This window comes from Xiphias gladius, chromosome 23, assembly GCF_016859285.1.
Source record: "Xiphias gladius isolate SHS-SW01 ecotype Sanya breed wild chromosome 23, ASM1685928v1, whole genome shotgun sequence".
Classification (NCBI taxonomy): Eukaryota; Metazoa; Chordata; class Actinopteri; order Istiophoriformes; family Xiphiidae; genus Xiphias; species Xiphias gladius.
The window spans coordinates 6,977,531-7,049,619 of record NC_053422.1 but is presented as its reverse complement, the minus strand read 5'-3'; the positions used below and the strand labels follow the sequence as shown (position 1 = coordinate 7,049,619).

General features: G+C 40.6%; 1 protein-coding gene across 5 annotated transcripts; it reads right to left on the bottom strand.

The window, feature by feature from the left end:
• Positions 1-25,396: 25,396 nt before the first annotated feature.
• pdgfc (platelet derived growth factor c) lies at positions 25,397-70,302 on the bottom strand. 5 transcript variants are annotated; one of them, XM_040120827.1, is made up of 7 exons: positions 69,631-70,302; positions 69,340-69,543; positions 41,296-41,488; positions 36,530-36,710; positions 28,190-28,397; positions 27,730-27,950; positions 25,397-26,569 (listed from the first exon to the last, which is right to left on the bottom strand). In XM_040120827.1, the coding sequence occupies exons 2-7, from the start codon at positions 69,518-69,520 to the stop codon at positions 26,456-26,458; spliced, it is 1,098 nt and encodes a 365-aa protein (XP_039976761.1). In that variant the 5' UTR covers positions 69,521-69,543; positions 69,631-70,302; the 3' UTR covers positions 25,397-26,455. The 5 variants fall into 5 exon arrangements, with proteins under 5 accessions (XP_039976761.1, XP_039976762.1, XP_039976760.1 ...); XM_040120828.1 differs by having other exon boundaries at positions 69,671-70,302; XM_040120826.1 differs by having other exon boundaries at positions 69,340-70,301.
• Positions 70,303-72,089: the final 1,787 nt, after the last annotated feature.

Genomic DNA, 72,089 nt, shown 5'->3' with positions numbered 1-72,089 from the left:
TTCGAACTGCTCCTGCTTGACATTAGATCGAATTAGTTCCTAAAGAGGGGGGCTGACATTGCACTTGATATTGATTTGATCATACATGCATATTTGATGATTTTCACAGTTAAAAGTTATGCACAGCTCCCCGAATAATCATTTCATGGAGTTTGTGGTTGAAATATTTTTTACATTTTAATATTTTCATGTTCTAGAGGAAGAATTTCCAGAAACTTTCTTTCAACTCCAATTTCAGTTTGACTGACATTCATTCTAGATTGGCATTTTGCTCTGTTGTATCATCCAGCCTGAACTTGCCATCTACAGAGCAGCACTTGATGACAATCCACAATCCAAATGTCTTTTTACACAACAATGTTGTTCATTCTGTAGTAGTTTCCACGCTTAAACCAAACGACCATTTATTGGCTCTGTGTTCAGGTTCATCTGAGATTTGGCATCACATCGGACTTCCCACTGTCATTCACAGCCACATGAGTCACCAGTTAAAAAACTTACCACCCAGTGATATCATTACACATCTTTCATGCCATCTTATTTTTCTGTTAAGAACAAGGATGACTCGTTGCAGCCTGTACCTTGGCAACCTGTAATGTAAAAATAAACTCCCGCTTAAATTGAAACCTGAATCCCAAAACATTTATTTATTCTGACAAAGTGGAATTGGTCAATAGAAAATTAAGGGGTTGTATGTCAGCCCGGCTGTTTCTTTCTTCCTTTCTTCTAATTATAGGCTGAAAACATACCCTTAGCCAAGGAAAGCCAATGTATGCCAAGGGGCCAATGGAATCAAGTGTATTTTACATTTCCTTTTAAATGCCATCTTGTCTCACAGCAAACCCTGACTTACTCATTAACAACTTAACTTAACTTATTATCTTACTAACTTATTAACTTGCCAAATTATAATACATTGTCATACCGTGTTCAGCAAGTGTTTCCCTAACAGTCGACCAAGTCTTTAACTGGACACATAAAAATAAATTGCACTGTTCTGTTACAGCTAGCTATAGCAGCATTGATCTATTGCTTCATCGTTTCCTCTGATATGAATTAACAACTATTGCAAATAATCAGTGATAAAGCTTGATGCAAGATAACATGAAATAATCTCAAAGATATATCTACCCTCCAGGGAAGCATTATAGTTAAACTATACTCAGAGTTCAATTCAGTTTTTGAACTTCCTGATTCAGCTTTTGAGGGATCCACTAAATTTATTTGCCTCATGCCACTCCACTCTTTTATTTCTATTTTTCTATCTCTTTGTGACTCTTTTCTTCATTTAGTATTTTTAGACGGCAGATTTAAATATCTGATACCCAATGAAATATGAAAACAAGACAAATGTAAAGCATCTGCATAAAAAACAATTTCTTGACTGCACACTAAATGGTAATGCATGAACTTAACACAGAGGAACATCTAAAACATGAGAGACTCGTTGCATCATGAAATGGGCTGCTTAAGGCTGTTCCATAGTGTTGGAATGCACATCAGGTAATTCTGTAATGTTAGGAAATGAATTTTTAGCTACGCTAGCAGAATGGCTTTAGTGTAGTGCATGGCGATTGATTATTCGGTACACCACTTCGGTCCAGAGAAAAATATCTAAACAACAAGAGAATGGATTTCCATGAACTTTGGTACAGAGCTTCATGTTCCCCTAAGTATGAATTGTAATAACTGTGGTGATCCCCCTGCCTTTTCATCTAGCTTTGGTTTCATGTCTAAATACCTGTGAAATTGATGACTGGGCCATCAGCCTCTGCTATGCTTTTTGTTTAGTGCAAATTAGCAAAAGTTGGCATGCTAACATGCTAACCGGAGATGATGGTGACGGTAAACATTACGCCACACTAAACATGTCAGCATTGTCATTGTGAATGTGTGAGCGGGCTGATGTTAGCATTTAGCTCACAGCAACGCTCTGCATAAATACTGCCTCACAGAGCATGGCCTTTGACTCTTAGTTTCTTTGTGAAACCATGTAGCTAATATAGCATATAGTCTATTTATTCAATTAATGGCCAGCTCTTATAGAATTATCTTTACAAAGGGCGTGGGCATCCAACAAGTATACGATGTACAACAAACAAAGACCTTGAAAGAGAAAAAAAAAAGGTAAAGTGGTAAAGGTTTCTATGAACAGCCCTCTCCACCACCACTTCTGCCACATGCACACTCATACACACACACACACAAACTCCACCCTCCTAGTATGTGGATGACAATCATACATTAATATTATCAGATGTATCTCATTTTAAGTTAAATTTGATTACAGGCTGACAACAACAACACAGGGAAATCAGTCGTGACTCAATTGGTAGCCTATTATTTTGCCATTTTAATTCTGTCTGTCTGTCTCTCTCTCACACACACACTTACACAGCTCAGAGATAATCACACACCCACACACCGCCATTACTGTGCCTGGCGCATAGATTTCCACAGCTAATCCTTTGATCTGGGGCCTTGATTTTTGGGGAGCTGCTGTGTTCTCAGCTGCCTCAGGCTGCATTTGAGTTCTATTATTTATCACTGAGGGCCCCGAATGGAAGGAAAGACGAGGGAAATGAAGGCTCATCTTCTATTATACTTTGATACACCTCTTCACACAACAGAGAGTGTTCAGTGTCAGTGTGAGTTTTAATTGGTTGCTGTTTCAGCAAGCAGTCTTTGCTTTGGCAGTATAACCTGTTTCAATGTCCAATGTTTTAACACTTTAGATGAAACGAAAATAATAACCATTAAGTTTAAGTAATGAAGATTGCTTGGCAGCTTTCAAAATGTGGTATATCTACAACCATTTTTTGTTGAAGTGTAATTTGAAGTGTAATTACTCCCCCCAGCACTGTTTTCCGGCTCCCCCTGGGTGATCCTGAGGCGGTCCGAGGCCGGTTGAGATATATAATAATCTCTCTAGCCTGTTATGGGTCTACCCCAGGGTCTCCTACCAGTTGGACGTGCCCGGAAGACCTCCAATGGAAGCCGCCCAGGAAGCATCTTAATCAGATGCCTGAACCATCTCAACTGGCTCCTCTTGACGCAAAGGATCAGCGGCTCTACTCCAAGATCCCTGTGGATGTCAGAGCTCCTTACCCTGTCTCTAATGCTGAGCCAAGCCACCCCAACGAAGGAAACTCATTTCAGCCTCTTGTATCTACAATCTCATTCTTACAATCATTACCCAAAGCTCATGACCATAGGTGAGGGTTGGAATGTAGACAAAGTGTTAAATCGAAAGCTTTGCCTTCTGGCTCAGCTCCCTCTTCACCACAATGGTCCAGCACAACGCCTGCTTTAATGCTGATGCCACACCTATCTGCCTGTCAATGTCCTGTTCCATCCTACCCTCACTCGTGGACAAGACCCAGAGATATTTAAACTCCCTCACTTGGGCAGAAACTCTGTCCCAACCCGAAGGGAGCAATCCACCATTTTCGTGCAGAGAGCCATGGCCCTTAAACTTGGAGGTGCTGACCCTCATCCCAGCCGCTTCACACCCCCGGCTACAAACCACCCTGTGCATGCTGAAGGTCGCGGCCTGATGAAGCCAACAGAACCACATCATCTGCAAATAGCAGAGACACGATTCTGAAGCCCCCAATCCGAACATTCTCCTCCCCCCAGCTGCACCTTGAAATCCTGTCCCTGAAGATCAAAAACATTGATTGGTGACAAGGAACAACCCTGGTTGAGGCCAACATCGGTTCTCTCTCAACCCAGCCGGTCAAGGCAGATGCCTGCCCACCATGAGCTGGGTTCTGTTCAAGGTTACTACAAAAGAGAGATTTTTTCCTTGTTGCCAAGTGGTTGCTCATGGGGGAATGTTGGATCTCTGTAAATATAACTATAGAGAGTAAGGTCTAGACCTGCTCTATATGAAAAGTGCCCTGAGATAACCTCTGTTATGATTTGGTGTTATATAAATAAAATTGAATTGAAGTTAATTGAATAGAGACTGAATGGCTCCTAGCAACAGCCCCGGAACCCCATATTCCCGCAGTACCCCCACAAGATCCCCCAAGGGATTCAGTTGTAAATCTTCTCCACAAAACACAAGTAGACTGGATGGGCAAACTTCCATGACCCCGCTTTGCCTGGAGGGCTGAGTAGTGTGTTACCTTGATTATTCGAGCACACCCTTCCGGTCCCCCTTTTTAAAAATGGGAACCACCACCTTGGTCTGCCAGTCCACAGGCATTGTCCCCAACCTCCATGCGACATTGCAGAGGCATGTCAGCCAAGACAGCCCAACAATGTCCAGAGCCTTCAGCATATCAGGGCGAACCTCAAATACTCCTGGCGCCTTGCCGAGAGGAGCTTCTTAACTTAACCCTTATGCTTTTTCCTTTGTGTACAGCTGAGCCTAAGCCAGAGATGGTTACAGTTTTTCATGCTTGAGCTTAAAATTTCAGTTCTGAGCAAGAGATAGAGAAGGAGAAGCAAAGGGGACAACGTGGATAAAAACGATGCTCAAATGATTTAATTGGCCACTTGTGGTCTTCCCACTCTGGAAATGTCATTGTAACGGCTCTATAATGGGCTCTGTCTCAAACAGGTGCTTTCCCAGCATGGCTTCAGCCACCAACACAGATGGAAGAACTTCATCTTAGTCTTCCTCCCACAGTCATTTGCCATTTTTTCTATTTATCTCTGTAATTTAGCAGTGCTGTCCCTCACTATGTTGCCATTGTCCTCTTACTGCCTGATCACATTTTTCTGTCCTCACTTCTCATTTGTATTAAAATACTTCGTATATCGGAAGGTTTTCATTTTTTCTGTATAGGACCTTGATGTAAGGAAACTAACTTGTTGTTTCAATTTAATATATTCTTTGGTCATGTTACGGTGATTTTAAAATTTAGATACATTAATTAGCAGATATTTGATACATGATAATGCCAGTTTCATCCATCCAACAATGTTGTTTTCTGGTGTATAATGAGTATTTTAGAATCTTGTTTATGCATTAATGACAATTTTAATATGATATTTACAACTCTGGGAGGTGACCAGACTTACTAACTTACTTACGTATATGCCAGTTTAGTTGGTTCAAAGAGAATATATAAAAAGGGGTACATTAAAACAAGTGATCAGACAACAAGTGGTCAGACAAGAAGGCAGGTTTGATCCAATTATTTCTGCCATTTATTTTGAAGTAAAAATGAAAGTGAACGTACTAAAAAGAAGTGATGTAATTAATACCACAAGGACCTAAAAATGTAGAAACAGAATCATAAACACGTGGAGACACTGTTACTTAACTCTGCTCAAGCAGAGTCACAGAAAAAATGATGTAGCATCCTGAGTTCCTTTGAACCATCAATCCACATTCACTCTGAAACCTCTGGGAGAGCATGATTACAAAAAGAGAAGAAAAAAAACACAGAGAAGAAGAAGGTGTGGGTAGAATTCATCTTCTGACCAGACAGCAGGTCTTTAACGAGGCTTGAAATATCTCCAGGCAGTTTAATGGGCAGATTTTCCAGGTCTCAACTCTCACCCAGAGGCACAATAATGTATAATGTCAGAGCCAAGCGCAGGAGGAAAAAAGCCCCTGAAATTATAAACTAAATTTGAAGCATGATGTCATTATCTCTAAGCAATGGCCTCATATCAAAAGAGAAAGTACTTTGATAAATTAAAGGAAAATTGCAAGTCAGAGACGGGGACCAAATTAATTTGGGGTCGTCTGCCATAGTAAAAACTTTGAAATAGACTGTATTGTGTTACCAGTCGCTGTAATTGAGTCATTTGAAGCAGAAATGTACGCACAGCAGATGTACTGCTTTTTCAGACACGGGACTGGGGTCAAAAATGTGTACCTCTTGCTTTAACCAGACATTTAACATCCATTGCAAAAACTAGCCAATTAATGAAATTCACACCTGAGTGGAAACAGTGTCTCTTTATGTGATTATATTTAGACCTATTTAGACCCAATAATGAGTATTACTGTCATATATAGCACATATAATATTTACTGATTGATAACACAGTCCTTAGATGCTGATAAACGTTTCATACTTTTCACACAGCCACCAACTGTATATAAATGTTGCTGCAGAAAATCACAGAATCCTTTATCTTAGAGGCCTCTGGTTGAAACTACACAACCCCCGTGTTCGTTAGATGCTGTGGTAAGAATCAACATTCAAAGGTATAGAGCAGAACAGAGCAGACACACAAATGGAATTTGATCCCAACAGTATATCACAGTGTGGGTCAGTCACTACCACTACTATTTAACACAATAATTAGACAGCGAAGCATTAAGGTTCTTTAGTGAAATGCGCTAGCCCCACATGCTGTAAGTTAGCATGTAATGAGCATTTTCAATTTAAAACTGGTCCTATTTTTTCCACTTGGCTCACAGTGTTACTAAAAGTGTGCTCAGACCTTACACAAATTTTCAGTTTGCGTTAACTTGACCCACTGTAAAATTCAGCTCATCCCCGTTACTTTTCACTGGGCAAGACGAGCACATCGCTTCTCAAGGCACCCTGGGATTCCAGTCAATGCAAGACTGATCAGTGGCCCGAACAAAAGAAGGGATCTAAAGTTAGAAATACTTGTTTTTAGAGAAACCATAAACTGTTTGAAAAAGTTGTAAGGTGTTTATTTATACATTGTTTTTGCTAACAAGCAAGCTACTTGTCTCAGCATAAGCAACACCAAGGGCAAATTTGTGTCTTTTCACTGACTTTATATGTAATGGTGGCAGCTCTAAAATGCGTTTTGTGTTAACTATGAACACTTGCCTTTGAACCATTTTAATGAGACTGCATAAGAGCATTATATAAATGGATAAATGTGTGTATCCTCCCTGTGTCTATTCTTTTTATTGCCTTTTAAAAATCCAGACTGACACCAATTTTATCTAAATTGTGTTTTTAAATGCCTGACTTGTGTTTGCATAGCCTCCTGTGCAGGAAGGCTTAGCTGAGGAGACATCAGTTCAGGGAGCCGACAGTGCTGTTGCCTGGCAACCAGTTGTATAGCCTCAGACCAGAGCTGCAGCCTCAGAAATGCAAATCCACTTTTTTTAAATGCCCAAACTGTGAGTTTCCTCACTGCCCAACTGGCGTTCAAGTGTCCCCTTTTGCTACAGGCTGTTTCTTGACTTCCTTACATACAGCTTTTTTTACAGACATATGGGATCCATAAACACAATATTCTGCAAATATGCTCAAAATATAAAATAAGCTAATTGGTTTGATTTCTGACAACACCCATGTCATTTTGACTCTTTATGGGCAGTTGCAGGGGGGTAGCAGGGAGACGTCTGTGCCACTGCTCCGCCGCGAGGAGATTTTCCAGGGTTTGAAGGAGCGAGACAACAATGAGCAGTGGTACCTGGCTCATGACCGCACCAACCCGTACAATCTAATGAGTGGCATGAGAAATACATCTTGAGCTATAAGCTTCACACTGACTAAAGATAGGTTGTTATTATTTGAGCCCTGAAATTCCCTGACAAAAACACAAAATATGGCACTTGAGCATGGAAGTTCATCCTTGACATCTGGGCTCAGACTGTGTTGCAAAACCTAGCCAGCTCTTTTTGTTGAAGAGTTTTATCAGATGCAGTTGAAAGCTCTAAAAGCTGGTAAATGCAATATTGATTTATTTACATTTTTTGTTGTATGCAAATGAAGACAGCTTTTAAATAGCAATATGTTGATGGATTTGTGTCTCCTGTTTTTTGTCGTGAATATAGATTTTTATTCAAGTGGCCATATTTACATTACTGCACCTATTTGGAAACTTCAGTGTCCAATTAATTGAAAAGTAGCCAGGAAATGAATATGTTCTGCTTACCTGATGCTTGCAGAAGTGACACAGCAAACAACTGATTAGCACTTTCATGCAAAATGTCTGATAGCAACCACTGAACTATACATGACAGTATTCTGTGGTGCTGTTAAGGCTGAAGATTTCAATAACCAGAGAAAGACAAAATAAGGTCCTGGGCTTTAGGAAGGAATCCTCTGAGAGCTGCAGGGCAAAATGAAAAGTCCTCTTTCTGGCATTACCTTTTTACGGTGTAAGATGTTTTCTGGTGTGTATATATGCTTAAAATGTCTGCAAAGGCTCCCGTTGAGTACTTTTAAGCAGCAGTATTTCTTTCTTTATTTGTCTTCTGTGTCATCGTGCAATCAGTGTTCAAATTTCGTCTGCCTTATCGGCTGATAGTTGGATGTAATTCCATTTGACGTCCGCTTCCTTCACAGAATATGTCATCATGTGTTTGTGTGAGAGAGAGAAATGAAAGAATTTCCTATTCACTACTGGCAGCATATCAATAATTCACAAATAATCCTGCCAAGTGTGATGGCAGTAAATTCCCTTTTCAACCACTATGCCCTCAGGTAGCTTTTCAGTCTCATTTATGTGTTGCCTGAGGGAGATGTTTGCATACAGTAACTCTGCTTACAGAGACAGTCTCTCCTCTGGACTAAGCTAGGATGGCTATTACCATAGCAACACTATCTCCATTAAGCCGGAGCGAGGCTTTGAAGAGACAACCAGGCTGTTGCACCATCTCTCCCCGTCATTTGCAACTATGTCTATCTAATCAAAGACAAAGAAAACCGCTTTATTAATTAATAATGCACTTACAAAAGGGCATTACATCCGTTTTTCAGGATAGTGTATTCATTGCACAGATTTTTCAAACATTTGTTTGAATCTTAAAACTATCAAGTGTTGTTGTTGTGTTTAGGCTTTCTTTTGTATTGAAATTACAAGTGTGAGATAGTCTCCTCTGTCTTGTCAACTGGATGATGCAGGTATTAATAGTGTATTTAATGGGTTTAACAGACCAAAAATGTCCATTAAAATGATTCAGTCTCATATTCAGCGATTAAATCATCTTTTTCCTGAAATATGTGAAATGAAAATTCCAGAAGAATGAAATATTCGCAGATGTTTGTGTGTAGATTCGGTGGTTTCAATATCTGGTTCATATTTTGACACATGGCAGGATACTGGGGATCATCCCTTAAATATGTACAAAAACAAGCGTTCGCGGTTTTCACTGGAGGAAAAGACTTTTCCTGCCCTTTCATTGAAGTAAATATGTCACTGAGCTGCTCTATATTATCTAACATATTTTGCATGAAGTAAACTAAGAAGACAAAGCTGAAAACCTTTTTGCTCATTTTCTCACGATTAGGAAGACCATTCTTGGTTATTTTCTTTTCAAACCGGCACAGATGTGGACATTGAGTGGTCAGAGCTCCAGTGGTCAGGGGTGTGGCCGACAGCATGGAGTTTGTTTTAATATGTCCACTTGGAAAATCCTCAGGGGAAATATCATGGATTCTGCTGCAGCTGTTTCACTGTGTTTGCATGCTTGGAATTGGGGTTGGGCCCTTTGATCTAAATGAAAATGCACCGCAGAGGTTTGCAGCCCGGGCGAGTTCTAGCTCTGCTAAGAGAGCAAATCAGAAACTGTTCCCACCTCCGGATTTTCCCAGGTTCCCCAGCAGAGTCTACCTTCTGTGATCAGAGACATGGGAATACCACGGCCTGTCGCCTTGATTCATCTCTCTCTTGGCACAGCCTGCGACCATTTGGCATCTCCAGTGGAAACACTCTGAGTCGATGCCAGCAGTGGCAGACAACCAATGCCTGCATGCTTCCTCCCACAGAGTTCATTTTTATATCAACTCTTCTCTATCATCAGTCTGTAGTTTCACCACATACTGGATTCTCTTCTGAATGTAAAATAGCTAAACAATCGGCCCAACAACAGAATATTTACTACAAGAAAAAGTGCAACATCACCAATATCTTTGCTATAAAAAATAAAATGTACAGTGGTCGTCATCTTAGAATCACACTGCATAAATAATTGCAAGATTCATACATACACATATTACTCAGAGACGCAGTTTTATGATTAATCTAGGAGTGGCTAGTTCCTACCTGTAGCGTCAAAAAAATGCAAAACAGCGAGACTGTGTATGCATGCATCTAAGTGTACTCTAGTTACTGGCTCCAAACAGATCTTCACTGTGCAGTATTGATATGAGTAATGCTGGGAGAGACTCAACCTCTGACCATTGACTGTGGTCTGTCTGATTTTGTCCTCTGCTGATGTTCCTAAGCTCTACTGTACTGCTCACACACAGCACTGCTCCCCTCTGTCTCCATGGGGATGGTAAGACACCTTCTTTTATTGGGTTATCTCAGGAAACCATTACCTGCAACACCTTTCAGGTTCATGTTTTTACAGCAGAGTAGGAAACTTCTTTTTCCCCCAGAAGGCAAACTATTGTCTCATAATCGGACTTTTGGAGCATTTTGATCTTATTTCACTTTTTCTCTCAATTGTCAAAACTGAACCCAAGACTATTCAAAGAGGCCAGTGCTATTTTTCCTATTCTCTGTCTGCACTAGATACTGATTTGTTTATTTTTTGTTGGTGCGACGGTTTATGGTGGTCAGTATTTTATCTTGTGCTAGTTGTTTTGTGTTATTTTCCCTTATGCTTCAGGTTGTTGAGGTTGTTAAGCCTTGTCTGTTCAGGCTTATTAAAATCAAGGTTTATTTTGCAAAAAGAGACCTAGGACCAAGTTATGTAAACACAAGATCACAAGTAAGATGATTCAGTCAATACAAAATATAAATGATCACACAATCAGATTATTAAAATATCATCAAGTAAAAGGAATGAATGAGTTTAATTAGTGTATAAATTCAAGTTTATGTTGAGGTGTATTCCAGGTGTAATAAGATAATGGACAAGGATGATATGGATATGGATATGCTTGCTTCTTCTCAATGTTGGTGATGACCATCGGACTTTTTAATCCATGACTCATAATGGTGGGGGAACTAGCTATCCTCAACCTGATCCAGTTGTTAAGATAATGGCAGCAGCAGTAAGAAGAAAATACCTCCTATAGAAGAATCCAACTTCAATTTTAACTTTACGATCAAGTTATTCTACTTGGCAAAAAGAGCTATTTTTGTTGTAGAATAAGATAGGGAAATGATCCAAAAGATCATGTGTCATATAAAAAAGGGCATTAAAAGTCTGAGTTGAAGAATAAATATTTATGTATAGAGTAAATGGCAGGGGACCCAGTATGGATCTTTGTGGGACACCATTTTCAACATTTCAAAGGCTTAAAACTATGTATAAGATCAGTTTTTTCTTCTAGGAAAAAGTAGTGTGTCAAGCACTCAGAACTATCAAAACCCACTGAAAGCAACTTGTCTGACAAAATGTTGTGACAGTATCAAAATCCTTTGACAAACACATCTCAAAATGTGATGTTGTTGAACAAAATGTATGGAAATATCTTATCAACCTTTCTATACACAGTATTTCTCTCTAGCACCTTCCCAAGGGTTAAAAATGACTGATTATTCAAATCCCAATTTTATGATTTATGAAATTTGTGTATTTTTTCCTTCACTCTTTTTCCCTTGACCCTGGTTTAGACGTTTGATGATAGTACGATGCTAGTTAATTCCTTATGAAAGCCTGATGTCTACATGTAAAAACACTTGGCTATGATAACAGATGGAGTTTCCTCAGGGTGAAATACTCAAATGCATTTCACATTTCTGTTATTGAGCCTGTATTTGGCTATTTTTCAAGGCAGACATTAATATTAGCAGATGTTAGAGATTTGTGAGCATTTCTTTATCCTAACAGTCATTTTGAAATTATGTGGTGTGGGTGGATTTGTCCCGGGCCTTTTATTATTAGGCATTTATATTCAAGTTTAAGCCAATACCGTAAATGTAAATTAATTACACAATTAGTGCCATATTATTACATTAGACCAATATTTGTAACTGGCTCTGTCCACGAAGAATTGAAAATGATTTATGGCGAAGTTAACAATTTGTTTAAAGAATTACAAAGCAGTTGAAAATAGGAGCTGTATATCTGTATTTGCAGATCTATAGTAAAACTGTTGCTGCACTTACAATCCTGACCAATAAGTGGCACGTGTTGGCATGTGTGGAACTGCAGATCTGAAATTTGCTGCTGCTGTGGCTCTGCACGCAGCCATCAGGCACACAGAGCATTAATCTTTTATAAAATATATATGTTTATCTATGAAATATCTCATTATTTCTTCAGTTATTTATTTTTATTGCTCATGTTGACTGTTGTTGCTTTCTTTCTTCTCTTTACAGTGTCTGTGATTTCCTATTCCTTACATTGACCTTTCTTCAGAAAGGTCGGAGGATGTTTTGGATTATATTAATAAGAAATTTCAAAACTAGGATGCTAAACCAAACAATTGTGACAATCTGGATATATAAGTACTTTCGCACTGTCTTGTCTTGTTACATGAAAATAAAATATTTAATTTGTCAACATCAAGGTTTTGCGTCTTTAAGACCTCATTACATGTAGTTCAAATGTGCCATTGTTTTGAAATTTATATAATTTATTTACAAAACATGAGTTATCCTGTGGTGGCCATGACAAAAAAACTGAATTCTCTATTCTTGCATTTTTTCTCTTTTTCTCTTTTCTCCTTTGCTCTGTTACTTAAAATAAACATTGATTTCCCGTGGTACAATCCCTCGAGTGCTTCTACGATAGTGATGGTGACAGTTTTATTGTTAACACCGGTCAGGATCAGTAAACGAGTCCACATTTCTGAGAGGCAAACCTCGCTTTGCCAAAATAAATTAAAATGCTGTTGGCGCAGGTATTGTCTCATCAGCCTTCATCCTTAATAATCATCAGATACATGAGCTGAAAGGGTGAAAAAGGTTTGATGTGCTTTGCCTCTAGGCAACTTCACATCAGAGATGTCAACAGGGGGCACTTGTGTAGGACTCTCTGTAAGAGTTATGAGATGAAAGTGCTGCATGGTAAATGCACCATTCACATCTTTTACACATAAAGCAGCAGCCTCTGACTTACACTACCCCGAAGCTATTTCCTCATTAAATGCAAACTCCTACCGCAGATGCACTAAGTTGTAAATGAGGTAGCTGAGCTGGGGTCTTCTTAAATGAAAACTCTCATCACGTTTACCACAGTAATATCTAGTAGATCTGTTACTAGGGTGCACAGGTATGAGTAGTAGCACCGCGTACATCACGAAGTGTTGTAAAAACCCCAAACACATGTGGGGGTGAGGCTTTTATCAGTTAGATGGAATGTAAGTAATTGTCCCGCGGTTAAAATAATGACAAACCGCCTCACTCAATCGTGAAGTTGAAAGCAAAGTCAGGACCTCACAAGCTACATAAGACACTGTGGGCTATGCCTGCTCAAGCTAAACTCCATGAGCCAAGCACATAAGAGCCAATAAAAACAGCCTCATTTAAGCTGCATTTACTTAGCACAGTGAGCTTTCAGATGAAAACAGCCTGTACACCCCATCGGTTTCATGTAGTGTTGTGCATGTGTAGGGTGCAAGCTGGGCAACAATCATAGTTAAATGTGAGGTGAAATCGGCCTGCATGTTCTTTGAACAGTCAATATAAATTACAGGCCTAAGCTGTGAGGCCTAAACAAAGCTTAAATGATTAGAATTAGCCAAGTTCAGAGTAGCAATTTCACCTCTGTTAAGGATCTATTCAATGGCTTATGTCACTGGAAAAAGGAAACAAAAAAAACAAAAACAAAAACAACTTTTTATTTGCCATGCCATTATTCAGAACTTGATGACAATGTTGATCCCTTGCTGAATGTTTGAATGGATTACTGGATGGCTCGGCACAAGGAAAATGTCCTGTTACTACAGAATCAAAAGCCCATAGTCGTTGTTTTCTAAACTTGAACAGGTTTCCGGTTCGTTTTTGTGGCCTTCATTAACCTGAAGCTCCTCAAACTTGTCGAATAATTTCAAAATGACACTGCCATCACCGAGAAAATCTTTTTTTTTTTTTTTTTTTTTAAAGTTTGCTTGTTGGAGATGTGTGACTTTTGTCAGACAGCGGTGGTACATGAGTGATGCACAAGCCCTGTCATGCTACTTTAACCTACTCAAGCCAATACCTTGGGGAGTCAGGAGGCTTTGATGCCTTTTCAGACAAAGAGAAGGTGGATAATTTTTTTTAATATCTTCTGTAGGCTATTTAATAATTCTGTTACAGTTTTATTTTAGAATGTTTGATCTTATCTCAGACAGACTTCAAAGACATTTTTTTTGGAAAAACTTCAGCAGCTGATTCTGTACAAAAAGCCATGCAGTGCGCTAAATGCCAGATAGTCACCTGTAGTCTCACAGACAAAGAGGAACTGGAAAACCAAGGCAAAGTCTTAGATTGAGGGGTGCGTTTTGCCATTTTTACATCAAAGGTTATTCTATTACAACATACATGAGACCACATCAATTGACTGAAATGATCTCTACTGAATAACTAACGGATGATGATGCAATCATTTCAGCAATTGCAACATGTATTGCAGTAACTGTGGACATAGTTTTTCATTTCATTTGTGTTTCAGTTTTTTTTTTTAAAAACGAGAAACATGAGGCAGCAAGAAGAGATTCTTAGTTATTATTTAATTCGAGATTTCTACTTCAAACAGCTTGGTATTTACTGTACAATGACTATCATGTATATTCCTGTTAAAGCTACTGCATCTTTTGATCTTGAGATTGCAGTGATTAAGAGAGCTATTCATTTAAGTTATTTATTCGGCAGCCTTAATGTTCACAGCATGTCCAAAGATCTGGGGGAGCGATTTGACCCCAGGACATGGCGGAATTTCAATATCCATTATCGGGGAGGTGTTTCCAGACATTTCATCGAACAATTTGCAAACAATCTCAGACGTTTCGCTTGCATTTGATTGAAAAAGTATGCACTTAAATGATGGCTTTGTCCCAGCTCAGGGACCGGATCTTTCAAAGTCTGCGTTGCTAGACCAAATACATCATAACAGCTCGATAAGGACTGTCCAATTTCAGTGCAGCCTTATTTTGCCTCAGTTTGGCTCATACAGCAAAATATCCTTATTCCATAACCCACTGTGCAGCCATCATTTGTTTACATAATGATGCCTTAAGATGATCCTCCTTAACTCATCATGACCACTTCAACTCGAATTATCCATGTTTTTCTAAGTGGTCATCGGTCACCAGTCAATGGTTCGCTTTATTTACACCACTGAAAAATCCACTGGAGGGTCTAACTCAGATGGGGGCATTTACACTTTACGTGCTGCAATATCTCGCCACGCTGTCATGTACTGAACTGTCACAACTTGTACTGTAAACTCAGATATCATGAAACAAGCCCTAGTTTTCCCAAATTGTTTGGCTTTTTTTGTCGCTAAACTCTTTAAGGTAGTGATGCACAGATCCAATTTTATTTCAGGAATCTACTGATACCAAGTATGGAACCAATATCAGTGCTCTCTTTCCCCAAATTCAAAATCAATACACCTCATTAGAATAACTTTAATGAAAGGTATCACGAGGCCATGATTGCTGTGGTAGTAAAAATTCAGCCTGTGGCCTGCTATGACGGAATGGCTGTAAGTGACTGCGGAGACACTGAATTTTATAGTAAACTGTACTTAATGTGAATCCGCCATGTAGTGTGGCCAATACCAAATTTGTCAGGTAAGGTAATTATTGGAACTGAAATCAATCTGGCCTAATGGAATGGTGGACAAAGAATACATTTTCGGTCTCTGGCTAGATGTTCTTTTTGGAGAAGAGGGTGCAGGTTTAGCCTGGCTTTTCAGTTACGTGTCAGTTTCCGTTAAAATCAGAACCCAACCGATCATGTTTTCTTTATTTAGAATGGAAGGGATTTCAAATTGACTTTACACTGATCTTGGTATAATTTTAAAGTTTGATACTGTACTGAAGGGTTTAGCTGGCTCAGGAGTTTTTCCACCACTATAGGTTGTCAGGACTTGGATTTATTAAATTTACTGAAGTGATTTAGGCATCAGGTACATAGGCACAACTGATTGCGGTAGTTCAATCTTATCCATCTACCTCCCACAATGCAGGGGTGTGAGAGTACATGGGTGTGTGTTGTTTTCTGTAGCTCTACGCACACAACAGGAAAGATTTACTTGGATTAAGTCAGCTCAGGGTGACTAACTGGGGAGAGTGCCCTCAGCATCGCACAGGGATGTCTGGAGCCTGTCGGGGCTGGTTGCTATGGTTATTTATTGGCCCGTCCACGACTGCACTGCCTGGGCCTTTTCTACAAATATCATAGATAAGTCCAAATTTTCACACACCCTCTGTAACTAGGAAAACAAACTAGGAAGAACAGGATGAAACAGTACAATACCTTCCACACATGTTTGCCGAAGGGATATCGGTCAAAGACCTTCATAAATGCATTGCATTGTCCGTTATGGGAAGACGGATGAAAAGGGTGAGGTGACACACTCTTCACAGTCATCAAATAATCACAGCTGAGGATACTGTGTATACCAACACCTGCAATTTCTGTATCCTAGTCTCCCCTGACAACTGCTTAGTGGAGCACAGCTGGTGATCAAAGTCAAGCGCACCCCTTAGCACCAGACTGGGCATTTGTGGATAAAAATGCTACCGCACAGCATAAACTTATTAGGGAAAAAATGTAAGCAAGCAAGAAAAGAAAATGCGGTGGTAGTTCTGAGTTTAAAAATGTAAAAACTAGAAAGAGTCTGAGTTAGTTTAAGAGACTGGCAGACTTGGCGTCTGATGTTGTCTTTGGTCTCCCTTCAAAGTGCATGTTGCCCGCCATTATGTTTCAGAAATGGTGGTATGTTCAAACATTGTTCTCTCTTCCTTAAAAGGAGACCGGCTGGTCAATGTTTACAAGGTTATGTTTTGGGAGAGTTTATTTTAGCTTCACTCAGGACTTAATTTCAAATACTTGTCTACATTGTTAACAGGCAGCAGAAAAAGAGACTGGCTGATTTATTTAGAGCTCTGCTTTGGTGTGTCTCATTAAATAAAACAGGATATTTAAAGGCTGCCTGTAATTCCTACTTTGTGCAGTGTGCTCGACTGATTTTAAGTAAAGACAAACATTTGCTTCAGATTAGTGCTACGCTGATGCTATCAGCCCTCAGGGCACTGATGTTGGGTGTTCACCGGTACCTCGCATAATTATAGCAATGTTGTGTTGAGAATTTCCAGAAGCTGAATGACTGGAAAGTCTGCAGCCAAGAAGATGCCCATGTCATCAGCCAAGGCTGGTTTCCTAAATTTGTACACCTTCACTGCCAGAGTGCGTAAACTGACCCCGTTCGTTGTGTTTTTTTTTCCCAGTGACCACATCAGTCGAGTAGATTTTTAAGAACTGGCTCAGCGGTGCCTCGACATGAATGGGACATTTAGAGGACTGCTGACTGGGACCTGTGTTGTGCCTCACATGTGGTCTGTGACCCTCATTTCAAACAGTGTCAAAAAAAGAAAACAGGATGCCTAAACCGTTTGACTCGGCCCATTTGTGCGTGTGACTGAAAGTGAGGCGATGGGGCAAGTCCAGGCATGTAGAAAAGAAAATAATTCATTGATGTCAGAGCCTCCTGTGCCTGCTGTGCTCAGTCCATGATCTAATGCTCAGCCCTTGAAATGCAAAGCAAACTTTCAACTACAACCTTTCACACAATCCTCTACACATGTATGTATTTCAACCATCATGTGAAACCGCCATATGGACAGAGGGTTCTCAGTAATTATTACGTATTCAACAAGAAATTTTACTTATTTCTACTACACCCAAACTTCACAAGGAGATATGGAAATAGAAACAGTTCCTCTTAATTAAACATTGTGTGTCATCCTTTGGGGCAATCGTCACATTTGAGCACTTTGTAGATAACAGTAATGATTAGTTCTGCTAATCTCTTTTAATACTTTTTAATGTCTGTTTAAGAAACTCATGCTTGAATAGAAGTTAAAATATAAGGGTTTTGTGCATATTTTCTTGATTTTGTCCTTTTCCCTCGTATCTGTTTAAAGATAAAAAAAACCCCAGAGATCATCCATGCCTACATGTATAGGCAATGCAGGCTGAGATACTCTAACGTACCTTTAAAATAATACTATCTGGAAAAGTCTAGTTTACATTTGTACCATGACACCCTTTCACCCTAAGAAAGAAACACAAAGTGGCATTAGAAGCCATCAATCTCTGTCTAGTGTGTGACAGAGAGCCCTTGTGTTTTGCTAATACTCAGATGCAAAAGCTAACATGGAGCAGCAGTGAGCTTTCTCTCTCTCTAAGGATCATGTCCTAACTAGCTGAGTGAAGGCGGCAGTCACTGTGGCTGACTGAAAAAAAAAGAAATTGTTTGTGCAGGACGTGTAGCTTTCATAACACGAAACTAAGGATTTTATTTTTTGTGTGTGTGTGAGAACTAAAACGTATAAAACTTGTTAGATTAAACTAAAGGGATTATATTTACTTGAAATTAAATGGGAGCAACCACAGAGTCAGTGTCTAATGTGTGTCATGAGAACAGCTTGAACATGACTGGGCGCAAAGGCAGCGCAGTTTAAATGTGTTTAAACCTATGTCCACGGCGGCAGAGTTCAGTTGTGGTGAAAACAAAAGGGGAGTAAATACAATAACATGCAAATAATAGGAAGAAACTTAACCTCAGCAGAGCAACTACAGGTCGTACAACAGACGCTTTGACTGGCTGCAGAAAAAGCACAGGTTAAGCACAGTCAGAGGTTAATCTTATTCGTTACACCTGTGATTTAGAAGTTGAATTTTACACAATGAGAATTTGTCTGTAGCCTTGATGATGATGAAAATAAACTCAAATATAAAAGAACGTTTAAAAAAACAAACAAACATTTGATGAGTTATTGTAGATAAAAGCATGTTAATCTGCATTTCAGGGATCACAATAATAGTAACATTCACTCTTTTGAGTATATTTGATGTGCAAGATTCGAGGCTTGCTCATTGACCTCTAAAACGTCCATCCCCTTTGCATTGTTTTGAGTAATATCACCACATCGCTTAGTATCGTTGTTGTTTCAGCAACTAGCAAAGCATGTGGAGATTATCAACACTAACATAAGGTAATTATATGCTTTACACAAAACTATGAATCATACTTTATCATTTCATCCACATCAACTTGGTTGATTGACCACCAAAATGGCTTATGACACACGCAATTCACACACATTGTATTATTATGTATTAAATATCCAACATATAAAACTATCTTGTCTCTGAAAAAAAAAGTTAAACCTCAATCAGCTCCATGTCCTGAAGTTTCAGGGAGAGTCTGGTTGGATATCTATCACTGTCATCGGAGTGTTAGGATCCAGGTCCCCTGGCGACCACAGGGAGCTCCCAGTGAATAATTACCCTCAGACCCCTGGGGAGATCGCGTGACCTTTACGGCCTAGGGCCATATGGAGTACGCATCTGTCAACTATGTGCCCACAACATATCAGTCACCTGCCATGACATCTCAAAGTTAATATGCATACATCTCTGGCGTTTCGGCCTCCGCCATTCCATTTAGCTTGCAGTTACAACAGAGTGAGATACCAAACGTCTCTAAGAGAGCCTTTGTTTGATTAGGAATAGTTACCTTGTCACCTGCAGCCCCATAAATTGAGGCAGATAAAAACTTCGCATTTAACATTTATTCTAATGGGCGCAAATTTATTGCACAACTAGCTGTATACACGTTTTCTTGGAAGACGTTTCCACTCACCAGGAAAATCATAGGTGTAACTGAAAACATCAAGAACGGCTCCACGGCATTTAAGTGTCCCAGTGAGCCGTGTCACTGAGCCAGCATTCATATAACTGGCACATCTGAATGAAACACAGCCGTAATTATTTTATCAGTTACACATGTGCTTTTCCTGCCAGGACATATAAAAATGTCTGCTGCGGTTTACGTGGCTTAATTCTGACAATTTCATCTTGATTACCACATGTGAAGCTTTCTACTTTAATTTCAGTGATCATACGCACTAAAACCATCAGCAAAACTATTCCATTAGCTGACCTTTTCAGGAATTGTATTATTCCTGCAATGTAATCATCAGTTAACCTTTTCATGGGATGAACATGTGAAAATGGTACGTCTAATTCTGATGCTGCTGTCACATACTTCTTTGTGAAGGCGCACAATCCCCTCATTGATTGGATGCTCATTATGTACCATTTATTTGAGAACTTGTGCTCCCCCTAATAAATTCTGACTGTTCTTGGCTTGGAGCCCAAGCATCTTTAGTTTCACTCGGATAAAAAAATAAAAATATATTTTTCTTTTATTCCCTGGAATTTTATCTGATAGTTTTATTTTTGCGCTTCGTAATATTAAAATAGCATACCAAAGGCTATAAAAAGAGTGAGCTACTTTCCCCTTAGTTTGAATTCAACATTAGAGATCTACAAGGTTCCCCTCCAGGGTGAGCAAAATCTCACTACCAATTAACTGGATAACACAGGAATCAATGACCTTTGACCTTGTTCTCTATTAAGGCTGCATTTCCCTCATGGCTGTCGACAGGGTTTGATGTTCGTAAAATAACAGCGTCAGCTATTGGAGGCTCGTCGGGGCTCATCAACCCTGGGCCCTCGGTATATCAACAACACTGTCCCCACGTTGCATGTGCGTGTTGTAGGGTATTATGCTATGACATGAATGTAACTCACACACCATCACTTGCCCAGAGGTGCTTGGGGATAAAGCCAGGCGCTCGGTCAGATGGCATTTGCTAAGCGGTTTAAAAGTGACAGGATACAAGTGAGGCAGAGGAGGTGACAACTTGCCTGACTCAGATGCACTTTACACCTGATGGCTTTGGCTTTTTAACTCGTTGATGATTGTTGAATGATGACTACTTGCATGGTGACTAATAAAGCTGCTACAGCGTTCAAACACTGAACTTTCTAGTAGTTTTAGCATAGTCAGGTATATCACTCTACTTTGCCTGTGGTTTCTCAGTTTGGAAAAAATTGCTGTGTATACTGTACGCTTACGTATTTGATTCATGGCAGGATGTCTAATGCATAGTGTATTATAGAGTTCAGGGTAAATCTAAAGTCCTTTCATCTTTTGTGTGGTAGCACGGAGTGGTTAAATGTTGGACGTAATGAGGAGATGAAGGCTGAAATGGGAGACATCTGTCAAATGATTCAACCTACAGTGTATTTAACGTGGAGCTCCCCTCTGCCGGGCTGCTTTGTAAATGATTTCCTGACCCATGATTAATACTACGCTAAAGTCCAGAACCGAAGATTCCCAGCAACAACAGCCGGTTCTTCGAAAACCGCTACTGCAGCACCCTATAATTATCAAAACATAACATGCACCCGTCAATTTGGCCTTTCCATCCATACACCGTGAACCAATTAGGGATGCTGGAGATGTCATCTGGATGGGGCTGCCGTATTTCCCCATCAGTCAGTGCTCAAAGACCCAGCGCAGTTAAGAATGACCTCAAGTTACAATCGATCCCCAGGCTGCACATCGAGATTTATAGGCAGTTGCCAGTTATGGGAGATGGATGGTTGCAGATGTGGGGACTCTGCAAAGTCTGTAGTGAATCTTCCAAGATTTCCTCTTGTAGATACAACAATAATATGACTTGATGGAAAATAGAACAGGACCGTAACACTTCCTTTTCTGGATCACGTTTGATGTGTGATGTTTCAGACTGCACAAGTTCTTCTGAGTTTTTTTTTGTGGGGATACTTTGATGTTTTCAAATGTAGATGTTCAGTTTTTCAGCAGACATCTGTCACACTCGGGGAAAGAGGATCTGTGCTTTATTTTTCCTGGAATGGCTTGTTCGTCATTAGTCTTCTATGTACAGGCACAGCTAACAATACGCTTGCAGCAAGGTGTGACCCATGCTTTTATTGGTGGACAATCGATACCAAAATGAAAAAATTGTCACAATATCCTTTGATTGTTCGGTGAGTGGGAATCAAAATGTTAGTTTTCCTTTGAAGGTAAGTTGAGATTCATGTATTTGAAAGTACTGCATATGCACTTAGCAACAGTGTAGACTAGGAATAGTGAGCAGTGATGGGAAACGACAGAGATAAGTAAAACTTCAAGACCGCTGTTGTAGCTGCCATTGGCAAAAGTGCTGGTTGAGATTTGAGACAGGGCCGGAGGGTTTGTAGGCTCTTGGGAGCAAACAAGTGTGACAGATGGAATTTTTCTCCCAATATTGAGCAAAACAAGTAGAAAGAAATCAAGTGAGCAAACATTCAAAAACAAAGTGGGAGAACATCCTTACATCCATTCGTCCTTTCTTTACCTGAAATCACTGAAGACTGTTATGACAGAACTTTTTTACGTGATCCTGTTGTATACAATCACTAATACTCAACGGAGGACTAAAAGGAATATTTCAACATTTCGGGGAATACACTTATTCGTTTTATTGTTGAGAGTTAGATGAGGAGATCAATGCTCCTCCCGTGCGCACGTGTGCTGAATATGTAGCTACAGCTGGCATTCTGCTAGCTTAGCTTAGCATAAAGAACGGAGAGAGGGGGGAACAGCTAGATTGGCTCTGTCAGAAAGTAACAATATCTGCCTACCAGCTATAAGATGAGAAAAAAAGCAACAAAAAGCAAACAACAACAAAGAAAAGACAGCCTCCACAGTTTCCATTGACAGAAGAATGTCAGGGACAAATCTTTTATCTGTGAAGCGCTGCACTGGGTTTTGATTTATTATTTCTTATGATTATGTGGAATGGCGGTGATGGATGCTCCATCTTTTCAGCTTTTCAGATATGCAGAGGTAAGGTCAAAGCTGCAGTTTATTAGAGGATAGTTCTGTGTTTTCATTAAATGAGTCAATGAGTCGTGTGTAGAGGAGGCAGACAGCCTCTGGTCAGAGGAAGTATCAAACTCCAAAAACATCAACTGACTTCAGCCAGTGAGATTTCTGTGTCGTTTGTTACTTTGGTGACATCTGTGGTGCTAAGTAACCATCGCTGACGTGTCCGTATTACCTTGTGTAATGTACTTCACGCTTCGGATTTTCTGTTAGAAAAGTTTGACTTTTACTCTTTTCTTTGTCTGTTCAGCCCACAGTGGCTGTTACCATTCATGCTAAGTACTCTTTCATTTTTGTAAGTATGTCGTAACAGGTCATGGCTTTAAAAACTTCTTAGTTGGGTGCTGGTTAAGAGTTTGTTTTTCCTCAGACAAAATGAATAAAAATGTAGTTTCTTGTGTTAAGTAGAGACACTTAAATTATACTATGATGCTGCGGTCTAGTCTGACTGAGGCAGCTTTGGTTTCACAGCGACGGAGGCAATGAGCAGAGGGGGCATGTGGGTGAAGGGTGGAGGCGTCAAGCGCCGGACTGTTGCTGCTCACATCCACGTACACACTCACGTATACACGAACACACTAAGAAACCAGACCAACTGCCCATGCTGTGTCACATCTTCTGCCAGGGCAGTGAGGTTTTCCTCTGCAAAGTAACACTGCACCGACTGAGGAAGGCAGTCTGTTTAATATTATAAAAACCACACTGGGAGCCGGTGGGTTTAAGCAGTAGCATCTGGCGTCACCGCAGATGCCTGCCAAGGGCGCACGTTAGATCAGAATAATTGGCCGGGACAGCAGCGTGAGATGGACAAATGGGAACCTCCTCCTGGGTGACCTGATGGCCAAGGGGGAGAATGAACACTGCTCATTGTCTGATAAGGAGCTTGTGGAATAAAAACGATACAGTCAATAAGGATTAAGGGAGATGTGCCTAGTAGTTAGGTTTTAAGGTAATGCTTGTAATATTAGGTTAAAAAGTGATATGACAAAAAATGAGAGTAACTCACACATACAAAAGACTTAGCAGACAGTTACAAATATACTGTAACAAGGGATCTTTTATAAATCATTTGCTCTCATACTCTTTCTCCCTGTCTCACACACAAACTTGAACTTACTGGCTCACTCCTTCATGCACAAAGCCAACAGATTCTGTGAGCCATGTTTCAGCTTCTTCACCAACACATTGAGGATGAAAAAACACTTTGGCAAACTAAAGTCTCCCTGATTCTCCAATTAACACTCCCTGATGGTTACCATCACCATCATTTTAATCCTACATTTAATCTACATTTTTGACTCATATAGCAGCCCAACACACTCATGATGTTCTTTCTAAAATGGGAATCCATCAATCATTGTTTGGAAAATTCATCGCAACACTGTTGCAGAAGTTCCCAAGAATGTGTTGGACTTGTAGGTCGCTTTGCTTTCACCTTCTGTCCAGTTCAGCCCAAACCAGCTCCACGGGGTTCAGGTCTAGAGGCTGTGCTGGTCTTCTATCCTGTGAAGCCACCGTCTAGTTCTGTTCCTCTACTGTTTTGGGTCATTATCTTGCTGTAGGATGAACCTCTGACCAGCCAGTCTGTCTTCCTATGTTCCTTGCCTTTTCCTCACCATTCTGATACCAATGTACAGTCCTACTTCCTGCGGTACAGTATTGTCCTAATAATGCATCAGAGGGTGTATTAACACAGTTTGTTCTGACACTGCCTTTGCAGATTTCTTAGTCCCTGAGAAAGGCCTGTTTTCTGTGAAATTAACATGACTTTCCGATGACCTTTTTTTTTTTTTTTTTTACCTTGGGGGTGGTCTAAAACTTTTTTGACCACCACTGTTTGCAGCTATGCAAAATCAGAGGCAGGGAAGTTCAGGTTTGGCATTTAAGATATTAATAAAAGATGATAAAAACTTAATTTTTGACCTATAGGGTCACACAAGACGGGGCACTTGGGCAACTCACTTGCCCTCTGATATGATAATAGTAAAATAAAATCAAAGAATGGAAGACAAAAGATGAATGAATAAATCAAGGTTAAAGTGAGATGCACCAAGTTTGAAACATCATCTCTTTTTTCACATTTCTATGCAGATACCATGTTGAAAGTCACAATAAAATGTGATAGTCCAAACTCCATATTGTAATTTTGCATATGTTGCATAAATAAATTGTTGAATCGCTCAGAGCTTACAACAAATTTGTAAATAAATAAATAAGCCAGTGTTGATCATAATAACCTTGTTATGCTTTCTAGCTCATCGTTTACTTTTTACAGCTAGCTAACACATCAAACGTTATGTAAAAGATTAGAAGTTTAGAGAAGGTTGTTAAACTTTCACTCACTTCATTTTCATTGTACTTCAAGTTTTACTGGGCAATTTTTTTAAGTAGTTAATTTAACGTAGGTTCTCTTGAAGTCTTTTTTGTGGATTTTCTGTAAGAGACTTGTAAAGTGCATTTAGAGAAATGCCATAAAGAGAAAAGCATTGGGTATCTTTGCTTTGGAACTCTGGTAAATGCAACCATCTGGAAATATACTTGCTATTTGTTTGTTTTTGTTTTTTTGACATTGTCTTCTCTATCTTCTTTGTTGAGTTTCTTCACTGTTCATTATTCCCAATACTGTACCTCCAATCAGACATGGAAGAATTTATTTTTGATGTTCATTACAATGAAATACACAAACAGTTGTTGCAAAAGTAGAGATAAATAACTTTGTCATACAGAAAATGGAAAACATCCATGACACAATGAAAATGTGAAATGACTAAAAAAAATGCAGGCTAATACTACTGAACAGTGGCACGTGTTGCAAACAAGACATTTTGGACCAAGATTTTCCCTTTCATTAAACAAATAAATATCTAATATGAACAATTTCAAATGTAGCGAGGATTGCTTGACAGTAGGTATTCCTGAAGCAAGCAGATTTGACACTAGTATTGCTTTGATGGGTCAAATGAAGTGTTGTAATGGACAACACCCAGCTGGTTCTACTTGTGCAACTTTTATGTTCTCCTTGAGAATCTTTGGTAGAAAAGGCACAATAGTACAGAAAAGAAATGTAAATGAAATATTTACACATAATACAGTCTCACGAGGGAGGCGTTTCAGTGATGCTCTGGCTGCGTTTTACCGCAGATTTAATCTGCGGTAAAACTGGGAAGACTGCTCATGAAAAAGAACCTTCCTTTGCCTTGATGGTAATAATAGAGGAGCAGAGGGAGTAAGGCAGCTGGAGCCAGCTCACTTATAGACATAAAAAAAAAAGTACTTGAACATAGAAGCTCCCATTTTCCATGACACTATCAGCCCACGCTGGCTGAACTATAAAAAAAGACCTCAAGAAGAAGAGGCAAAAATGCCTCAATGCTATTATCTCTGAGGAGCTAAAGAAAATAGTCTGCAGAGCACATAGGTAATAGTCCAGATCTGCTCCAGTGAATTTTTGTCTCTCTAAAATGCACTCAGAGCACACTATTGGTATTCCTCAGCGGTCAAGTCCATTCAGAAGTTTTATTAGATTCCAGTCTGTTCTGCTCCATCCAATTAGCAGAGGACAATAGGATAAAGGGAGAATCTTGTTAGCTCCCAGCGGAACTGGGTGAGATACAGAACGCTGCAACGGTGGCAGAGGTTCATTTTTTACATATCCCGCGTGATTCCAGTGGCAGCTATTACACATGTCGGAGGTCAGTCCCAGTCGTCTTTGCACACACAGGCACACTCCTCGTGGTGCTCCAAGGGCACATCAGTCATGGACTTCTGCATGCCCCTTCCGCCGCTTCGATGTTTCAACAGTAGAACCTGCCGAAAAACAGGGAGGCTTGAATTAACAGCTGGACATCAAATACTTACTATATGTAAAGCTTGCTGGGTGACTAGGTTATTCAGAAAGGAAGCCAGTTTTTATGTAACTGTGCATTCCTGAAAACGGACTATTTGTTTTTTTACCATGTTGCAAGATTTTCACTGAAGGCCCAAATGGTTCAAATTGAGTTTTGTAACCTGTGGCACAAAAACTATCATTTGTGTACAGAGTTTTGATAATACCGGCGACTTGGTCTCATCAGATGCTTAGATTTCTAGCTTTCGATCTTCAGTTTCCAAGCCTTACAGGTCACTGGCATTGCAGTTCATTTAAAGCTAAGTATCTTCTCCTTAGCTGACAATGAAATAAAATTACAATAATATTTCGCACTTTAATATCAAAATAGTTTTTTTTTTGTGGCACTGCAGATTAACTATTCGAATCATCAATTTGAAGTACATTGCATGGCAAATGTCACGGCAGTATAACCAATTACATTATGCTGTAACTTGTGTGCAATTGGAAATATTGGTTAAAGGGAAGGAAAGGCCACGGGATCAAAGGATATGTCCTGTAAATTTAATGTTTTGGTTTTTTTTCATGAAGAGTTATCTTGTATATAAAGTTGACAATTTGGCCCTAAGGCTGGTGCCAGAGAAAATATCGAATCGCTCAGAAGGGTCTACTAACGTTGCCAATCATGGTCTTTGCTGCTAGTAGGCAAAAAGGTTCTAGATTTCTTTGAACATACTAAACTGCAACATCCTCATGTTTCCTTACTTTGGCAATATCTATAAACTGCCCTGTGGTTTTTGTTGGCATGAATTTCACATGTTTACAATCAAACACCATGATGTCTGTTTTCAATGGATCTTCTTCTATTGGTTTTTCTGGTTGGGTTTCTGTAAGCATCACTTTGTCTCAGAACTGTATGTAAATTAGAAATTTAATGTAGTAAAATGGCAATAATTCATAAATAATTCTTTATGATTTAAGCCCTGGAATGTTTGATTTCCTTTTCTTGAAAAAAGTAGGTAAATGTATTGTTGTTTTATTATTTTTCTAAAATAAGTGGCTTTCAGGTCATTTTGTGGTCAAACGTGAGAAATTATTTAGAAGATGAGCGTCACCATTGTGTTGCTATTTTGACATCTACCTCATGGTATTTCTTGGTGACTCTGGTGGGGACACACTGACAGTCGTAGCAGCGGTGGGAGCAGCAGGTACAGTTTCCACCACAGCGCTTCACCAGGAGGCAGCTGGGCCAGAAAATGGCATCTGTCCTCCTCAGCTCCTCGCGCAGGGACACAGAGAAGTTGCGCGGAGTGCAGCTGTACAGTCGAACTTCCTCTCTCAACAGATTGAGATCAGCCCCTCCTCAAAGACACAGAGAAGACAGGGTCAGGATCGCTCATTTCCAAAGAAACTTCCCCCGCATTTTCTCACATTCTTTACAGCACAAATAGCACTTTTAAGCAGTTTGAGGCTTTTCTAATATTAAACACATTTATATGTCTATATCTAACTATTGTATTGAATTTTAAACAGTTCCATTACATTCTTGACTACTGTATTTAGCTTAGAATTGGTTCATGTATAATTTAAAAATGTCCTACCTTTGGCTTTCTTATTATGGATGAAGGATTTCCCCAGAACCTGCCACGTAGGTTTGTACAACTCTTCCATATCCACCTGCCATCGCTCTGGCTCCAGGTACTTCATGACGTCCTCCACGGTGCTCAGCTCCGCCACAGCCTCTGACAGCTCCTCGATACCCTGCAGGGATGGAGGGAGAACTGCAGGAACTTCTGGTTCTGACACACTCTGCAGGAAAACCAACAGATGATGAAGAGAGACGTAGCAGAAAAGCCATTTGAGCAAAAAAGACGGCGTTTATCTATAAAGTTACAACAGAAAAATGTGGGTTAGATGTAGGTTTCTTCAGCTTTTGAGGGACTTGCACACTGAAAAAAGTCTTCCCTTTTCTCTGCCGGAAGATTATATTCCGCTTGTGTGCCACGGAAATCTCCTGTTAGGTAAAACTCTCTCAAACTTCATGAAGTTTGCCATGCATGGCATGCACTTTCCACACCCAAAACCGCCTCATTGCACCAACAGCCTCAGGAGACTTACGTCCTAGCCACTTTCTGTGACATTTAAGAGCTTGTAAGCTGGCTCTGGGTTACGAATACTAAAACAGGGAAAATTACACAGAAGGAACAACTTTGTAAACATTGACAAGATGTGTTTTATGCGTACGCTGCGGAAAACTGTTAAGGTATAAAAAGAAGGGAAGTTTGACTTTGCAATGGCACATTTTCTGTCATGATGAAAAAAAAAAAAAAAAGGGTTTAAATTGGGTTCAGGCTCATTAACTGCTACAGTGGTTTTGGATCTGAGTTGAGTTAAACAGAAACCATGACGGCCCGGGCCAGCTGGGGCCCGATTTAAGCTCTATGTTTTAGACCTGGTAATGTGTGGCAGCACTGTGACTAGAGCCCCTGAAGATCACAGACAGACCGATATTTGGCGAAGCATTCCTGCCTTGATCAATGCGCTAGATAAACACTCCGTCACAGACAAATTCATATTTTAATAAAATATTAGACCTGACAGCTCAGTTTTCCCTGTAATAGGTGTGCCGGAGTCTGGTATTCTTCGTGTAAGGATGGGACACCATTTATAAGCAGCAGTTGTGAAGAAATAGCAGAGTCATTGTGAAGCTCAGTTCCAACAAGGTTCAGATTGTACCGACTGCACTGTATATGAACTGCTTCCACGCACTGAAGTCGAGAGGCCAAGTGAATTAATGGCATCATTTTTTAAGTTGTCAGATGTGATCACATCTCTCTCAGCTCCTCTGCTCACTTTGCATAACAACATTTGTCCCTGAAGTTCTCGCAGGCAGCAGTTCTATTTGTTTCAAGCTCCCAGCTCCCCAGGCTACAGCGTGCAGTCACAGAGAAGATTGATACCTGGGGTGTTGGTCTTCCCACGGGAGAAGGGGCTAATCTGTTAAACCTTTCAGTCCTGTGACGCTGCGTTTGTCCAACACGTCAGCTCGCTGGTCTCTCTAATCTTTTGTGACTGACAGGTAGAAGGCAACATTGTGACACTTACAAAAAAATGCAGCTTGTGGAGCATTGAAAACACTGGCTGCTGGCAGCTGGGTCTTAAAGCTTTTGGGAAGGCAGAAATGTTTGAAAAGGGAAAAAAGGATTCCGGGAATCTGTATCTTCCCTTTGATGACTTACAAGGAAGAATTAGAAAGGAATCCAGTGAGAAATGGGGGCTAGAGGAGAAAAAGCCATATCACTGACAGAGCAAGGATTTGTGGTTAGATTATTATTTACTACTTACTACAGATGCTAAAAATGTTTGTATTCGTGGCACTGTAAAACCACTTGGACAAAAGTTATCCATCAAAGAGTGGCAAAATTGAAATAAAATTTAATTTCAGTGTTTTCTTCTCACAAGAATACAGATATCGAAACCGCGTAGTATTTCCATAGAGATACCATTAAAATACTCCAGAGTAAATACAGCGTGCTTCAGCTGGGTACCAGTTGAGACAGCAGAGATATTTACGGTGGATGTAGTCCCTTTTTTTTTTTTTTTACCTGGGTAGTCAAGTGTATTGGTATTTTCACACTGAATAATAGGTGTCCAACAGGAAACACCCCTAAGATTTACTGACAGCATGAGTCCACGTAAAATACTCAGAATCCAAGAATCCAATCCCCTTTGGCGTAGACTTTAAAATAAGATGCCAGTGGTTTGACATTGCTGCACCACAGGCTACAAAAACACAGCTGATGCACAGCTGTGTTCATGCCACAGATCTGACTCATTGTAATGAGGCTGCCTTTATAACCACTGAGCATATCTTTGGTTTATTTGGCACCTACTGGGATAAACAGACAAAAATATGAGAGAAATATTTATCAAGAAAGGACCGGTCATACGGCGCCATGGAAGTATACAGTACGTAAGAGAGAACTGAACAGCCCTTTCACTGAGCAGGAGCCATTAACAGCTTGTGAATATCGACGGTGCAGCACTCCCCAAATTAGTGGCGCTCTGCGAGCTCGGCTTCAGATGGGGAGGCCGGGCAATCCTTCAGAGACACATCAAGATGGTGTGAGCAAAGCTATGAGTAGCGGATGAGAACTCCCGTTTAAGAAATTCAGGAACAAAGGTCTTTGATGGACCACCAACTTCAGCTGGCATGACCTTAGAGCAGTGTCTGTGTGTCGAGTTTGACACATAAAGACTTGATGTATGAGCACATATATTGGAATGAGTTAAAAAAAAAAAAACAATTGTCAAGTAGAGAAAGAGTACAAAGGGCTTTCAAAGTAGGCTCGGGTAAAGCGCAATAAATGATTCATTGTAATTCTAGATAATGATAGATTGATGATCGAAAAGTTTAAATGGCGAATATTGGAAAGCTGTTTGTAATAACCACAACTCACAAGGTCTTCATTTGTTGTCATTTTTGCGTTGGTAAGACGATTTCAAGAACGCACAAAGAGAAAGGTTTGAAGCAGAGTGATTGGAGTGACTATCAACAAAGGCTCGGAGCGGATTCAAAAAAACAGGATGCTTATTTCACACAGCACAAAATGTGGAGATGACAGATGCGGCTTGTGCCCACCGAGCCCTCAGGTCAGTCCAGGTCCTGGTGCAGCGTCCTGTGTCTAAGTGTCTTATAGTATGAAAACAAACTCTCTAGCATAGGAAAAAACTGCCTATTTCCTTTAACCAAAAGCTCAGACACTGGCAAGTACATAGATTTCACAGGGAAAAGAATTTCCTGAATCCAAGTGTCCCCTGCATAAATACAAGCCACTGTGCGGTAGCAGCGTTTCAAGGACTGGGGTCGACATGGTGCCGTTACAAATTAGGCTTCTTGTATGTAAGAGGTTCGCAGCAGCACAACATAAAATTTAAAATGTATTTTTACATATGATTACAACCTTTTGTTCTGGAGTTGATTTTGAAATGCTCAAGAAAATACAGTACTCTGATGATAAATATTGAGCCGTCTATGACTGGGCGACTCTAGCTCAGGTGGCAGAATGGGTTGGTTAGAAATTGAAGGGTTGGTAACTGAATTTCCGACTCCTCCCCTGAAGTTCCCCTCAAAAGACGCCAAACCTCAAATAGACCTAATGTGGGAATGTGGGGCAATAATGTAAGTCGCTTGTAATGACTAAACTATAATCTTTTTTTTTTTTTGCATAACTTTCCTAAGAAATATGCTAAAATCACCAGAAGTTGGAACTTTCACTCTCTCTGAAGTGATGCTAAGTCTTTAACCTTATAGGGACACATTCAACCTGGTGGCAGTTTAGACTTGAGGTATTAAACTCAAACCCAGACTGGCATCTGCCTTAATAAAAGGAGTTAACCTGATAAATGCTGATCGTGTCAACCTTTTATGAAAAAAATAGCTGAGCCTGCAGCCCAAGGCAGGCTGGGAGATTGTGGGCGCTTTTTAGAGGCACAGTGGAGTGTTATGTCCTCTGGCCAATCATCTCAGACATTTTCAGTTGTGAGACTACAATAGAAGCAGATAGCAGACATTATATACATATATATATATATATATATATATATATTTTTTTTATGTGACTTGACACAGAAATCTCGTAATGTACCTCTTATCACTACCGAGCTCTCTGAGCCCCCCCCCCCCAAAAAAATAACCTGGTTTTCAAGCTGTGATTACCTCATTTCCATTTCCCTTTGTTCGTATGAAGCACAGCCACATGATTTTATTTCTGGTAACTAAAATGACAGGTTCAGCTAACTATGTTGAGATGACAGTTCTGAAATAGCATCTTGGGAGAACCCTGGAAAACAATATCTTCTCTTTTACATGAAGCTGCAAACCACTTCCTTGCACAAGAGAGCTTTGAGTAAGCAACACGGTCTGTTGTGCGTGAAAAAAGTGTTATTTTCTCTCACTATACGCCACATGCTGCAATTGAGGTTGGTGTAAAAACAGACTTCAATTTCTTCATGCCAGCAGTAAGATTCCTGCATGGCTTTGCCAGTCTTTACCATCTGCTTTAGCTAGGACTTTAGTCCCTACTTCCTCTGTCCTGTCTCCCTCTTTGCAAGTCTCCCTGTTCCCATTCAACTAGTACAGCTTAGCTTGTGCTGTTATCCAGGCAAACACAACACGAGGGATTTACATCCAGAGAGTGTAAAACTCTTTTCCATGCATTAAAACATACCAAGCCGGTGGAGTGATCTTCACGCCAACCAGTGCAGCTTAATTCTGGGCCGAGACCTCACAGAGACATGGATGTATGTTTTCTTTGCTCCTTTAACCCACGGCTCCCACCACTCAACATCCCTCACACTCTGTTTCAAAAGACTCCCTCTCTGCTGTGTTTTAACAACCTCTTTGCCTCGGCCCTTTCGCTTTCCCCAAAATCTCTTCCTATGAATTACAGACCAGCTCTTATTTTTTCCCCCCTTCCATTCCATGGAAGTGCTGGGGGAGGAATTATTGCTTGTTTAAATATAAACTAAAGTGCTGGCCCCTGCGTGGCACGAGGTTTCAGTAGCTGCTGGTTGACCACAGAGGAAACAGAGTGCTGCTGTTCTAGCATGCTCCCTCTCTGTCAGAGGAAGGTTCAAAGCGAAGCCAGACTGAACGTGAGGAGGCCAACGCTTCCTTTTCCCCCCTTCATGGTTTCCACACCTTCTAGAGTTGGAACATGAAACACAAACTCGGCCTCCTGTTCCATCCAACAGTCAGAGGCAGACATTTGAACGCAGCAGCAAAATGCTTTCGTTCTGTTGTAAACAAATTAATTCGAGTTTAAGATTCCCTAACATCCTTAATATTTTTTTAAAAGTATTTCAGAAAAAATATTAAAGGTATTAAATGTTGCTGTCCTGTGAAAACCATTTATCTAGTAAACTTCAACTTCCTTGAGGCCGAAAAACAGCCCCATCCCAATGCATTTTTATCTAATTGGTACTTTTTTTTTTTATGGTTTATTTAAGAAGTAGTTGAGTTTTCTCAACCCGGAAGAGAACACTTAATCCTCCAGTTTTTCTGAAATATTCAGAATTAGGTCAAACGTGGTTCCCTGCGCACGGCGTCGAAGGTAACGCCTGGGAATACAGTTAATCCTTTAATCATATAGTTGAGCCTGTTTAACGCCGACGCCGTTTTTCATCTGACCTTATCACCAATTTCAACACTAACCCTCACATAATCATTAAAGTATTAATCCAATATGTTCTCATATAGATAACTGTTTAAGAGGGCTGGATATCTAACCTCAATACTTTTTTGTACAAAGTGAAATGTGAAAAGCGCTTTCTTTACTGACTCTATGATCAGATTATTCTTTAATTAGTTTAAAAAACTGCCAATTTTAGATGTATTTTTATTGTATAATTCTTATAATATTATTATATTATTATGAATTTTAATTGGGCTTTTTTTTTTTAATAAAAAGGGTTTGTGAGTAAAACAAGTTAACATTTCTGAAAATCAGGTACACATGTTTGCAAGTTATCCAACTAACATTGTCATCATATTGTCAGTTAGTCTAATTGTATAATTATTATTCTGCTCTGTATGTTTTGTAAATACAGAAAACATTTGCATGTCTGCCCTCCCTGGAGGAGAGATCCCTCTTCTTGATGTTTCTTCCTTTATTGTTTGATTTGAAGGCAGCTTTTCACTCTTAAGACATCTGTCTTAAGAGTGAAAAAATTTTGAGGAATAAAAGAATCAAAAATCTTTTGAATCAAAGAATTCAATGTGACGGAGGGACTGCAAATCACCATCAGTGTCCTCAGCTGCCTACTTGTGCTTGTCAGATTTCACAGTGCTGCGGGCCATTAGGGATTAATGGGAAGCAGAGCTGTTTACTTAAAGCAAGTGAACAGAACTAAAACATGACAGGTTAAAACATGGCAGTTGTCTCTTCAGTTGATCTGTAGGCTTTTGTCAGTGAGGGGAGCAGGGGCGAAGGGATTCTGCGTGTGTGTGTGTGGTCTGAAGACCAGGACGAGGAAAAAGCCAGAAAGTGAAAGAGAACGAACAACAAGAAAAGAAGGATGGATTAAGACAAAGACAGCCAGATTTACACAGGCAAAGAAGTCTTTTTTTTTTTTTCTGATGTTTGACTTTTACAGTAGTTATGCAAGCACACTGTTGGAAGCAGATCTGCTCTGGAGGCAAAATATAATCTGACCGGTTCCGTGTAAAAGTCAATGGGTGGGGCCAAAGAACTGTAGCGTTTCTGGTAAGGCGATGTTGAGCTAGCCCAGCTGGATGTTGACCTCTGAACATCACACGTTACAAATAGGGCTGGCGCTTTACTCACTGACGGCCTGTAGGGCCTCGGTTGCGAAAGCAATTGCCCAATCACAGCTTCGTAGGGAAGACAGGAGGATGGAAACGCCGTCCTGCGACAGAGCTCGCTGGTTAGCTAGCTACGTTAACGCAAAGTAGCGACGGGAAATTGGCCACAACAAATAGCAACTAGCGTGGCTGTAAGTTGACTTAGAGACATAACAATTTCTACTACTGTATTTTGGCTCCACCCACTGATATTTAGCTAATGTCTTTATTTTATTTTATTTTATTTTTTTTTTTTAGTCATACACGATCACACTTGACACACAAACTTCATGGCTACAATCGTTGTCTGTGTCTTGTGCTCTTCAGTATCCCGTGATGTACTGAGGGAGTTTAGAGCGAGTATAGGCTTATTGGATTAGTGTCTGCCAAAAGTCTAAGAGGTGAATGGAAACAAAGTTTAATGAGGGATGGAACTAGTGATTATAGTCTCTATAACAGGCAAAGACAAGTGAAAGGGAGAAACACCGGGGAAAAACGGAAAGAAACGCTGGTTACGTTATGTCATATATTTCAGTAGTAAGTACGGAGTGAAAACGGGGGTATCTTTGCGAAGTGGGGTACTGTAAAAACACATTAAAAAGGTATTACTTTTGAGCCACTGTATGTGATGATAAAATGTGAACAGAAAATGAAACAGACAGACACCAGCCTGACAATTTTCCACACAAAAAGCACTTTTATCTCTTAATTCCTACTTTCATTTCAGGGGCATGAATGGATCCCCCTGGGGGTCAGAGGACCTCTTTGTGAATGTGAGGCTACTTATTTTTCTCCATTTCAGTCTCAAGCAACACCACCTGTGACACCGAGACAACTCGTCTGTCAGACTTATCTGACTGGATCTATAGATGCACTACGAGTTCAGAGGGTATATTGTTTTATATAGAACAATAATGGAGAACATAACAGTTATTTAAAAGTAGAATCCATAGTAGCCAATGAGAAAATTACAGTTTGAGACATTAGAAGTGATTATTGAAAAACTTCTGTAACTTCTGAATCTGTAATCTGTAGCTCGAGGAGGTAGCATATAAGCAAGTGTACTTTTGATATGTTTGTTGCTTTCAAATGTATTAGAACTATTCCATGGTCTATTACAGAAAAGTCCTGTCTTAATTCTTGAAGGAGAACTCAGGTATCGCTGTAGTTTTGGCTCCCATACCTATACGTTGGCATCTTGGATTATACAGTATAATCATACTCACCACTGTCATTGCAGAGATTGTGAACGTTTTGGTTTATAAGAGATGTCCTGGCTTTTGTGTATCTTCATAACATAAAAATAAATGACTGTACAGATGTTCAACACAAGTCCTCCCCAGTGCTGCTTTAAACCTTGGAAACATCAAGGCAGGAATGGATGATTGCAAATTACGGGACAATGTTAAGCAACACGCAAATTATGTTAATTGTGCTTACATGGAGAGGAATTGCTTACTCCCATGGGAACTCCCTGAGGTTGGAGATAGAGGCAGAGAGATGCTATGACAACTAAGTGCTCAACCTCTCTCAGCGCACACTTTTTAAAATTACTGACCATTGATACTGTACTTACCACAGGCAGGAGGGAATATTGGATGCAGAATCCCGGCTCAGAGGGAAAGTACTCATCAGAGATGAAGCGGATCCTGATCTGACTGCCCTTGGAAGTGTAACTAGTTGGTACCGACTGTGACCCGCACCAACGACCCAGGATGGCCTTCTCAGTCAGATCCTCTATCTCCACAAAGTCGTACCTGGTAGAGTTAGACGGAGAAAGCGCAGGAAGAGATTATTTTGGTCTCTAAGATATCGCTTGTTATTGGGTCCACTCCGAGACTGTTCCGTTATCATGGAATTGTCTTTATTCAAGTTGCACCACAGCTTCCAGCTACTACAGGCTTTGAGTGAGCTTTCATATGCATGCTAGTTTTTGCGGTTGTAATTATGTCTTGGCTTGTTAAGTCTGTCAGCACTTTTGATGTTTGCCATGGTGCTGTCTGCTCAGCTCTGCCTTGCCCTTCGGAAGGTGAGATTGTTAATATCAATAAAGCTGCCCAGGGAAATAAAGGTTTAACCTCATCAAAAATAAAAAATAAAATAAATATCTTCATCAGCAGGTTACAGTTTCTCAGTGTCGGAGATGAGATTTGTCTCTGTTATTTACTGCCTGAATTAAATGGATGAAAATGAACTGAAGATTGCCAGTGTATTGAGGACAAATCTCAGGTTGGTTGACAGTGCAGCACAAGCGGCTGCTCTCACTGTTCAGTGGTTAATGTCCACTGATGCGGCCTTCCGACAGGCCTATTACACCGGTGCTACCTGTTGTCATTGAAATAGAGTCTCATATTAAACCTTGAGTTTGTTACACTACTGTATGTTGACTGTGGGAAAGCTGCAGGTCTGTTTTCTTGGACTCCAAAACAAATTCTCAGTTATCTGCAAAACTCACTTTGTAAATCACTGAAATTAAATGACCATTGTTGGGTAATCATTGTAGCCTCGTAGGTTTAGATATACAAAAAAAAAAAAAGTACAGTATGAATAGATCTATGAAAGCATTTTTCCAAACAGTTCTGCAGTTATGTGCTTTTATTTCTTAACTTCTGTTGTATCGAGTATTCAGAACTGTATTTCCATTTTCACTGTCAGCAAGTCCTTTTCAGTAACCATAGAAAGAGTCAATGTAATTGGACTGCAAAAGACATTAAATTACACAGTTATTTTCCTGGCTACAAGCATAACAATCACTGAAAGTCGCAGAAGAAGCCATTGGTAGCTGAAAACCAAACATTGTATCTGCCAGAAATACCATACATTTTTTAAATTAATAGTTATTTTTAACACAATAACATAAATAATACTAAGTTTTAACATACAGCTTTCAATTATTTAGTCTCATGAATGCCACTCAACAAAATGATATCATAAATTTCATTTGAGAAAAAATAGAAATAAAAGCACCATTCTGCTTGTTTCGGGGATCAAACTTTGCGACCCTGTAATTACATGACAGTCTCTCTCCCCGCTGGCCACCCTGCCAACCCATAATACCAGTAAACATTATGAAGTGCAGAAGCGTATGGCTGGGCTCCAGGCTCCTTTGGCGTGCCAAGGCTAACATCGACCAACCTCAGCACTTAAGACACACAGTTCAGGAGTTCAGCCTTTATTATTTATACCTGTGTGTGTAACCAGTGGCTGTGCTACATTGAATATGGCCTTGTTTCACTGACTCTTTACAGTCTGGGATTAATCACTTTGCCATTTGCGTCAACAGGCACGCTAACCTCTCATTCAGTGCTGCCAATTCGGATATTTGGATTTCAAAGACATTGTTTACATTTTGCACAGGGCTGACAGATTCAGTTCAAGCTGGTTTCAATAAAACAACATAGAGGGACATGAGCAAGACTAAAAATGGATTTTCTCTGATGTTAAATAAACTTAAGGGGAGGGGGGTGTCGATAGATTTATCGACTCTGCTGCCTTTGATTTGGAGAGTTATACAGGAAGTTTGTAATCTGCACAAACAAACTTATTGGGAAAGGTAAATTGAAACTCTTCTTTTGAAAAACCATATATTCACGGTTTAAATGTACAAATGTTAGACAACTGCATGAACCTGTAAAACATTCATATATGTACATAAATCCTGACCAGACTGGCATGAAATGGTTTTGGAAAAGGATAACATATCAGTTTAGCTTCCTCCTGCTTTCTAGCTGGAGTTCAGGGAAGAGAGAAGCTTTCCTCTCCAAAACTCAGCCCTCAGACAGCTCCAGAGCTTTGACAGATGGCTCATCAATAATGCAGGACGCCCTGATCATTACACATCGCCATGTGTTCAGAATCACCATGTCGAACAGCGGTTTCTCAGATTTACAAATGCGCTGACATATATACCAAACTGTACGTACAGTCACGGTGAACAGGAGCAGAAAGGCAAAGGAATCTTGTACAGTATGTGGTACTACCAGAAAGGATTACCTTCCTGCGCACTGCAAGGAAACCGTGTTTAATATTCACAAAGCTTTCTTCTACATAGATTTCTCCTTGTGCATTATTAATAGATACAATTTCTACCACGGAGATGACGCATATTAGCTACACAAACGTTGTTTTTTTTTTTAGCCCTTTCCTTTCAGACTGAAGACAGGGAGCATAAATGCCTTTCTGAGAACAGTCCTATCTGTGAGCCGTCAAGCACGACTCTGCTGCCATGCCAACAGCAGCAAGACCAATCCCTCTCCAATATGCCTCTCCTCCAGTGGATTTGGTAAGAATGCTTTTCATCGTGCCACAGACAAACAGAATAGCAGATGAGCATCTCAGCTACGCAGCCTCCCTCTCATCTTAGCAGAGACTTCTCGCTCCAGGCTTGCTACCGGAGCCGAACACATCTCCCACTGTTGTTTGTTTTATCACCGGCCCTTTCTGTGAATCACTGGACAGGAGATTACCGTCGTGTTTATTTGCATCACACATTGCAGTGACACAAGCGTAAGAGGAGGGCTTCACTAACATTGTGTACGAATGTCTAATGCTGTAACACCACTGCTATGAAGGTCTACCCGGAAATATTGTGAATAAATGTTTAAACACTCATGAAAGACAAAGTAGATATGCAGACTAGGCCAAAGGTTTACGTATGTGAGTGTGTGTATGTGGGACAGGGAGAAAGTGAGTGCGTGTTTGAGTGAGAAAAAAAAACACAAGCAGATAAACTTGTGAATGTGCATCTGTTTCTGCTAGTGACTGCATGCTGCACTCATTTGTCTGCCAACCCTGCCAAGAGTGTGTATCTTGAGATCTGACCAAAACCTGTTGGGCCCCCGGTTGGAGGGGGCGGCGAGGAGAGTGAAAAATGCGAGAACTGGAGCGGTAGACACGGCGATGACCTGCATGACCCTGGAAAAGGATGTTGTTATTGTCTCTCACCCCTCTCCCTGAGGACGCTGACTAGTGCAGTCTTGTGAAGGCAGGATGGTGCAAAAGCTGTCAATCTGCACCCTGCCCCACTGCGGAACTTTCCCTCACGGGTTTTTGACAGCAACAATAACCTCATTCGACAACGGCAACGCGGCCCACCTCAGACGTGTGATGGAGGGCTCCGATTACCTGCACTCACATTCTGATTTTTAGTTTGACTGACAACGACCAAGAAAGCCACGATATGGAAGGTGTAATGTGGAACCGAGGCATGAATCCTGGATGGCAGCACGATACAGCACTTTAGAGAGTTGAATCAGCTGCGACCCACCTCTTACAGACCAGACTCAGTCAGAATCGCAAAAACTTCACTGATCAATGTAATTGAATGCACAGGAACTGACACTCGAACAGAGGCATACTGATTCATGACCACATATTCCTTTAATTTCCTAGATTCAGTTAAAAGATACATGTTCTTCCAGTGCTGCCAGGTCCATCATCTAATCCTCGGTAGCTCTGTAGAACACTGCTATGGCTGTTATTCACCTTGCCATCCATTAGGGGGCTCTCAAGGAATGACGAGTGAGGTCACCCTCCCCCAGCGCCTCTCCACCTTCCCCTGATTGGGCTCCTCCATGCTAACCAGTCAGTTGTGATATACTGACAGCAGGGCAGTGAGCATAATGCACCGAGAGTGAATCGATTGTTGGGGCTTGGAATCCCTATTTAAATTCAATAGAAACAGAGGCGAACCCAGGCAGTAATTGAGAGTGAACTCCTCAGCAAAGTAGATGATGTAGTGTATGTATATGTGCGTGTTTGTGTTTATGTGTTGCCAGTCAGAGGGTGAAGCACGTGTCTTTCGAACAATCACGTGAGCAGCTAAAAATATCGACTGAATCAAGTAAAATATGCCGGTCTGAACTACGTCATGATGGTGTCTTGGGCAAAACAAATCACTCTGCTGCTGGGTTTTCAATATTCACGAGCTGCCACAGCAGACCTAAGGCAATTTCACAAATGGCCACACTCTGACTCTAAATCTTTAAAGAGGGGCTACAACACAGGAAGGACACATCTTTATCTCAGACCAACACGTATCTGGCATACCAGCTGGGGTAGATCACATCTGATGAGAGCTTGCCAAGCAAGCGGAGGAAACTCTTAATGAAAGACTGCGCACATTACTGCTTCTGACTGCTGGCGTAGGTTATTCTTCATTCATTAATGTATGTTCATGTAGTCTGTCAGCATAGAACAGCCGATAAGATCACCAACCATTTGACCATTGCCCCACAAATCAAGTGTGATCTTTCTTCATGAGGCAGAAAAGAAAAAAATGTATTTTGATCTACCTGTATTTATACAGAGATACTAGTGTCAATGTATTAGCAATGCTCTTACTTGCATATGCCATCTTCAGGGTCCTCCAGACCAAACCTCTCATCAAAGCTGAGCTGGATCCTCATGTTGCTGGGTGCCACTAGTCTCCAGGTCAACGCAGTATTCCTGGGATAAGTGTTTGGGAAGTCTGGGCTGTGGACCATTCCCTCTCCGGACACTGTTATAATCTTCTCCTGATGGGAATCTTGCACTCCTAAAACAGAAGCCAAACACAACGAATAAAGCATGTAATTAAAGTGATCGGTACGAATATATTCAAATAGCACAGGAGTAATCAATAATCGAAATTTGACTAAAGATGACTTGCTTGAGACAAGCTGCACACTAAGCTTATAATTTAGACCATAACCAACCTAACACATGGTGGTCAGTTAAAAAGGTGATGATTCCTTCTGGCAAATCTTTGAATGACCTTTAGGCTACATATTTATGCAACATACTGTACACAGTTACATAAAAACATGCAGCCATATCAAAAAGCTTTCTGAGGCTGTTTACCCGTTGATTAGCTACAACCTAATTTTAAAAGATCTCAGATAAATTAAAAGCAATTAAAGAACACTTACATTTATTGATATATTATTTGTTATATTAATTGATTCCAGGATTTAAAAAATTGCTTGCGAGACATGGGACAGGGATTCTTTGCATTTTCTTTCCATTTGACCCCATGGTGCCCCATGAAAGGCAGTCTGGACCTGAAGCTGAGTCACTGGTATACAATCATAAACTTGTATGGTGCCATTTTATCTGCATGTATATGGTCTTGTGTTTAACTGTGTGTTGTTATCACGACTCCATGAATCTAAAACATTAGCTCAAAGGGAACATGGCCTGATCGGTTTCACCAAGCTCCTCTCATTAAGCCATTAATGCCCTTTGGGACCATTGACTGCCGGGTTTTAATCACAACGATGAAGCTTGTCACTCAGTCCCTCAGGGCTCCATCACGCCCTGTCACCTTCAGGGGAAGAACTGCCAGGCTACCACCACCTGAGCTTCACGACCATTGCAATAACAACAGCCTGAAGTCCTTCTGATTACAGGACCGTTTACGGTACAGTAATGGATCAAATGTAAGTACGCCAGAAGACAGATTTATACTATTTTCATGTTTTAAGCAATTGAATTGATACAAAGTAGCATACTGAGACTACATTAAGCATCAATATATAATCGCTTTATTCATCACCATTGCAACGCAGTCTGAAATGCTAGTTTTTACCTAAAATATAGTATAATACAAATACTCATTTTTGTCAAGCCTAGCTTAGCGAAAGTACATGATGTAGAAGGAAATAGCTAGTCTTAGTGATATGTGAAAACATTATGCCTTTCAGCAAATCATTTACATTTGTTTCTTGTTAGCTCACATGCTAGTACCAGCTTGGTGTTTTCCAGAGTTATCAAAGTGAGCGAAAACGATCGAATTCAGAGAAAGTGCAGAACCTTCTCTGGGTGAAGAAATAGCTTCAATGTGTAAGATAACTGCACCTTACGATGTCTGGTTATCTAGTTTTACATGTGAAATGCACATACAGTGTTTAAGACAGCTTTCAAGATGGTGGAATGTACTTTCGGTGAAGCTACTTTAGCTCTTTTTCCCCACCGCCTATTTTTGAGCTAAGCTAGGCTAAGAGAATTTAGGCTAAGCCAGCCAAGAAGCTTTGTACTGAAGCTGAAATTAGTATAGATCTTCTCATGTGACTCTTTATATGACAAAATAAGGATATTTCACAAAATATTTTATATCTGTAGCTACTTTTAACACAGCAAAATGCCTTTCTGGTTTGTCTCTAGGACTATTAAGCAAAGCAGAATGAAATTAATTGAAATGCAGTACAGAGGCTAAGAGTTGAGGTGACAGTTTGTTTGTTTTGCATCACAAAAACTGTCAGCACAACAATATGCTAATATTAAAACTGGATCAATTTACTATTATTAGTATTAGCATGCTGTGTTGAAATTTTGATGACTCCCAGAGATTAAACTGATAAATTTATTCTGTCTCCAGCCTGCCATCAATTTGTCGGAGCGGTATTTATTTTTGTACCACTGATGATTATTCAGTATTCATAAACCAATCCGATACGTCTAGCTGTCAGAGAACCCAGCAGCAGGGGTTTAATGTGCTCAGGAGAAGGAGAGTGCTGCTGGAAGTTTGTTACTGCATTAAATGGATGAGCAACCACTTCCCTGGTGCAACTTATGCAGACAAATTTATATTTGAAACACATTTTGACAAATTTGATTTAAAGGATGTGATTCATATCCAGCGGTGTGATTCATTCTGAGGTTATTTGCTTGCAATAGAAACAAAAACACAGACAGGTTAAATCTGTGCCAAGTGCTCACCCTGTTTAATGTCAAATAGCAGTTCTACGGGAACTCTGAGTTTCCCATGGTTCCAAGGACAACAAACCCGTCTGAAGGAGTGGTCGCTGAAAATAAGTGAGTCAAAACAGCTTCAGCTGGGCACTGTCTTTTTTTCACTAGCAGTGCAAATTCTGATAACTTAAAGTCACAGACTAGTTGGAGAGGATTGACAGTTCACCCCTCTATTGCTTAGCCTGTCAAGCCTTCTGTTCTCTGTTCTCACATGGCCCACGCGTTTTACAACCACAGCTGTGGCAGATTTACCACTCGAAATTCTGATTTCAGACAGAGGTAGACAAAAGCAGGCTGAAATGTCAACTGTCGCTGGCCAGTTTGATCAGCTAGCTAGCTAGTTTAGTTAATGTTATCTCCATCGGCTAGTTAGTAAATGTTTCCAGCTGACTTGTCTTAAAACAAGAAACCTGGAAGAGGGGGTCTTAAATAATATAAACTTGACAGCTACATTAATGATTTCGTGCTAAATGACTGATGCCAAAGCAGCATGTCTCAGGCAAACAGTTAGCATCCTTATCAGTTGATAGAAGGCGGGGAAAATAAAGTAACAGCATTGTACCGGGATTGCAGCGTAGACCTGGTTAGTCTTAGCGTTAAAAGTAGGATAAGGAAAAAATGCACGACCAGATTCGCTCAGATTTCATTCAAACATAACCTTTGTTATTGTTCAAAAAGTTATGTTTTATTTTAAAATTACAGGAAAAAAGACTTCTAGGATGAGGACTAATCCTGTGTGTTTGGTGAATGTAAAAAAATGATAGAGTCACCAGAGCCATATTTTCGGGTTTTGAAAAAGTGAACTAAAAACTACACAGCCCTCCAAACCCTTTACATGTAAGATATCACTCTCTCTACAGCCCCTTGCACATCACTTCAACACGTTGAGAAATTCAATGAGAGGCCTGCTGTGCCTGGTTAGGACTGCTACCCTTTGACAGGACAATCACTGTTGGGGGAGGGTTTTAGCAAATGGTCAATTTGAAACCAATGCACACAACTTTTTTCAAAAAGAGTCAATTGTTGTCTATTTAACATTTGTTAACATTTGCTTGTCAGAGTGCAATAATATTACATACAGTAATACCAGCTTATACCAAAAACTGAAAACGGCAGTGCATTTTCTTTTTGGTTTTCCTTTTCTTTCAGTTTCTCATTGTTAACAGGATGGCATCCAACCCTTTGCTGATTCAGTAAAAACCAGCATTTTGTCGACACGTAACTTGATGTGATCCGGACTTTCGCTCCTGGCATCCTGACTGATGCTGTCTATCAGTAGAGTGGGTAGATAAAACATCACCGACACTTTTTGAAAAAAAAAAAAAAAAAAAACCTTCATATTGCAGGTTCACTTTGATGTTTTCATTTGGGTTTGGTGGCGAGCCAGGTGGGAACAGACTGAATGACAGTGTGCCAGATGCAAAGAAAAACAAAGCCCAGGCATGACTTCTCAATGAACAAGCTCTTTCATAACTATGTGAAGAGTTGGCCTCAAGTACAAACTGTCTTACAAAATGTGGGCCAGTTTCTCCTGGCAAATCACACTTTTTGCAAAATCATACATGCACTCCCTGCGGAGAGGAAAATAGACCTTCTATCAAGCGTTGTACTAAAAAAGATCCTTTAAACTATATTTTGTAGTTGAGGAATACACCTTTCTCAGGGGTTTTATAACAGAATGATATTATTCAAAGAAGTCTACCAAACGTTTTGTTCCTGGAGTCAATATTTCTTTGATGTGTTTGCATTAATTACTAAAAAAAACCCGGCTGATTGCGCTTTTAATCTGTGGTGCAAATGGCTGCAACACACAAGGTTTGATTGACTGTTTTTATATCCATTTGCTGGCTCAGGAGGAAAGAAGCCGATAGCTTTCATGCTATTAAAGCTTGGCCCTACATCAAAATGACATGTTTTTAATTACATCCCCATTAGTGTGAGCTCTACCATACAGGCTCTCGTGGATTACATAATAAATAATGTGGAAAAAATGTGATTCTTCAATATATGGCTTAAGATGTATTGTATTGCATGTGTGATAGTGGGTGTACATATGGTATTAATAGAAGTGGACGACAAAAGTCTACCTGCACAATTATAAATAGATGTCTGCTTTTTATGGCGCTCTCTGTACACAATTCCTTGGGAAAAATCTGCTAAATATCGACAGAAATGCCTCTTTATTATGACTGTAAATACGGGGAGAATCTGGAAGAAAAATCTGAGCTTGATATTGCAGGGGAAAAGGGAAAAAAGAAGAATGAAACGCCGGAATAATAACATTAGGTCCTGATGAAGACGTAGTCCGGAGGTCTGCATGGATGAAATCATACTTAATGCAAAAAGTCTCCAAATATCCTGCTTAATCCTAACACACATATCACATATAATTTCAGTGGGTGGGGGAACAATGTGTTTGCATTCCTAATCAGTTCAGGTCTTTGTGCCTGAAGCTCAAGAATGAAGTATCACGAAAGAGCTATCAAAGACTCTACACTGTGGATCTTTTGTTCACTTGCATCAAAGCAGAAACTCCTTACGAGTGAGCTCTGTCAGAGTACATCAGCTGAAAACCAATATTTGATTAAAGCAGAATCCACAAGGTCAGAAAAACAACCTCCTTCCTTTTCTACTGAAGCTTTTCTTTATCTTTTTCATTAACAATACTGTCTTTTCAAGCGTCTCTCTTTTCAATCCTCCCATTGATATCCTCCCTCTCTCATTTGCCCTCCGCTCGCTGTGAAACGCGCCGGCACTCTACCAGCCGGGCCGGATTCTGGGTGTAACTTTGACTTGAAAATGACCTCACTCTCGGGGTTAACCCGTGTCATCTAATGATCATAGAAGCGGTCCCCTAGAGTGAATTACCTCAAACATGACTTTTCCTTGACCTACTTTTTTCCTGTGTAAGGAAAGTAGAGCCGGCTATTAAGGGAGGAAGTGACTCTGAATAAATAGGAGCCTATACAGTGCAGCTATTGTGCTTTGTTCACACATTAGTCGGTGAACCTTTCATGCTGTTAAACATTAACCTTTCCCCTGCCAAAACAAAACTGGAGTGCGCATGCAAAAGGAACATGGACATGTGCGCACTGTTACCTTAGTGCACAATAGCATTGAACATCTATATTACTACTACTGTTACTGCTAGTGGTGATAATAACAACAATTATAACAGTATCAAATGAGTTATATACATACACAGAAGACAGCACAGCGATGATACAGTACAGCGGATACAGTACATTAGCAAATGTTCACAGAACCAAACCTCCAGCCCCTCATACACACACACACACACACACACACACACACACACACACACACACACACACAGGTATATACACAAACACAAACAGATTTATTCGCATGCATACCCAGATGCATTAATACATGTTAGATGCCTTCAAGCAAAGATTAACTAATGAGAGCAGCCCCTTTGTCAAGACTGCTGCATGTTTCTCATATAAAAGCAATGGGAGGAATGAAAACCATCCACTCTGGCTCCTGCTAGGGTCAGTAAAATCATCTTTCTTGACATGATATCATCACAGTGTCTCACTACATGTGTGTTAGCTTTGAAGTTTGGCTGGTGGTCGTACTGCATGATACAGCAGACATAACTTTGGCATTCTTTTGGAGAACAAGGAACATTTAGGCCGCACTACTATTGGCCATTATATTTCCTTTCTATTGGTTCTGACTACAACTTGAAACAAGAAATATATGAATCCCCAAATGAAATCAAAGTGGTATGGATTACACCGCCACATGGCTGCATTTGCTCAGCAAGTTGTTCAAATTATTATTTTCACACATTATGGGCTAAAGATCGGTGCCGTACTACACCGTGCTCTCCCAGCAGCCTCATGCATCACGGATAACCATTCATGACAGCTATTTCCCTGTCCAGTAATCGACAGCCGAGTCACAGTGACACTTAATCCAAATTGTTTTTAATTTCAGCACTGTTGCCCGCTGATCAAAATGAATGCGAGCCCCCGAGCAACGGAGTTGGAGCAGCTTTGGCCAGGTGATGAAACTGTAGCTCACAAAGAATTCCCTTTTTTCCGTGCATGCGTTTCAGGTTCGACGCAATCACTCCAACATCTGCTGCTTATTAAGACGGTGCAGTGGGTACTACAGGTGCAGTAAATTCCCGACCCTGCCTGGGATATTTATTGCTCTTGGGTTTACAGTCAGTCGGGCAAGGAGAGGGCTGAAACACGCCATGGGAACCTTTCATACCATTAAAAAATAATTTGGCTGCGTGGGACCCTACTGCAGTGATTTAATCTGCCAGGCATATGCTTCTGTGTGTTGGGCTGAAGAGGAAGCATAACAGGTTTGAAACCCAAATTCCCTGCTGAGGTGGCTGAAAGAAATAAAGGAAGAAAGATAGAAGAAAGATTTGATAATATATCTGACTCACCAAATTACACACTTCTTACCGACCGAATGATTGTTGAATGCGTGTATACTGAAGTACATAAAGTATATTAAAATATTTTGACATATCCATTCCCCTCCCTGTTAAGTCTCTGTAAAGGATCATTTATCCAATGCAGGTATTTAGTGTGATCCAATGTGAGCCATCTTTACCAATATCTTTACCATTTGCATGAACTGTGTTCGACAGTTTATACATTTTTGTACACATTACACAATATTTGTGCACATTGTGTGCATTTTGATTATAACAATCATAAAGATCAAAATATTAGTTTTCTACTCTCTATATTTGAAGATTCTTAAAATCCAGTACAGTTCACTGACAGCATGAGCAAAGCTGCAAATCCTTTTCTTATCTCCACACATGACAGACCCAGAGATTAGACACCATCTCATGGCAGAAATGTCAAAGATAATATTGATCACCGTGTCCATCGAAACCTGCCAATACTCTATGACCCGCTGAAGGGCTCTGGAGCAAAAACAACACACCTCCACCCACAAGTCACACTTGAAAAGTGCCTCGTACACTTTTGGTTTTCCACAAATAATATGAATGATGATGGTAATGGTGGTGATGTATAATTAAGAGTCATGATTGACCAGGTTGGAGAGAAGCCCCATCGCTGTCATCAGCCAACTCACAGTGCGGCATCTATGGCTGGAAACTAAATATCCGTGATTTATACTCAGCATTCTTTTCTTTAGGCATTTTTAGTCAGTACATCTGTTTTTAAATCATATTCCGGTGTTTGAAATTATGCCAAAAAAAAAAAAAAAAAAAAAAGGCTGGAGAAGCACAGCTAGACATGGAGAGAGTGCAAATGCAGTTGAGCCCCAATCCTCTAGGGGGCTCACTGGCACTTACTGTACTGTCACCCACGACTGTAAGCATAGCTGTCAGACAAGCTGTTTCATCTCTGTGCTTTGAAGCTGACAGAAAGAGCCAAAAAATGCAAAAAGATTCACAAAGCCTATCTACTTTGCTTCTCAGATCTCTTACACTTACACTTCTTTTATGGTGGACAGGTGGACAATTATGACCCATGAAAGCTTTTGAAGTGAAGAGGTCAAAGTGCACAGGAATTGTAATCAATCCCAGCACTAAAAGGACTGAACACTTTGGTTTTGCTGTGTCGCAACATAATAATGTGATAGTTTATTGATGCCGGCAATGAAATGCTCGATTTTCATGCTGCCCTATCTACTGGGAGGCCAGACCAGTGACCCTTGAGGGGGCAGGGTGGGAATGAACTGCTCAGGAACACATCATCAGGGCAAATCATTTCCAAGAGGGGTGCCTGCACCCAGAGGTCGCCCGACTGAAGGGTGGTCCATGAGGTCAACCTGGCCAAGTAGGAAGGAGGGACATCTGTTGACACCTGCTGCAGAGGCAAAACAAAACATCTGCGGATCATATCAGATGGCCAAACCCGATACCACTACTTCGTGTTTGTGTCCGCATGCATGTGTTTGTATACGCTGTCATATTCTATCTACAGCTTTTCCGTAGGCGGTCCATAATGGGTGTACGTTTATATGTTTACATCTGCCTAAAACAGAGTAGTAAAGGGGAATTATAAAAAGGCATCTCAAACGTATGTATTTCATTGTATATACAACAGCTCCAGGAACATTTTGGAAAACAAACAAAAAACTTGCAGTTTGCTTGCTGACCATCGGCACACGCCTCGTTTATTAACCTTTTTCTGTTATTACAGAATGGTAAAATAAACAGATTACACATGTATATTAACTGCTAAAAACGTTTACAATGATGATTACAAAACATTGTAAACTGTATCATAACAGAATATAGTGTGATCTTGGGACAAATTTCCAGTGTTCCTGCAGCAGGAAACACATCAACGTTTGGATGTGTAGGACCAGGTGAAATCCAGGTGAAAATCAATGGAAACTAATCTCACCTCATTTAAAAAAAAAATCTTGCATATATTTATGTAATATTTATGGGGGAAACTATAGTAAAGACCAAACATAAGGAGCCTTAAACGTAGCTCAAGGTTACTAGAAAATAATTAGAATAAAAAACAAACAAACTTCCAGTTGTTTCTAGCATAAAAATACCCTGTGTTGACCAACATAAGAAGCCGTCAAAACCAGGAAAGATTTAACTTCCTTAACTGTTATGAAATGTGTCCTTAATGTAAGTTTTATCTGAGAAATGATTACAAATGGTGATAAGGTTTTGTAAAGCCCACAGCTGCAGGTTGTTATTGATAGTAAATGCACAGTGATGTGATAGCACATGTGAAGTTGTGTGAAAAGCAGACACACCAAAGCCAAACTGAATTCTTTCAACCCCTCAGGCTTTGGCCCCGTCCAGCCCAGTGAAACTCGTCGCCACACAACGGCCTCTCCTCAGGTTACGACGGCTCCCCGCCCCTGAATGATTTCTTAGAGCCTCTAATTAGTGCCCACACTTGTGTTTAGCATCCAGAAAAAGGAAGATTGAGTGTCAGTCTTTTCACTACAGCCGTCCATTTGTGTTGACCTACTGGAATGCCGTGCCTGAGCCCCTGAGCCTGGATTTAGACATGATATCAGCACCAAAATCAGTCAGAAATGTGCAAAATAAGCCCATCCAGTCTCAGTTATACTCTTTTTCATTCATGAAATAAACTGCACCAGCAATTACAAGCAAGTGTAGTGTAGGTCTCTTTTATCTAAAGTGATAATCTCTTAAGATGATTACTTATTTTAATAAATGCCAGGCTTGTTACTCAATGTTTCCTACTTTATAGGCCAAACGTCTGGTAGCACTGACACCGATATGTGGGGAATAAAAAAACAAACAAAAAAAACCAGCTGGAAAGGTGGCACAAGACTGATGGCCACCATAAGGTAGAGACAAGTGTGGTACCAATTGAAAATTTCAAGTTCAAAGACATCCCAGTACCGCTGACCTTCATTGACAAACCTCTGGGAAAGCAATAACCAAGCTGAGTGCTTGGCAGTATCCAAGAACCAGAACACTTGCCAAGGTCTTCAGTAAAGAGCAAGAACCTTGTGTTCACAAATATATATTTAGTTTTTGTTTGACTGTAAGGCCACACAACAAGTTACAACTGTGTATAGACCTGTAAGTCTCTCTGTCTCTCTCTTCAACTTACAATCAAGCCCTGTGCCTTCAGTAATGGAGGGTGCCCCATATCAACCTCAGTTTCCTTGTCAGCTGTCAAACTCAGAATCAATATCAAAGTTAATCATTGTGAAGTGGATGGACTGATAGTTTAGCCAAAAAAAGAAAGTAAAAAGGCTGCAAAATGTATCTCACAAACACTGGGAGAGGACTCTAACCTCCCCTTCTGGCTGGAAACCAGGCGCTGACAGATGAACCACCTCTTTTTTAAACTTCTCTCCACAGCTGTGGACGGCAGCTCCGGGCTGCTTTGTAGTCACATCTGTAAAGCGGACAGCTGGATGTTTGGAGAAAATTACAGTTTGATCTGTGATGAGCCAGATTGGAAGACAGCTGTGCCATACCAGATTCAGACACTGCGTTTAAGACTGATCAAAGATGCAGGTTTTGTAATGAACGTGGCTGAAAGGACTGATAGCTGATCCAAGACAGAAACACACACAAATCTGCAATGAACAGTTTGGAAGAGGTCAATAATGTTTTCAAGTAATGATTTCTAAACTGGACTGGGACTGGACATATCTGCGCTGGAATCTCAGTAAAGCTTAGGTTGCAACTGGGATAACGGCCAGATTCACACACTGAGTGAGTTTATCTTCACACATCTTCCTCCCCTTGTCCCATTACTTTAATCTTATCTTGCATCATTAAAATCCAAGTAACATAGACCTCCCAGCGCTCACTACTAAATTCCCTGGCTCTTCAAAACGTAGAGCATTGCAGCCACTAAGTAATAGCCATCTAAACACAACAGCTGTCAAGAATTCCGAAAAATTATATAATTTACATAACAAACATAACCTCTGAACAACCCTTTAAGAAGCTTGGAGCAGTGCAAGCAAATCTGAGTAAAGCCTTCAAAGGTGTGCTGAGATTTTCAGCTGTGGCAAATTGAATGATTAATACAAAGCTAAAGATAAAGAGACAAGTAAAAGAACATTTTAATTGTGGTAGTTTAAGAATAAAACTGGTCTCTGGTCTCTGGCTGGCTCTGTTTCCAGATACAGATTGATTTCTTTAAGTGGGTTGCCCTGGATCTCTAATTACTGCCACCCCACCAAGCCTTCGTAACCTCTTGGCCCAGCTGTCTAGAGCAGAGGAGCTGCAGTGCAGAACCCACAGTCATGAAAGTATATTTACCAAGGGAGAGTTTGCTGAGCACAACCGCTCTTTTCCTGTAACATCCTACTCTCGCTAACATAGATACAGGCCTTTTACTACCCATTGCAGCCATGGTTTCTTTAAATCAATGTGCTGAAATTCTCACAGGATTTAAACTGATGGCCCCGTGGTCAAAACCTTGCTTCCCAAATAATTCAGCTACCAACAACCAACCACCCAGTCCACTATGCATGTCCTCCAAACCCCAGGGAGCTATATCTGTGTATACACGACAACATCACAACTTGCCAAAGGGCTGCCTTTGCTAAACCAAGCAAGTTTGTACCTGGATCTTCAGAGTTGACACGAGTAGCAACATGAGGATTAGAAAATTGGAAGATTTATGTTTTTGAGGGGAAACATCAATTTTAGGCAACGGCAGGGAGTTAGTGTCTGCTGGTTATAGACAGCTGCAGGTTCCCATAAGAGGGGAAAATAATAATTTACCAACTCAATGTTGCTCACAAACCAGTTCCCTATGGATCCATTTATCCACAAGTTTCCAACGGATTTGTATTTCAGCCATTATGTCAGAAATACAAAAGGGTGTAGAGTAAGCGGTCTACAGCAAATCTCGAAAATCTCAAAAATCTTTTGACGAATTGCCTCATCTGACTCGCTCCCTGTGTCTCTCTTACCGGTCTTAGTTGTGTAATCAAATGTGAGCGGTATGAGGTTATAAAAATATTACAGCAGAATCTCAGCAGTATGAAATGCTGAATACTGAAACAGAATTCCTGGGTCCAAAACTCTAAAGTGCTGTCCGCATTTCACATTTGTTTTCAAATCTGCAATTTATATAGGTCTGGTGTCGATAGCTGTTTCCCCCAAAACAACCGACCAATCAGTGAGAAGAACAACTGACCAATCAGAGCTTAGGTGGGATTAACCGTGGGGATGTCATCTTCTTACATGGCTAGTAAGCTACCTAGCTACAGTCATGAAAAATATCGACAGAAAAAATTACAAGCTGGGTTAAGATCATCACAGCTGTGGAAGTTGTTGTGTGTTCACATACAGAAGCATTTTTTTTATTATTGTGAAAAAGTTTAACTTTTGTTTCAACTTAAATTATGTTGAACCCAACAACAACACTGAATAACCCCCATTGCCGACAAGAAATCGGCTAACATGGGCACAAGGCTCAGGCTGAACGACTGAAGTGAAACAAAATGGCAAATGAAGGTTACTCACCACAGTTTTGCCAAATACAAGGTGGAATTTTACGTGATTCACTCTGTTGAACGCTAGATGAGGCTGTGGATATCATATCTCACCTTAGCTGGACCTCGGACCCAATCGTTGTCTGTTTTTGTGGGCTAATTGCGGGCAGATCGTCAAGGCAAACCAGAGCGGTTCTCATACGAATCAAGCCAGCTTCATGAATACACATCCAGCAAGTAAATTAAGCGAGTAAAACCTGCAGCTGTAATTGAAAGGTGGAATGCGATTATGATTTACTCACATCCAGTAAACTCAGTGGTATGTTAGTTAATCAGTTGCTCTCTAAATGTAATTCAGTTTATCAAACCATTAACAGGGTGAGCTTTATTACCCTATTTATTTACCAGTAACCCTTGCTTGACCTTTGCATCTAACCACATGCACATTTCACCATGACTAAGATCTTGTGAGGATTGCTGTGATGTCACCAGACTCAGTGGGTCTCATGTTTATGTGCTTGTTTGGGAAATGTTGTTAGAAATGACAAATAAACGGAGGTGCTAAGCACTTAACACCCAGTTTGCTTCATTCATTTATTTATTTTTTATTGTCGACACAGGTCATTAAGCCTCCGACTGTCCGCCGTTTGACAGAAGGCCTCCCAGCGCTCCTCTCTGATGCTCTCTGACTGCTCAGAAAAACAGCTTTCAGTTCCATTTACTTCTAAACATAAACCTGCAAAGGATGCAATCCTTTATCACAGAAACATAAAAAAAAAGAAAAGAAATGGAAGTACACAGCCAGCCACTAAAAGCCTTATTTTATCTTTGGAAACAATGAATGTTCATGAAGCTGCACTTAGGGAACAATAGCCATGTAATTACCTCCTGAGATAAATGGTTAAAAAACAGATACCTTTCTCTCCAGTAGTTTTAGAAAGTGGGTTTGAGCATCTGGGTAAATGCTTTTTACTAAAACTACACAAGTCAATTCCTGAACTAAGCTTCCCTGGTTGTGGCCTAAACAGCAACCTGCAACCAGCACGTATATAAGACTAACTGCAGAGTTAGTTTCTAAGAAATCACAGATGTATTACTGATTAGCCCACTCTTGGGTGAATCATCAGGAAAAAGTTGCTCTATATATTATAGACCATCAAGACTAAATGTTTATTTATCCATCATATATTGTAAATTAATATTTTCAGTGTTATACCCGAAAGCTGCTCAAATCAATTTATTTATTTTTATTACAATATTTTGTCATCAAAACTGGATCAAATGATTATACGTAATGTGAAAGGTGTCCCTTGTAACTAGGAGAATTAAAAGGCAGTTCTGCTCAGCTCTACAGAGCATTTAAGCATCTTTCGGCTTACCTCTTTGGTCTTAGCTCTCTCCTCAACATCAGCAGCTGTTTTCTAATACTAGCTCTAATACACTACGTGCCCAGCACCAAAAGGCAGACAGACAAAGTCAGCAACTAGCTGGTGAGCAAAGAGGAGTGTTGAGGCACTAAAAAGCCAGATATTTCCCTCATGAGGTGATAGAAACCAAAACAGTGCTACAAGGAGAATGAATATTGGACTTAGGTTTGCTAGTTATCCAAAAACACAATTTAAAATAAATGATAATGTTGCTGCGTATTTGCTGGATGTGTAAATAAGCAAGCATTTGCTAACAATTCAATATCAAATACTTAAGGTGATCATATGTCAATTTTGTGTTCACAGCTTGCTGCGCTTCACTCTGAGTGCGAACTAGTTTACCGTCCGTTGTAGTTGTTGGAAGGCACCTCTGAGTAATGAAATGTAATGTAATGTCAGGAGTAACCAACTGTTTATGCTGATCTGTAATACCTCTTTGTTAGTGCATACTACTCAAGGTTATAACAATCCATGATATGATTCTCAGTACAATATTTTGTAACCTGTTGAGAGCTGATCGATTATCATCAAATAAATTAAATAAATTACTTTCTCATGATGGTCTTTGATGTACCATCATATGTTTGATTCTTTTAACTATCAATCATTTTTGAGGGGCATGTTAAAATGGTAGTTATCTACATTTTTAATGACCATGTTTTAATGATGAAAGACCGTGTTATTGTGAATTGAAATTGGAGAATGGTCTCATTATTATAATCTGTACTTTCGGAAAGTACACTCGGTTGCAAAATGCTTGTGTTTTGGTCTTTCCTAATATGCTCCAATGCTCTCTTTGAAATTTAATAGCATTAAAAAAAAAAAAAAAAAAAATCATGATATGTAGCTAAGGAACTGATTGTGGACTTCAACTGCACTGTTCTCGTCTGTATCTGTAAAAAAAAGAAAGAAAAAAAAAACCTTTTCAAGAGCAGAGTGCTGAACTATCTGTGTTCAACATAATAGAAATATTGGCAGCAAGAGAGTGGTGAAAAATGTCTCATGTCCGCCGCATGCATGCAAACATGTCAGTTATCTGCCTGAGAAAATCCATCACCACGAGCATCCGATGCCGCAAACTATGCCAAAAACAAGCCGACGCACTGATCCACTTTAAATCTTAGCCTAGGCCTGTCAACAGGTGTGAAGGGAGACAAAGTGTTGAACAAACTTGGCTGTCAAGGCAGAAAATGAAAGATAGATTTTGACAAACGTTGTTGTGCATGAAAGATCTGCCCTGTCAATGGCATCTCATTAGTTGGCGTGGTTCCGGACTTCTTTAATGCTGTCGTCTGTAAAAGCCCTAATTAGAGGCTGCTGAACAGATGTAAAATGTGGAGGGAAAAGGAGAAGGAGGAGGAAGGGGGGGGGGGGTTAACACCTTTCCTACGAACTGGTTGGTAACCCGCCATGCCCTTTTTACATAGTCTCTCCGTTTCTCAGCATTACTAATTCAGAAGGCGTCCTTCAAGCTATTATCACACAATCTTCCCTGTGGGAGTGAAAAAAAGTCTTGGAGAGATATAATGACTGGCAGTAAAATGTTCAACATTCTTGTCAGTCCATTTCATATAGCTTAAAAGTGGTATTATGTAGAAGCACCTACATATGTCCATTTATTATTCATTTAATCTGACCACTTACTGCATGCCATTGCATGTTTGTAAAAACACTGCGAATGGTATTATCAGGTCTTTTTCAGATTCTTTTTTTTTTTTTTTTTTGGCTCTCAAAAAGTCAGCAGCTGTCGTTTACTGTGTACCGTGATGCATTAGTACAGACAGAAACGTTCAGCATGCGATTTAGGCCTTGCACACTACAAAGCAAGACCATCAGTTTTTAGGCTTACCCACTCTGGATAGTATTTTTAAAAAGCACCACTTTCAAATGAAAGTGAAAGTGAAAAATGGGGGTTTATTGTGAATCCGATCTGCCCTCTTCGATGGCACATATGTACGCACCAATATGTTATTTAACACCAAACACCAAACTGCTGATGGAACAGATAAGACAGGACCTGTATGCGTAATGTATACATGAACTTACACTAAATGTAAATAATGTTTTCCTTCGTCTAACGACCGTCACCGTCTTGCATGTGGAGCTGCCCGGTTTACGTACGTCACCTTGCTCCACACTCATTCCGGACTAAAAACGCTATCTTTACCTGAATTCAAGATTAAAGGTCTTTGATTTACACAACGTAATTTTAGGCTTACGACAAGCTGACAAGCTGTAACACCACTTGTGTCGCCACCAACACTAAATGGACCATTGTTACAGTGGGCATTTTCACTTGTCGATCACAGGTCTAACTAATAACATAAATAAAGACTGCGCTGAATTTAGATTTGCCAGCTCAAGGGCCCTCTGTCTGTTTTGCTTTCTGGCCCACTGGCACAGCATACCGGCACACCTAAATGGAGCGGAGCCATAATTAAGGTTATTAGTTACACCTGTGCCTTCCTGCTATGACAAGTCAAAATGTCTGCTGTAGGAAATGCCTATCAACTAGCCAAACCCTCCAGGATTAAGATTCTCCATTTACTATTATTTGTTTGTGAACAGTATAGTGAAAAAGGGAACCTAACTAGCAGTAAATTACATTATACCCAATACTTCCTACTAGATTACTACATACTATCCTGGGCTTCCATGTTACTTTGGCACAGCCAACTATCAACCAATTGGAATATATCACATTACTTCCAGTCCTTAGCTTGTTTGAGATCCTTTGATTACATCATCTACGCCCTGTGTGTAATTCCAGATCATCTATAAACTTGCATATTTTTTCACTACTTGACTGAATTTGTCATATGTTGTATGCCTCAACTGGTACTGAACATCTGGGCATTAAGCCCTTTCCTCTCCACACCTCTGCACCAACTGCCTAACCACAGCCAGAATCAGATTCCCTTTTAATCATCAAGAATGATACGTTTACAACCATTTAGCATGGCAACGCGTGCAGAGACAAATCAGCTACTCATAGTGCACACTGGAACAGTGTTGCTACTTCAGCAGTCAACTAGATGCCCAAGTAACAAGAGAACCAAATGTGAAAAATAACTGGGCATCTCTAACTGACTTACTGGAAGAGTCTGTGTGCTTCAGCACGGGGCTGTTGCATGAATGAAGTGCACTTTTCCAGCAAGTCGGCCAGTGTTGCCAAGTTCTTTTTTACATCGTACAAGATAAGGACAGCTCCTCGCGCTGCAACAAAGTTACAGATTGCGCATTTTATCATATCCATCACAACAGCGCCCTGATGACAGCGAATGGAATAAAAAAGGCCAAGCCAAGTGTCAGGATATTATGTACACCCCAACCGATTAAAAAAAAAAAAGGAATTGCAGCGTAAAAATTCCAGATCACCAAAAGAAGAAGCTACCAAAGTGACAGGGTATGAACCTGTAGCTCCAAGACAAAACGTTTCCCAGTACTGCAGAACAATCATGTATATGTGGCTGGTTTGAGTAAAGGGTAAATTCACAGCTACACACAAGCATGCACCCACCCAGTTGGTGAAATCATTCCAGTCGGTCGTAAGACCTAATAGCTAACATGCATTTTCATTCCATTTGGGCCGTAGAAATGGATACCTTCCCAGGGGGATCCCAGTGTAAGCACGCTGTGGCAGACCGTATCCAGCCTGCACCGAAAAACCTATTTGTGCTTTGGGAAAAGCCATACATTCTCAAAATAGTATGTGTGATTGGGTTACTGTCTCTGTATGCCACTGGCATTGCGTCGTATATCACATCTCACCATGTGCTAGGTGACATAATCCAGCCAGAATGGGACGGCGCTGCACTGATGATTACTGGGACAGGTGTGTTTTTTATTTCCCCCCCTAAATGCATAAGAGCTGGGAAATTTCACATCTCCATTTAATAGCTTCTGGTTCTTCTGGAAGACACAGTGGTAGTTTGATTTCCTGGGGCATGCGTGACTTATGGATTAGAATTGTAGGTATTTTAGGTAATGGGAACTGAAAGCCAGATAAATCTCTCCATAAAAACTTTGGAGGAATGTATATCTGAGTGGTAGTGCGCCTTCAGGGTGCACCGCATGCCGCAAGAGCAATACATGGAGGAAAAAAGGCAATTTTGTTAAGATGTACATCAGTTCAGCTAGGCATAAAGGGGCTCTAGCAATGTCCCAGGGGTTATCTGCTCTAAAGCACATGAGGTGACATTGCATAAAATGTATCAAAGAGCAATACTGTAAAGCATTAACACGGCAATCAGCTGTGGCCAATGTAAGGAGCCGCTGAAAAAAATTTGAAACTTGGACAATCAAGACCTTACTGGTATAATGTACAGTAACGGAAAGGTAACCGTCTGGAAAGCTGAGCGCACTGGTGAGCTTACAAGTTACCTTTATTGACACTCACTGGCGATTTATTCTATAGCTGCCTGTCATGTAATAAGTATCAAATCACACATTGGGTGTGCAATTTCAATAAGGTATAAAACAGAAGTCAGAAGCAATCTTCGGCAACATATGTAGCGCGAGACAAGCCGACGCTTCACCTGACAAACAAGTCTCCATCTATACCACCTTGTAAATCCTTAACACGTAAGACATTGTAAGTCCATTCAGTAACAGTACAGAATACAAGAATTGGCCGTAAATATGCTTTGGCATTCCTTGTGTTATTGATTAAGCTGATTATCTGGGCTTAAGTGAGCCTGTTCAAAAAAAGCATTTAATCTTCCCTAATACATTCTGCAAGTCCAGCACACACTTTCATTTGCACAACAATGTTTAGAAGTCAGTAAAAAGCTGTAACTGTAGACACACCTTCATTTTATTCTCCTCTCAACTGCTGAAACTAGATCTAGGTCCACGTCGTTTCTGTACTGAGGTGTCCAACGTGTATTCTAAACTGTATGAGGCTGTTCGCGCATCAGTACCTCCCATTGCTGGTTTCTAAAATTAGCATGCTTAATGATGGTGCTTGATAACCATGAAATGTCTCTGCTGCGATTCCAGTGGCTCGGTTTCACACACGAGGAAGCCTTCATATCATAATGAAGAGGAAGGGCGGCAGTGTGAAAGCAGCTGAGTTCGTCCCTGCCACAGTGCCGTGCCTGCAGATTGTGACCTCTGAGGCAGGCTGGTTGTTGCTATCAAGCAATGTGGCTGCGCTGTCTGCAGTGAGGAATTCTGGGACTAAAATATCAGAGGAATGCAACATAGACACATTATTTTAGGAATATGGTCCGACAAGGGACAGACTGAAATGCCTTTGGGACATTTCATGGTAACAATAATCAATATATTAAATAAATATCTTCTTTTCACAATGTGTTGCCATGATGTAGACTCAGAATGAGTCAGTGCATATCTGGATGATCATGAATGACCTTGTTTATTTAGTATTAAGTTGTTTTGATTATTGGTTGTGTCATTCACGCACTAATGGTGTAGTACCAGTTAAAACTTCACAAGTAGGGAACACAGATGCACGTAATATAGACATAATGATTGGTTATTGATTTATGTTTCGCTAAGCACCTGATTTAGAGCAAAATGGGGATGATTCCTTGAGAACGTGGCCAGAATGTGGATAATGAGACACTAGTTCATTAGTACAAGAGTCTGATCTCCATTAACTTGTGTAGTGGTTGATTCAGGGTGACTCAGCAACTTTTTGCTTATCAATTAGAATTTTTTTTCCCTCATTTATTTCTTACATGTTCCTTGGTAACTTTTCAGTATTTTATACAGACAGACAACCGTTTTCTCTAGAGAAGACACTCTTATTCTATCAGAAAAGGCACAGCTGTGGGATTCTTCAGCACTTGTTCTGGGTCAAGCTCCCTGTCATTCAACTGCAAGGTGATGCCCGTGAAACCCGGTGAATTGAAGAGTAGAGTCATTACAGGACACTTTGAAATACCTCTCTGATAGGAGGTGATGACATCTGCCAAGCTATGCAGACATGCCCTCCAGAGACGGTAACCAAGGTCAACTCATCTCACTGCCAAGATTTTCTGTCCAACTGGAATCCCAGTTGCCATAAGACAACCAATACCCACAGGACAACTGAGGTCTGTATAAAAACAGTGCTATATTGGCAGTGTTTCAAAACCTCACGGCCTCAAGTTGATCCAAATGTTTTATCAGTGGAGGCTTCTGCTTTAGATGGGAATCGGTTTTGTAGCAACAAGAATTCTTGCCAGCATATATAGAAGATCAAACAATCTTTCAGAGCTCCTAATTTTTTCATACTATCATACTACACGGCTTAGGGGATACATACGTTAGCTTGCCTTGACATGCTCAGTTTTCAATGCAAAACGCACATAAATTACCACTGTGTTACTCAAATCCGGATGCACCCCTTAACGTAGTTTAGGTTATTTAAGTATACAAAACCATGGAAAATGTGATGTGTTATGCAGAATGAGCTTTTGAGGAATACATTGGTTGGGTTAGGGTGACTCTAGTTTATCAATTCTCTGTTTTTGAATGGAAATGCCATGTCTTTTATGTTTTGACTAAGTTTCATGAACCTTAAGTCCTTCAGAGCTGCTAAAAGAAAGTGAGCACACCTTCCTTTGTGGACGTGCTTTGACGCATAGCATCGATATATCCGTGTGAGCAGTAAAAGAGTTGATCAGGACAATCAGCCAAGTAAAAAAAACAAAGGGAGTTGAGGAAATGATGCTGCCTCATTGAATGACATGTATTTGCTCTGACAAGTAATTCTGACTTAAGGCAGACATACTCCACCCCTCATGTTTAGACTGCAACAGGCAGAGTCTTTCCTCTGCCTGCCAGAATCAATGTTAGCATTGGGACCATTCACAGTACCTTGTTTAGAACTCTAAATTTATAAACTGTAACTTTTTCTGCTCTGGGAATCTCCAGGGTATGCATTTGAGTCACAATTGCTCCATTTTTTTTTGCTTTGTTTTATTCAGACTGCCTCATATGGAGCCGCTTTGCTCTGTGCCAGCTGGTCAGACTGTAGCTACTCGGTCATTGTACAGAAGCAGCTGTTAACGTTCACCAAGTCCATCAGCTAAGGAAGCCAAAGGTGCTTTTTGATCTGAGTAATTTAATTTAGTAGATAAGGGGGAAAAAACATAATAGAAATGTTATCTCTATTTATTTTACTTGTGAGGAAAAGTGGTAATATGAAATCTTTGCTGCCCATGAAATGGCGGCTTTCACAAGAAGCATTTACAACGAAACACTGACAAAGCCAAACATTTGAAACGATATTGCCAAGGTGATGGTGTAACCCGCTGACAATCTTTATCTGCAAACTGGTGATTTTACTGAAAGTGTGCTTCTTACTGGAGGGCAGCAGACGGAGGCAGGACAATGAGACCACTACAGATGCTGAGATGATAAGAAATTGACGGATGAGAAACACATTGCCGCATCATAGATATTATTTATCCTGCGATGTTTGCCGAGCATGAATATGTTTCCTCACCAACACCCTGAGTTCTAATCAGACAGTTCCAGACACACCCGGGAGCTGCATATGCACTCCATGAACTTGTCGTACTGGCCGCTCAGAAACGCAAAGTTAAGTATCTTGCTTTAGGGCGCTTCAGTAGTAGCTACTGAGATAAGGATGTGACTCATTCGCATTTCCGAAACAACAGATTTTAGGGTTTTTCTTTTTTTTCAACCTATCAGGCTTCAACTTCTCAGTTTCTCGCGAGCTTCATAATTGAACCCTGGTACCCTTCTGTTGCTGACAGCAACCACTAATTCAGCAGTTTACCTGACACTGTTATATCCACCATTTTGTCAGATCTGTGACCAAGCAAATATTGACGGACATCTTTAATCTACTCTCCAAATTACCCTCGTTGGAGGATTATCTGTGATACTTATTCATTGCAGTTATTTTAAATCTAGTTTTTATGCAATGAGTTCACGGCTTTATTGTAAGTGTGTTTCAGCTTGCTGCATATCTGTGCATCTACAGGTAAACAGGGCAGAGGAGACTATGTAGCCTAAGTCTAGTTCTATGAGCAGAGGTACAACCTTCTAACCGTGCTGTATTGATTTAACCTTTCATCGTTGTAGATCCACACTCAAAAATTTGAATGATTAATTAATTTATTCATTATACCTTTATTTACACTTGGACATAAAGAAAAAAAAGAATATCTCATGCCTGCACCCCCTGGTGTGATACCATGAAACTGCGTATCCAATCCAGAGCCTATGGATCATATGGATGGGTTGCAAACCGAGAAAAAACAAACCATATCCGTGTTTGGAATATTTTGAGTATATGTATGGAAAATAGGGAGGTGGATTATGCTGCACGGATGGATATGTTTCTTGGACAATGTGATTTTTTTTTTTTCCATCATGACAAATTGTCACCAATGAAATCCATTCAGGTTTACGGGAGGTTTACAGGTTTACAATGGATTATAACTATGTGTAACATGAAAGTGGAAGTTTGTATGGACAACTTTAAAGTCCCCCTCAGCTCTAGGCCCAACAGTTTTATACTGTTTTGGTTCAGTTAAACCGCTCTCATCAACCTCATTTCCAGCCGCAGCCGCAGCTCCGCACAGCGGGAAGACAAGGTTAGCGACTAGCTGCTGAACATAGTGGAGCATTTAGCAGTTAAAGATCAAAATGTTTCCCTCAGGAGTCGGTGGACCCCAAAACAGAACTACAATGAAAGTGCATATTGCACTTAAAAGTACCACTTGATCGACTATTCTAAATGAATGCAAATGTTGGTGCTGGATGTGAATACTGTTTGCCAACATGTTCACCACATCATCTTTATGAGGTCATAATACGTCACTGTTGTATGCACAGCTTGTTGTGCTTCCCCCAAGTGGCCAAACAAATCTATTATTGCAGGTTTAATGCATCATGCTCATCCACTTTTTGGAGACCAAGTTATTAACTACTTTTTTGACCTCATTAGACCATCACCGGCCAAGGCATTGTCTATAAGTAAAGAAAACTTCACCAACACTGATTCAGACAGACTGCGCCTGTGCAGAGAACTTCTTCTTCAGCAAAGCTTAAACCTGTGACCCAGATCCCTTGAAAAGTCCCTTGGCCGCTCGAGGTGGTGGAGGAGACGGCGGTCTTGCTGCCCGAAATGACAAACAGCAGGCAGGCAGTGGCATGCTTTGCTAGCCAAATACAGCAGTCCATGTTCAAACAGTGCTGACAGGGAAAACATAGACACTGTTTTTCAGGGTCCCCCACTCTGGAGTGAGATGTTGAGGGGAAAATCTCCTCCTGCCAGGAGACATAGACCTGCCTTTATTCAGTGGTTGAGGGGTTGTACTGCTGCTATCGTGGAAAAATCACTGAACTTCAGATTTAGGGATTTTCTCTTTCTTACTTATGCTGCATGTTTACATGGGAACTCATGTGTTTGGTGACTTTCAGGATGGACGAGCCCATAAAGCCAGTTAAAAATCCATTGTTCAAATAAAAAAAAAAAAAAAACTCCACTGACTTCATTGAGAAAGTAAGAAATCATCGTAACCATCCTGAAAAAACCTCTCTAAAGATATGTGGTTCTCATCTGACAGCAGTGATATGCTCAATGTAATTGTTGCCCTCTTTGCCTCCCGTCGAGTTCATTGAACATGCGAGCCATCCGTTTTCTTTGATGGTTTTAATTCAGCCAAGCATACCGGCTGCTATTGCACTCTCCACTACAATGATTAACTGCATAGTGCTGCATTTATTCATTCAAGCATATCCATCAAAGTACAGCTTCTTCTAAGTGGAAACCAGCTTTCCCAGGGAGGCAGGCTCAGGAAACATCTGACCTGTATTAAAGAATGAACGGAGATTCCAAGACCGGCTAGTTTTGTTTCACCGGTTTAAGAGCCGTATCGTAATTTCAAATTAAAACAAAGAGTTAAGCACTATGGAAACCACTTAAAATAACATAGTGGAAACTTGAATACCAGCTGGCCACACCTGTAGCTGCCAGTAGAAGAGGCTTGAACCTATATAAATCACTATGTTTGGTGTAGTCAGGACAGATTTGGTAACAATTGGCTGACAAGGAGGAAAATTAATTTGATGCTTCTTAACTTTAGAGAAATATATAATTTGAGGCAACACAATGTTGCTTAACCTTGTATGTATGACAATTTTTTTTTTTTTTCAAACACTTTAGCGCCTAAAGTGTCAAACTAAAAAAGTTGGAGGAGTCTAAATTCCCATTTAAAACTTGAAATGCAACTAAAATTGACCCAAAACCCAGAAGTTTTAAATTAATTTAAACTGATGAATGTATTATCGGGTTTAAATGACATAGAATATTTGGCTTTGGCTCACCATTAGAGGATTACCCAACCCAGGTTCAAACTGTGATTATATTGTTCTTACCATAATTGCCTCTTGAGTGTTGTAGTTGATTTCTACCCTTAAGCTTTTATGTATACAAGTTTGTACCTCTGACTTTTTTCTATCAAAGAACCAGATATTTTCTAATCCAGCTGCTAATCTTCAATCATTCAAACAGGAGAGTTTCAAGCCTGCACAAGCCTCAGAAATGCTTCAACTGTCAGTCACCTACCACTGCCTAAGTAAAAAATGAATAGGACTTTTACTTGTGGAACCGTCAATGACCAATAACTCCTCCCACTTCACTAGCCAATAAGTGTGCTATTTACAAGTGTTCTCCCTCATCTATGAATGAATGGGTGATGTGCACTTCACATTACACCTAAAACAGTCATTATTCCTAACAAGGCCACCCAGTCTCTTTCCTGTTTTTAAATCCCCTCTCTAAACTGCTTATTTGTCTGCATCATAATCTAATGAATGCACAGTGCAACTCTGTATCTTCGAACCTCCATGTATGTATACGTGGAAAACTGCACATGTTCCCCCTTGGGCCTATGACCCTTATAACCCCAGTTCCCCCCCTAATCTCGTAATCTTTAGCGGAACAGCAGCCTCTGTGATCGTTGGCAGGTCTAGCGCGGCGCATACCTTCCTCTGGTGGTGCTCAGAGGGGGGATATGTGGGAATATCTGCAGGTAATCCACGTCTCCTACGAGCACTGCATCTGCAGCCGGATTTTTCTAATAAGACCCGGGCCTGTGCTCATGGGTGGGCTAGGTGGGGGTGAAAACGCTGCCTTCTACGGGAAAGCGGAGCCAGACCACTTAACCCAGAGAGGTGATATGAAGAGGCGTCCCCTGAAATGACCTGTGTGATTGGGGAAATTGAGACGCATCTTCAGCTGGATGTCCAGCGTTATACAACTGGCAGCCCCGCCAGGAAATTACAGCCTAGTAGGAAAAGGCATTGTAAACACTGTAGCATGAACAAAGGCCATCTCAGTGTAATGAAACAAGCTTATGTAGGCTGTTAGTTAATAAGCTCGAAGACAAGGCAGTCTAGCTGCATTGTGATATGCCCAAATCTATTTACTTAGACAGGAAAACAACATGGATTGAATTTTCTCTAAAAATGCCACTCTATCAAGTTCACAGAGAATAAATCCTGTTCTTATATTACAAATTACAGGCCTATTGCTTACAAAATATATATTGCATAAATCTTTGTATACTAATTCTCAAAATGCCTGTGGTAGAAAATAATGCTGCCTAGATTATATTTACTGGAATTATTTGTTCCAGTCCAGAATAAGTAGGCCAACAAAGCTCCGGACTTTCAAATTGTCTGTCTGTGGTCCGTGTCCTGCACCACACATGTTGTTAGGTCTACGCAACTAAAACCCTTTCAGAAGGTTACAGAAAGATTGGAGTTTTAGGTGAACATTGAAAGAATGAATGGGTTTGAGTAAGCACTGACTTTTTAACTCAGACCAAAACCAAGTGCTAAACTTGTTTTTGCCTAAACACACCCATAGAATTGTTAATCAGCTTTAGTTTCCAGGAGCAAATATTGAAGGGTAAACAAATGAAATACACTGACACTGAATGTTTTACAAAAGCAATCTAGGCGGCATTATGTCTCTTGTAAAACATCTTTGTTAATGCAAATTTTATATTATATATATATATATATATATATATATATAGTGAGAGAGAGAGAGAGAGAGTTTTTAAGGAACTGTGATGTAAATCATGACTTTTTGGACTTCAACCAGTCATCATGAGAAAATGAGCTTGACATTCAAAAAGACAAATAACATCCTCCATGAAACAACATTGAGGGAAGGATTTTTCTAACAAAAGAATAACTTGCAGAAACAACCGGAGGTTGTGGTGGTAGTTGTGGTGCATGGGTACATGCATTTTCCCTCAACCCTGTTTCACTTCTCAAACCGTACAAACCATTTTTTTGCAGAGCAACTGCAGATGTCATTTTTACCAGGTTTTTTTTTGCCTAATAACCGCGAAACCTTATAGCCATGTGGCGAACACGTGAAAATGACATGTGCAATACATGTTATTGTAACAAAGTCTTCAGCGGTGGAAGAAGGAAATGTTCACATTATTTATGACCACAGCACCCAAAATTTACATTTCAGAGTTCATGCCCATTCTGTTTGCCTTTTGGGGATGTTTGAGGCAAAGTCATTGGCTGGGACAGAGGGTCGCTATGCACAGCACTGGCCATCCACTGGGGACAGCCCCCCTCCGATATCGTACGGAGGCATCAGAAGCCCCCTTGCTAAGTTCAGTGCGACTGGAGACTGTAACTCTCCAGGCATCCACTACTCAGCATGCCAGACAGGTCTGGCTCTCTCCCCTCCCCCAGATCGATATCATATTGTCTCACAGAGCATCAGCAATCGGGCGCACCGGAACGGTGAGCACTCAGACACTCCAGTCAAAGGTTACAGACAGCCAGGCCGGCTTCGCCCTCAGCCGACGTGCGACCGCCGTTTTTAAAGAGTTCTTTGACAGTTTAACATCTCTCCCCCAACACTTCGCCCTCCTCCTCCGCATCCACCTCCTTCATCCCTCTCCCTCCGCTCACTCCTCCCTGTTGTTTTCCTTTCTCAGCCGCCCTGATTAAACTTGGAGATCCCGGCGGGAGGCTCTGATTTCCCAGCCCTGACTGTTACTGTAGTGAAGTCAGCGCTGCAATGTCCTCACACAAGGCCAGTCAAACCCAGCGGCTAGAGAAGACTGAGTAATGAATGAAGTTTGACCCGTGCAACATCTGTGGGATACAGGCCTGCTGGTACTCTGAACTGTTCCCTGTGAGGTCCTGTTTTCTCTTTATGTTGTTCTGTAAAACTCTATCAATGCGCAGGTTCAAACATACAAAATGTTCAACTTTTTTGCACTTGTTCTTCCAAGTCTGACTTTAAAAATACTATTTTGGTTTTCCTTTACTCTAGCGTTGGCTGAAGCTGCCCGTTGAACATGCATATTAATATTCAAACCTCTCATTTTACTGCTCTTGCCTTACAAGCCCATATGCACGAGATTGGTCAAATGCCAATTAAGTATGGACTAATTATCGCAAAACTGTCTTTGTGGCCTATATTTCCAGTACCACCGTGCCCTGGCTTGGTCTTGTTGTTTATTATTCATACGCAGGCCAAATAAAAGCCCATCTCGCAGACAATACTGTGTCTAAGGAATCGTAATGAGCGTGAAAGTAAAGAACGAGTGCTTCAACAAAATTTCAGCAGGATGAGAGAAAATAATCTACATAAATCGGTCCGTCAGTGGAAAATTAAAGGAAATTCATTTAAGGTTTGAAAGATATGCCCCCTAAGCCATGGGAAGCATTCCCACTGCTTGTGCACACACACACACACACCCTACAGCCACAGAGAGCTTGATTGCCAAATAGCCATGATGGCAAGAAATCACCGGAAGGTTGTTAGTCACTTGTCCAACTCGAGGTAGAAATAGACATGGACCATCAACTTCAGCCTTACCTGGACCTGTCGTTAAACATCGACATAACTGGATTTCTGAATTTGATAGTCCAGCTCAGCACAGTTCAGAGGGCAAGCAGATTACATTGCCCGGAGCTACTACTGCTACATGAATGGAGCCCTTTTTTTTTTTTATGATCACAGGGAAAAACTTCTCCCGGGGGACGTGAAATTTCAGAGGGTTTTCCCCCTTAAATATACACGGGGACGCTTTAAAGGTAAAGGGTAACTCTGCACTTCCTATCCGGGATAACGCTGTTTGAATTGAATGAAACGCTCTCATTCATTGCAGCTTAAACTCAAGCAAGATGTTCCCTTTTTTTTTTTTTTAAAGAATGTCCCTAAGCACTGTAAGAATAAGCATTTTGTGATGTTTGTTACAAAATCACGTTCATGTTCAATGTAGGAACTTTGAAACAAAACGCGCTGAAAACTCACCGTTTTGCTCCTTTACACTTGGAAGGTTAAATTTGCTGACATGACTTGATTCAGCTTCCGAGCCATATTGTTGGAGAAGCGATGCAAGAAGGAATAATAATGGAAGGATCATTTGGATGAGTTGTGGTAGGCGATCACAAAGCGCTGTAGACGGGATGGTTTGTATCACCACACACGACATGCGTCGTTTACAGGACACCAGTGCTGCTTGGGACACATTTGGAGAGGATAAAAGCAGAGTAGAATCCACATAATCTTAATCATCAGTCCTGGAGAAAGTGAATTTTTTACTCTCTAAATCGAGACTAATCCTCCTCCAAAGCTTCCAGACCTGCCGCCGCTGCGCAATGCGAGTGCGCACCTGTTGGTTCTCTGGAAAGTTGGACACTGAGCTGAGCAAAGTTTGGTTTTTTTTTTGAGGAATTGTAATCCCGGAGTCGTGGAAGCGTCCTCACGCACGCATATCATCTATGCTGCGAGATCACTGGAAATGCACAGATGCATTTTTCGCCGGGGCGTGAGTCCACGGTGCGTTCTTGACTCCGTCTGAATAAATCCCCGCGGAGCTTTACGCATTACAGCAAAAGCTCACACGCGGAGACAGCGAGAGAGTCCAGCAACCTGATACAGTCTGTGCCCAGAAACCACTCGCAACACCGAGACGAGGTTCTGTTGTCTGGCGAAGTCTTGAGTCACAACTTGCGAGAGACCGAGATAAAATATCGCTGCTCGACCGGGGTTGGGTTTTTGGAGACTGCCAACTGACGGCACAACAGGTGCTATACATAAAGTACAAACTTCCCAGCCGAGGAAACTCCCCGGGATTTTAACTATTCCGTTGCTGCCCTGGTCCGATGAGGTGTTCACCGCACTTTGAGTCACAAATTGGCGAGTCCAGCCCCACTTGCTGCAAACACTTTCACATGTTTCCAGTAGTTTCCAAGAGAGTTTCTCCGGATAACGCGGAGTAGAGCAAAGCAGCTCGGGACAGTCTGTTAAGAAGGAGATAGTACTAACGGAAGGTAATTCTTGAAATAGCTTTGCGGTCTGTTTCCTCCACAATAGGAAATAACATTTAACACTACAGCACCAGAGACCAGAGACTAAAATTGGACATATTTGCAGCTCAGCACAGAACATTTCAGAAGTCTAATGCCCGTGTAGTTGTCTGTCTGGCTTTGCATCTTTGGAACAACCTTTGCCAGAACTGCTAAAAACCCTTTGAATTGTCTCCTATTCTAGTAGCTGAATTGGTCACTTTTGCTCAATTTTTGAGACTATATGTAAGAAGAGATGTTTTTTTTTTTGTTTGTTTTTTTCCCCTTCTCTGTACATGGCCCACACAAAAACAACCCAAGGAAATTTGAATTCATGTGACTTTTATGCGATTTAAAGAATTTGTGGTCTTACGCGCGTCACTTTGAACTTTGCAGAGCTGAATACTTTTTCCATATAGTTCTGGCTGTTGTAACAATCTGGCCTATTTTGGGAAAGACAAAATACGACAGAATTCACCTGCTTCTGTGTATGTACCACTCGCTCCCACTGTGTTGGTCTTCATAAGTACCTTTCTTTTCCTGACTCATTCCATCGGGCTACAACATTGTGGCCCTTTGTGACCCGCTCACATTTTTTTGCCCAGTGCATCACGGTCCATCAAATTTATAACATATACATGGTTAAACAATGAAGTCAACAGTGCATATTCACATCAGGACCCCTGTGATTGAAAAGGAAAGTTTCCACAGTAAAATATGCCAAAGTAAGCTTGTTTTAACTATGGAGTGGTTGTTTAAAACCTCGATTCATTTTCCCCAAAGAGAGATGAAAGATAAATGTGTTCCCACACAAAACTTCTTAACACGCTGTTGTGCATTCTGCCTAAATGTTTCTGTGGAAGGAAATGTTTAAGGGCTTCTCAATTTGTCATATCAAGGCAGAGACACCGCTTGGAACAATATTCCCTCCTGTTCCCAATTTCCTTTCTCCGTGGCACACTGTTGTACCTCATCAACTGCGTTTCATGTGGTTCCTCCCATCCTATTGTTGGCAAAATCCGCCAGTGTATCCCCCCGCTGCATGGTGAGACTGCTGCGGCACAGACACAACAATCAAAGGAGAGCCGGAGACATATTGAACCCATTGAGTCAGACACATGATGCAATGCTGCAGCAATTTACCCCCAGTCTCACATAGCTCAGAAACTACCACCTCAAAGAGAGTGCGGAGCAGCCACCTCTTCAGCATCATGGTATGAGGGAAGGTTTTTGTGGTTTTAATCAGAGTTAATGGCTGGGAAACGAAGGCATGGGGCATCGATACAGTCATTTCATACGTGTGCTGCCCCTGTGGAGAGGGGCATATGGAGGTCTTCTTGTGCCTGCTGCGAGGGCCAAGGCCCTTTGTGTAAAGGAGAGTATCACATTCCAGCCCTGCAAGGGCCTGCAGCAGATGTCAGCACTTCACATTGTGGAATCCCTCTCTCTTTTGCACACACACGCACGCACACACACACACACACACACACACACACACACACACACACACACACACACGCACACACACTCATTCACCCCTTGAGGTTTTGTCTGTAAAAGCTGGCTATTTTGTCTCGTTGTCCACATTTGATTGCCGCTTCCACGGTGGTCTTTGTGAAACGTGGAGGCTTTGATACAAAGAAATATAATAAACAGAGGAAATTAGAAACAAGGCAGACCTTCTGGGTCATGGCTAACATACAGAGACATGCC

Coding starts and splice junctions, on each gene's coding strand:
- pdgfc (XM_040120827.1), bottom strand. CDS start 69,520: ATGTCGTGTGTGGTGATACAAACCATCCCGTCTACAGCGCTTTGTGAT. Junction 41,489..69,339: donor AAGTGTAAAGGAGCAAAACG/GTGAGTTTTCAG, acceptor CTTCTGTTTTAG/GAGTGCAAGATTCCCATCAG. Junction 27,951..28,189: donor CCATAATAAGAAAGCCAAAG/GTAGGACATTTT, acceptor TGTGTCTTTGAG/GAGGGGCTGATCTCAATCTG.